The sequence below is a fragment of the Perognathus longimembris genome, chromosome 27, assembly GCF_023159225.1.
Source record: "Perognathus longimembris pacificus isolate PPM17 chromosome 27, ASM2315922v1, whole genome shotgun sequence".
In the NCBI taxonomy this organism is placed as follows: Eukaryota; Metazoa; Chordata; class Mammalia; order Rodentia; family Heteromyidae; genus Perognathus; species Perognathus longimembris.
The window spans coordinates 5,820,512-5,892,600 of record NC_063187.1 but is presented as its reverse complement, the minus strand read 5'-3'; the positions used below and the strand labels follow the sequence as shown (position 1 = coordinate 5,892,600).

The 72,089-nt window shown below is 40.3% G+C and overlaps 3 protein-coding genes and 1 pseudogene across 3 annotated transcripts; all 4 read right to left on the bottom strand.

Annotated features, from left to right (window-relative positions):
- Nucleotides 1-3,638: 3,638 nt before the first annotated feature.
- LOC125342787 (vomeronasal type-2 receptor 116-like) lies at nucleotides 3,639-13,607 on the bottom strand. The gene is made up of 6 exons (XM_048335095.1): nucleotides 13,510-13,607; nucleotides 10,060-10,378; nucleotides 7,771-8,571; nucleotides 6,785-7,003; nucleotides 5,539-5,662; nucleotides 3,639-4,561 (listed from the first exon to the last, which is right to left on the bottom strand). Exons 1-6 carry the CDS (start codon nucleotides 13,605-13,607, stop codon nucleotides 3,639-3,641), a joined length of 2,484 nt encoding a protein of 827 aa, XP_048191052.1.
- A 7,347-nt stretch (nucleotides 13,608-20,954) lies between these two features.
- Nucleotides 20,955-25,723, bottom strand: LOC125342786 (vomeronasal type-2 receptor 116-like). Its single transcript, XM_048335093.1, has 4 exons — nucleotides 25,127-25,723; nucleotides 24,213-24,431; nucleotides 22,971-23,094; nucleotides 20,955-21,856 (listed from the first exon to the last, which is right to left on the bottom strand). Exons 1-4 carry the CDS (start codon nucleotides 25,721-25,723, stop codon nucleotides 20,955-20,957), a joined length of 1,842 nt encoding a protein of 613 aa, XP_048191050.1.
- A 37-nt stretch (nucleotides 25,724-25,760) lies between these two features.
- LOC125342785 (vomeronasal type-2 receptor 116-like) lies at nucleotides 25,761-52,060 on the bottom strand. The gene is made up of 10 exons (XM_048335092.1): nucleotides 51,963-52,060; nucleotides 48,471-48,759; nucleotides 46,536-47,327; nucleotides 45,625-45,843; nucleotides 44,375-44,498; nucleotides 42,221-43,076; nucleotides 36,656-36,703; nucleotides 30,592-30,720; nucleotides 27,064-27,148; nucleotides 25,761-25,796 (listed from the first exon to the last, which is right to left on the bottom strand). Exons 1-10 carry the CDS (start codon nucleotides 52,058-52,060, stop codon nucleotides 25,761-25,763), a joined length of 2,676 nt encoding a protein of 891 aa, XP_048191049.1.
- A 4,084-nt stretch (nucleotides 52,061-56,144) lies between these two features.
- LOC125342722 lies at nucleotides 56,145-57,446 on the bottom strand (annotated as a pseudogene).
- Nucleotides 57,447-72,089: the final 14,643 nt, after the last annotated feature.

Below are 72,089 nucleotides of genomic sequence, written 5' to 3'. Positions count from 1 at the left end.
GGGTTTGAGGCCCACCTGGTCATCTGGTATCTAACAGACACTGAACTCCCTATGGGACAAATATTCTTCTGTATGAAGTAATTTCCCATTGAAGTAACTTGTCAAGAGACTCAGTGACGATTCCTAGATTCAATCCTATAAAGGGTGACTTCAGCATCTATCTTTAAAAACCAGGCAATGCCAGCTGTCCTTAAGATCCTGCCAAGTGGTTCAGAGTCCACTGTAGTCCTTAAAGAATTCTGAGGACACACTTGACTGAGGGGAAAATCACAATGTCAGCCAGGTACCTCTTGACTCATGCCTGAAATCCTAGCTACTCAGGAGGCTGCTATGTGAGGATCATGGTGCGAAGTCATCTGGGGCAGGAAAGTCTATGACATTCTTGTCGCTAAAGAATCACCATAAAACTGGATGTGTTGGTGTGGCTCAAAGTGGTAGAGTGTTTGCCTGATCAAACAAGCTCAGGGAGAGTGCCCAGGGCCTGAGTGCAAGCTTGAGGAACAAGACAAATGAAAACGTTGTGCTCAGTTTGTGGTTGTTGTTACTAAGGGGAATGTCTGCCTTGTTTTAGAATGAGGATCCCATGGAAGCATCACAATTCATGTGCAAAGTTCTCTGCCTTTGCTAAGTAAATGCACTTGGAGATGAACTGGCAACATTCATCCTGTGAGGGGAAGGGTCTACTTGTCCCCCTCTGTGATTTCTAGAGGCTCTCTTGATAATATCATGCTGCTACCTGTCAGGGTACCTGAACACCCTGCTGGGATGGACTTAGCCCAAGAGGAGAGAACTTACCAGTGTTCTGTGTCCTTGTGTGTACACCTAGCCCTTCACAAAGCACTTAGTTCAAAAGACTCTAAGAAGAAAAATAAATTCTAAATGTTTATTAAATAGAAGGAACAAAAATATGTGACAAAATTTCAATATATCCATATTAATTGAAGCAAAATTTTCATAATATAAACAACTATAGGACTGGGAAATGACTGTAGATTTAGTTCAGAAAATCCATATGCAAATCAAACATACGAGTTTAATCTTAGCAATGCTTACTTCTACTTCTATCTCTTTTATTCTTAAAGCCATGCAGACAATTCCTCTCTGGTCTTATGAAGATGATGTAGCACTTGAGGACCAAGATGCAGCCCAGGTGCCCTGCACTGGAGGCCCAGATAGAGAAGACCTCCACAGCCACCATGACCTTGCCCTTGGCACTGTGGTCGACAGGCAGGAAGGTGAGCCACATACTGCAGATCACCAGCATGCTGAAGGTCAGGAACTTGGCTTCATTGAAGGTGTCAGGCAGGTTCCTGGCCAGGAAAGCCACAGTGAAGCTGGCCAGGGCCAGGGAGTCCAGGTATCCCAAGACACAGTAGAAGGCAGTGAGGGAGCTCTTGTTTCACAGGATGGTGGTGTGGCCAAGTTTAAGGTTTGTGTCTGTGTCAATGAAGGAAAGACAGGTTCCCAGCCAGATTACACAGAAAGTCACCTGGATCAGGAGGCAGATGGGAATGATGAAGTTAGGAGATCCTGACACCAGCAGCCACCTCATCCTTCTCTCTGGAGAAGTGACCTTGAAGGCCAGAAGCACAGTTAGAATTTTGGACAAGACATTAGAAACAGCGACATTGAATGCAACTCCAAATGTGGTTGTGCTGGTGGCTTCTGTGTGTTCTTGTTTGTGTTCTTTTGGGTAGATGCCCAAAAGTGGGGCTGCTGGGTCATAGGGGAGCTCTATGTTCAGCCTTCTGAGGAATCTCCATACCGTTTTCCAGAGAGGATGAACCAATTTACATTCCCAACAACAACGTGTTCCCTTTTGGCTACATCACCTCCAGCATCTACTATTGATCATTTTCTTGATAATGGCTGTTTTGACTTTGGTGAGTTGGAATCTCAAAGCTATTTTGATTCGCATACCTTTTGAAGCCAGAGATGTTGAACCTGTCTTCATGTGTCTATGGAACATTCTTCTTCTGAGAAGTCTCTTTTTACGTCTTTAGCCCATTTGTTAATTGATTTTAATTTCTTTGAGAGTTCATTTTGGGAGTTTAATCTTTGAGTATCTTAATATTTCCAATTTAAGACCCTTTTCTGATGTACATCTAGGGAAAAAAAATCCCCTTATTCTATGGCCTTTCCATTTGTCTTGCTAAGTATGTGTGTTACTATGCAGACACTCTTCAGTTGTCTGCATTATCATTGATGCAATATCATTGATCAAGACTACATTGATCAAGACTTTTGTTCTGGATCTTAAGAAATTTTGTCTGGTACCTAGGAGCCCTAGTGTTTCCTCTACACATTTCTGTATTATTTTTGTGCACTTGGCCTCACAATGAAGTTCTTAATTGATTTGGAATGGATTCTAGTACAGGGTGATATATATCAGTTTCTTGCCTGTGAATAGACAATTATACTATTACCGTTTACTGAAGAGGCTATGTTTCTTTTATCCTGTGCTTTGACTGCCTGCTTATTAGTAGGCTATAGGTCTGTGAGTTCATTTTGGTTCTTCTATTCAGCTGTTGCACTGGCCTTCATGCTTATTCTTATGCAGTATACTATTGACTTTGTAACATGACTCTGTAATAGAGAGTGAGTTGGATATTGATATTCCTCTAATACTGTCCTTCCTGCATAGAATTCTTTGGCTCTGAACAGAAGCAAAGACAATAACTACCTGATCATCTCAATCGATGTAGACAATTTATTTGAGTAGATGCAACACTCTATGAAAGAAGCTGTGGAGAAGGTAGAAATCTATGGAACATTCCTCAATAGAATAAAGGTTGTATATGACAAACATACAACCAGCATTATACTTATTGGTGCAAAGTTCAAATCATTTCCTCTAAAGTTCAAATGTTTTTATAGAATATACGACACATTGTTGAAATTCTAAAACCATATGGAAAGAGCAGAGAGGATGAAAGGAAAAGAAAGAAAGAGGGAGGACATGGAAACAAAACATACTGAGTAATATTGCAAAGCTAATGTAAGAATAGAAATATAGAAATACTAAACAAAGTACACCATAACAAGCATATGAAAACATGGAACTTCATTATAAGGAAATATTAAAGAACTGCACTGAGAATTATGCAGCCTTGTGATGTGCAGGCAGGATGGTAATGTACTTTAAAATTTAGGAAAATATCCATATAAATAGGAGAGATCTGGTGATCATGGTTTGTATGCAACCTGGGCAGGAAAGTCCATGAGAATCTTATCTCAGTTTAACCATGGAAGAAACAAATGGAAAGCTGTGGCATGAGTGGTAAAATACCAGCATTGAGCAAAAAAATCTAGGGATAGTAAGAAGGCTTTAAATTCAAGCCCCAAGACTGCCACCAGAAAAGAATTTATAGGCCAATGATTAAAAAAGCAAAAATAGGAAAGCAGATGACATCGAAAATGTACTGGTGGAGATTATGGGCTAAGTGCAGAGCAAACAGAAAGAACCAAATATATAAAGAATAACATTTAAACTTACATGGCTCTGGGTTAAATTTTTTATGGTAACCATAATAGAGAAATGAGGAAGATTCACTCATTCATTGAAGTGATTCCAGCAATCTTAACTAATACCTGATGGAAATAAAGGAATATAGCTAATCAAGCAAGGAAGTTTCATCTTAAGAAGACTTATTTCTCCCAGTATGTGTTTTGTCCCTGAAGCCATGCAGACAATTTCTATCTGGCCTTATCAAGATGATGTAGCACTTGGGGACAAAGATGAAGCCCAGGAGCCCTGCGCTGGAGGCCAAGATGGAGAAGACCTCCACAACCACCATGACCTTGCCCTTGGCACTGTGGTAGACAGGCAGGAAGGTGAGCCACACACTGCAGAACACTAGCATGCTGAAGGTCAGGAACTTGGCTTCATTGAAGGTGTCAGGCAGGTTCCTGGCCAGGAAAGCCACAGTGAAGCTGGCCAGGGCCAGGGAGCCCAGGTATCCCAAGACACAGTAGAAGGCAGTGAGGGAGCCCTTGTTACACAGGATGATTAGTTGGCCATGTTCAGAGTGTGTGTCTGTGTCAATGAAGGGAGGAGAGGTTCCCAGCCAGATTCCACAGAGAGTCACCTGGATCAAGGTGCAGATGGGAATGATGAAGTTAGGAGCCCCTGACACCAGCAGCCACCTCATCCTTCTCCCTGGAGAAGTGACCTTGAAGGCCAGTACCACAGTGACAGTTTTGGCCAAAACAGCAGAAACAGCAACAGTGAATACAACTCCAAATGTGGTTTGCTGTAGAATGCAGGTGACTGTGTTGGGATGGCCAATAAAGAGCAAGGAACAGAGGAAGCAGAAGATGAGGGAGAGGAGCAGGATGTAGCTGAGAGCCTGGTTATTCGCCTTGACAATAGGGGTATTGTTATGTTTCACAAAGACCCCAAGAACAGCTGCTGTGAGTGTTGATAAGCCAAGAGCCATGCAGGCCAAGGCCATCCCCAAGGGCTCCCCATAAGCCAGGAAGCTTGCAGCTCTTAGGAGGCACTGGTTTCTCTGTGTGTTGGCATACTGGTGATCCGGACACTTCACACACTGCTCCATGTCTGGTGAGAAGTAAAATAACCATTAGTGCATTTCCAGTACGTAAAAAGAAATTACGAAATCCCTATATAGAGTTAATTCTTACACATCAGTACTTGCTAGCAAGAATTAAATATTACCAAATATTATCGGACATGTTGAATATTACTTCTGTGTCTTTACCATGTTCTCACAATCCTGCCCACGTTCTCTTTTTTCAGTCTGATTGGAACAATTTTTTTGTAGTGAATATGACAGATGCTATTTCTTCCCATTTTAATATCTTTACAATTGTTCTCAGTGCCTTCTCGTGCTGCCATAATAATCCTGAGCCTGATTTGACAACTGAAATACCTCATTCAAAATCATGGATAGTAAAGCTTGCACTTCCATAGATGTCTCTTTGCAATGTAAATAAAAGTACTGTGACCTTTCCTTAATGTTTTTTATTTGTCTCTCTCATGCCTCTGTAAAGTGGTGGAGAACAGAAAATGAAATCACTGTTTGAAGCTATAAAATCATGCTAGGCCAAACACTTGTTACTCCTTTGGAACCCAAACATACCTCTTCGCACTTGCACTTTTGCAAGTACAGTTCCTTGCACAAGGAAATAGAAGTTGATGTTTTCATTGCATTTTAAAGGTACTTTTGAGAAACACGAAGACCTCGTATTGAACAAGGCTTTGTATTTCATATGACAGCAATTAAACTTACATGAGTGAGAAGTTGAATAGAAATGCATATAAGAATAAACAAATTAAAGGAGAAACAAAAAGAAATGCATACCAAAGAGAAGAAAAATATTAATCCTATTGGTAATTCAGAGCCCATGCTTATCTGTTTTTTTCAAGAAGCTTTATCATCCTTGTTGCAATTAAATTGCTAAGTGAACGACGCATGAAGTTGATTCTGCAATCATAACCCATGACTTTTTCATTGATTGCATATATTGGGGCACTCCAGGAGAGATTATGAATTTCTCCCTCAGCCACGAATGTACCTGTCTCATTGGCAATGTCATCTTCTGAGCAAGGGATGCAGTCAAAGCAACAGGCAGCCTTTCCCTCCTGTAGGGATTTCCTGAATCCAGGACCACAACTATCACTGCAGACAGAGTGAGGAGGCTGAGGGAAATCTGGTAGGAATCAGTAACTGTGCAGACTTTGACCTACATTCCCAGGCATTCATTATTTCAAAGAATTGGATTATTAAGCACAGTATTTTGATGCACATAAATCCAGGCAGTAAATTGAATGCTGTTATAGATTGCTTATCACGTGATCCCAAATGGTTTATGAGCTGTAGCCTTGATCTCTAGTCTGTTGAGCTACAGAGAAGTGTGAAACCTTCACAAGATTAGAGATTAATGGAGAGAAAGTAAATGTTATTGGCCATCACTATGGAGTTTCCTTGAATTGATACTCTCTAATATTCATCTGTGAAATTGTGAAGAGCAAGGAGGAATAATCCTCCTTGAGGCTGTAAAATTATGCTGTAAATAATGCCAAGACTTCCCTTTTTGTAGGGTTATGTGGACCCCATACCCACTATATCTTCTTCTTACCTTTCCAGAGGCCACGATGTGATAATCCTGTCACATAAACTCTTTAAATGATTCTCACACTTTGATGAGAGGAAGCCTAAGTAGTAAGCCCACTAATGAATGAATGAAACACCACAGATGGCAGCAAAATAAAGCCTTCAGCCATACAATTACTGTGGTACTTTGTTAGTGTTAGAAACCTGCTAAGAAATACGCAATTTATATTTTAGGCCAATATTCCAAATGAGCATTAGGGACTATTAATTTCTTTCTTAAACACCTTTGATACATATCCTACAGCTTCAAAACAGGATGTGTGCCCTGTGTTAGGGTTTGAGCTACATCAAAACCCAAGCTTTTAGGTAGTCCCTTGATATAAGATTCTCACCAATTTTCCTGACAGGTCAGGCTTTAAACTGACTTATACCATCTTAGATCTGAGGATGTCAGTCTCCCGAGGACAAAGGATTGCAGGCATGAGCTATCAGCACCCAACTTGCTTTTTTGGTGGTTAAATGAACAAAAGAAGTCTCAACAGGTGTTCTTGATTGAACTGAATTCAAACCATGATGTTCAGATCTCAGCCACATGACTAGGTTGTATTTCAGGACTCAATGCTTGTCATTCAAACAGATGTACATTTTAAGGGTGAATTTGGCTTACTTATATGTCTTTAAAATCATAACAGTTAAACTTAACCCACCTTTGTGGTTCCCATGGCCCAGTCTACCATATCTTCAGAGAAAAACAGTTGATGAGCATATGGAGAAAACTTTCCTACTTTCAATTTAAGTTCAAGACCTTCTGGAAAAGTCCAAATGTTTACAATGTCATACTCTGCCTCCAACTTCCTTTTCTCATCCAAAGTCACTTGATCTCCAGCAGGATTGTGAAATTGGATGTTCTTCAGAAAACCATGAAGCTAAAAGAGATTCACTGTTGTATGTTGAAGTTTATTCCAGAGTTAAGATAAAAAAAACTTGACCTAAGGAAAGCTCCTGATTGCCTTTAACTTCTGATTCAGAATTCAAGAGAAGCCAATTCCATGTAAATAGTCATGAATGAAACAGTTCTCACTTGCTTAGCTACAGTTTGCCACAAGCACTTATTTTATGAATGTCTCTTGTGTGTGCTTGCTTCATTATTAATACCCAAAACAGACTGAAACTGTCACTTAAGAAAATATATTTAATTTCTTTCAGCAGGTCATCCTGTGCTTTTATGTAAGTAATTCATAGGGAGAGGCTGGGAATATAGCTTAGTCCTCAGTACCACATAAATAGAAAGGGCTGAAAGTGGCACTGTGGCTCAAGTGGTAGAGTGCTAGCCCTAAGCAAAAGTAGCTCAGGGACAGTGCCCAGGCCCCTAGTTCAAGCCTCGGGACTAGAAGAATAAAAAGAAATTCATAGGAAAAAGTTGCATTTACAGTTCTCAACATATCAGCTATGACTATGTTGAGGTCACTCGTAAATGAATTTATAAAATAAAAAAATAATTTTGTCCTTGTTAGTGACATGGTTTTCTTGAAGAACATATGAACACATGTCTTGGGTGCCTCATGGACATTTAAACAAGTATAATTTATTTGATTTTGGAAAATACCTGAAATATTTAATTTCATATGGTAAGAAAACCATCTAAGAAGCGACTTTGCTCATGGTATTTGCAACCTGAAACAGAAGGCCTTACCTGTGCAGGGGAAGGCACAGGCTCTTTTCTGTTTCCTATTGTCTGCACTTCTGCTTGATGAAGAAGCATCTCATGGAGAGCCTGGGCCACAGCGTAGACAGCGTTGTATATATTGTAACTGTTTGCAGACATAGTCCTGTCAAAAGTGTGCCCAGGCAACCAATCCAAGGAGGCATCACGAGGACAGTTCTCCCATGTTACACAGTCAGACTCAGAATCTGAGCAATTAAAAGAGAGAAACCACAGCCGAGCAAGGAAAAAGTCTTCTGGGTATGTGGAAGGGTTCATTGCCTTGACAAAATCTGTGAATCCGTAAACCTCTGTGTGATGGTGTGAATAAAGGAGAGGGACATGGAATGATCCTAGCAGGAAATATCTCCTCCTTGTGGTTAAATCCCACTGTGAGTTCATGATAAAAACTTTGCCTTTTATGAAATACTGCTCCACACAGGTCATTAAATGCAGTAGGGATTCATTATCCACATATATGATGAGGACATTTGCAGAAGATTTATTGATCTGGTCATTAACTACCACGAATTTTAATGACATGGCATAGTTTGGGATTGTTAGCTCAAAGGCTATGCAGACTCTCTTCTTGGCCATCTCTTCTTTCAATGCAGGAAGAATCCATAAACCATTCTCATCTTCTAAGGTTAACAGTCCCACCCAATTCCATCTGAAGTGAATCAGTAAGGAGACCATGGCAGTGGCCATCGATGTGTCCTTTGGGGCCATCTGATAGAGAGCAGGGAACCTGTTATGGTCACTCAGGGCTTGATCGAAAGTCCCAAAGGTGAGCTAAGGGGAATGAAAATCGGATGTGCCATGAATGAGAAGATTTCTATCCACCACAGTTTCAATCATGATGTGCAGTATGTAACAAGTTGAAGTAGAAGGAAAGTATGTTTTTTCTTTAATATTTAATAAAAGAATTACTTTTTGTCAGCCTTGGAGTTTCAACTTTGAGCTTGGGTGCTCTCCTTGAGCTCAAAGCGAGCACTCTACTATTTTAGCCTTAGTACTACTTCTTGTATTCTGGTAGTTAATTGGAGAGGAGAGTCTCATGGACTTTCCTGCCTTGGCTGACTTTGAACCATAATCCTCAGATCTCAGTTTCCTGAGTAGTTATGGTGGGAGGCATGAGCAACCAATGCCCGGTAATAGAAAATATTCTTTTTTTTTTTTTTTTTTGCTAGTCCTGGGGCTTCAACTCAGGGCCTGGGCACTGTCCCTGAGCTTCTTTTTGCTCATGGCTAGTGCTCTACCACAGTGCCACTTCTGGCTTTTTCTTTGTATGTGGTGCTGAGGAATCAAACCCAGGGCTTCATGCACACTAGGCACGCACTCTACCACTACGCCTCATTCCCAACCCTATAAAATAATTTTTGATAGTTTACTACATATCAATTTGTTTATACAATGCCTCTTGGCCTTTGTCACTATTTCAGTCAGCTTTTCCCATCTATATCAATCCTACACATTCCCAGTTTCATTTTAACATATGTCAACTGAATATTGTGTTTTATTTTTCCAACCATGCACTCTCTATTTCTTTGCCCCTTCACACATCCCTTTAATATTTATACCCCTCAGACAAAATATGCTTCATTTTCCTTGCATTCATTTTTTATTCTGTTAGATGAAGGAGGATATGACAAGGAATTCCAAGCCCATGTGTACTATATGGATAAAACTTGTGTATTTTGTACTTTATGTTCGTATTTTAGGTTTAACTCTCACATATAAGAGAACATGTGGCACCCTTCTCTTTCTGAGACTGACTTCATTCAACATACCTTGTTGAATAACTGAGTGTGTGTGTGTGTGTGTGTGTGTGTGTGTGTGTGTGTGCTACAGCTGTAATCCCAGCTACTCAGGAGAGTTTTGACATATGAAACTGTAACCCCCCTGTACATCGCTTTGACAATAAATTAATTAAAAATTGATAAGTTTTAAAATTTTAAATAATTAATTAATCTATTCTAACTTTTCCATCATCTTTGTTGAACAATGGGACTACATTTCCCATTATATTGAATTCCTACTTTTTGGTATCACAAATTTTGATAGGTTTGTAAATCCAGTCTGTACACACCATTCAGTTCTAACACTTGTAATGGCACCAAATGAGCTTTTATATATATATATATATATAAAATATATTTATATTTATATATATGTACATATATAATATATTATTATATATAATATATTATATATAATATATTAACATATATATATAGATAGATAGATATAGATATATATGTCTTTTCTTCCCATCCTCACCTGTGGAAACTTGTAGAGGTCCAGTAATGTCCCCATTTGGGCAGATGTTAATCCTGATGGTCCTGTTAGTACTGCTATAGACTTGCTCTCTCTCCTACAAGAGTAGTTTGGACTGTTACAGTTCCCAAAGAGGCTCATGAAAGGATTTTTAAATGATTTCCAAGCTTCAAATTGAACATTATAGATACCAAACCCCAGAGTCACATTATGTAAAAGAGCAGGGTTTTTGTTGATCTCTTCAACAGCAAAAGTCAAGGCCAAAACAAACTGGTAGTTCTGGAAAGTAAACCTGGGAAATGAGCATTGAAATTTAGGAGGACTACATCAGACTTACTACTTTGAACTTATTACTTTGGGCTGAGTGCTTGCTTCATCTCCATTGAGTATGTTAAACCATTACCCCCTATTGTGATGAGGTGAATGTAGTGTCTTATGCTTAGATAAGGACACCAATGAGATCCAGAAAATTACTTCTGCTGAAAGGTATCTCACTTACTCTCCATTATGACATGCACCTCAACAAAAATCTCTTGTCCATTACATATGGAATAGGCTATCACGAGACACCAAATATTCTATTTCCTTTATCTTGTAACTAGCTTCAGCTGTGGGGAAAAATCTTGTGTTTTGAGTGATTCAGTTTACATTATGATGACATCAGGTATATAAAAACTCAAGAGATATGATCTGAGCTGGAGAATCATGCTAGAAATATATTATTTAAATGCTGTTTCCCTGTGGTAGACCCCAAGAAGTAGATACTCCAGATATAGTAATGAATCTATAAATTAAACACTTGTAACATCCAGTTTTTTAAAGTGTTATAAGAATAGAGCCCAAAAATTATTACCTTAAAGGTTCCCATGGAGTAAGAATGAGTTTACATTTTCATTCATTGCCTGTTTCTGTAAAGTTCTGCCATTAGAACTAGAGGCTTGTCATTTTAGTGATGAATCTTCATATATATTAATAGGTACATAACTTACAGGTCTATTAGTCATTCATTTACACCTAAATCTACTTCTGTATAAAACAAACCGGCCATTCTACGTGTCCATGTTCTGGAACACAAAAGCATCTTTTGAAATTCACTGCTTAATTTCCATCGCAGTAAATACAAGAAGATGGAGGTAAGTTTGTTCCAAGTGTACTGCATGAATGTATGTGAATATCACAGTAGTACCTCTTCAAAATATAATTTGTAGTAATTCTAGAATACAATAAAAAATTAAAAGAAGTGTAGTTTCGGTGATGGTACAGAATAATTAAAAATTAGGGATACCCCACGTGATTAAAATTACCTGCTGTAATACCAGCAGATCAACCAGAGACAAAGCCAGCTGGAGCAGAAAAGCAGATTGTCATTGTTATTCCCAGTTAACCAACATAAAGCCAGAAGTGAGGGTGTGTCTCAAGTGATAGAGCACTAGCCTTGGGAGAAAAGGCCACTCAAAAGTGTAAAGCAAGCTCAGCATTAGTGGCTTATACCTGTAATGCTAACAACCTAAGAAAGCTGAAAAGGAACAGAGAAAATTAGAGACAAAGGAGAGAAAAAAAGAATGTGGGATTATGTATGAAAGAGTTATACATAGAGATGGTGACTAAAATCAAAGTACGTGACATGGAACGGAGAGCTACAAAATGAACCAGATAGTTGGCACAAATACCATCTTGTATAATAGTAAAGGAACATTGTTGGAACATCAGTGGATATAGAATTGAGTCAAATATTTAACCTAATAATGTCTAATGGCAGTGGTCTACTGATACAAGAAAGACATCATGAATAAATACTGCTATTGTTCTCAATACCCTGTATGAAAACATACTTCACTCAGACCATACTTCTCTTCATATCTGTAGATAGCTAAGAACATTCACCAGCCAAAACTCTAATACTTAATGTCTCTATATTACTGCATTAACAAAAATACACAACCATATTTTGGGAAAGTAAGAGAAGGAAGATCAGCAAAACAAGGGTAGAGAGTGGGGGAATAAGTCAAATACACTATCGCAGGCACAGGTGATTCATGCCTGTAGTCTTACCTACTCAGGAAACGGAGGTCTGAGGATAAGGTTTTGAACCCATCTAGGACAGGGATGTCTGTGAGACTCTTAATCCCCATTTAACAACTAGAAGATGACAGATAGAGAACTGTGGCTCAAGTGGTAGAGCACTAGCCTTGAGTAAAAAAATGTTCAGGGTCAAGTACGCAGGCCTTGGGGTACCAGGACTAGCAGAAAGGAAAGATAAGCAGAAATACCAATGACCTATAAGATAAAGATAAGATATGTCTTCTATAGCAAGGATGGGAGTAATTGTATCCCAGCTATCTCAGCTCCAAACTGTGGGCAGCTACCTCAGGATGCACTTGTCACACAAGCACTTGAAAAAGAACAAAAATGATGGAGGCAATGATACTTTCTCTTGTGATGGGTATGGAACATGCTGCTAGAATATCTTGAAGTTCCCCTATAGATATTTTTCTTTTCTTTTGTATAGCCATTTCTAACTGAGACCCTCTGCCAAGGTTTTGCATGTGCATGAGTAAAACTGAACTCACTGTGGGCAGATAAAATTCTCTTTTAAGGGATCTTTTATAATGCCTGGTTATGTCTGGATTATGGCACATATATATCTGACATGAAATAATGCCACAGTGCTTAATTTGAAAGTGCTTAATTTGAAAGAGTACTTTTCTACAGTAAAAGAGAGAGTGCACGTGCGTGTGTGTGTGTGTGTGTGTGTGTATGTGTGTGTCCTACCACTTGAAATCAGAGCCCAGATACTATCCTTGAGCTTATTTCCTCAAGGCTATCATCTACCACTTGATCTACAGTTCTCCTCCAATTATGGGTGCTTAATTGGAGATAAAGGCCTCATAGATCTGTAATCTCCGGCTGCCTTCAAATCCCAATCTTCAGAGAACACCCTCCTGAGTAGCTAGGATTACAGTCATGAGCCATCAGCCTTCTTAAAAATAAGAATTTTTATCAATATGCTCTAGATATTAGTGTTAGCAAATAATTCTCAGACTGCTGATTTTTGGGGAAGGATTGTGTCTGAAGGCTTTTAGTACAGAAGACATGCCATTGACTCAGGTTTGGTGTGTGTGTGTGTGTGTGTGTGTGTGTGTGTGTGTGTGTGTGTGTGTGTGTGTTTGTGTGTGTTAACAGCACTTCATCCTCCACAATGAGAACTGGGCTTCAGGAGATACAGCAGTGCTGGAATAAAGAGAAGAGGTTACCTCAAGTTCTTTCCTAGTAGCAGGCAGAAAATTACTCTAGAATAGATGCATAATGAAACAGAGCTGTTTCTGGTGACTAGGGATGGGAGCTCAGGGTAGAGAAGATGGAGAGCATTCGTCTATGCAACCAGAGTTCCCACAGCCGTGGCTCATCCTGAGAAGCAAACACTAACTGCAAATAAAACGCTGAGCTACTTACGGCTTGTTCTCTTCATCCTTGGAAGCATCACCATAACTTCCCTCAGTTCCCAAAGTGTAGAGGGGGAAAAACGCAGCAAGCATCGCATCTCCATCCATGTGTGCTCTCTGCTTCATTGTAGAAAAGCAGCTAGTGCCGGCCAAGGATCTGAGAAGAAGGGGAAACTGGAGTAAAACGAGTATGAAAATCCAAAGGCACATCCCTGAAGCATCTGCCAAGATGAAATTCTCTCTGGAGCTGAGACCCACAGTCTCCGGTATGTATATATATATATATATATATATATATATATATATATATATATATTCATATGTCTTTGAATGGGTGCACATGAGTCTTTTAATTGACACTGAAACCTCTTGCAAATCCCCAGGAAGAATGTGTAAAACTCTTTCCTGGGGCTCTACATCTGTGGCTTTGTATCAAGGAGAAAAACATGTGTTGGACAACATGTTTGCAGATTTTCCTTCTTCATCACAGGTGCTCATTTCCTCCAAGACCCCAAGCTAGGCAGGCCCCAGGGATGAAGTTAACTTTGATGTACTTGGTCCAACATCTGGGTCAAGAAACTATTTACATAAAAGCCAGTTGGGAGGATGCACCTGGAATGCATCAGAGGATGTCATTTCAGATGCAAAGAGATAGGGCCTCAAAAATATCTTTGCCAGTGACACATTACCCAAAGTTATTAGGGTATCATACCCAGGTGGTCAGTTCACACATCCAATTTCCATAAAAGATGCAGAAGATTACTAGTTGATTCAAGTATGTCTCCTTAAGAATTCCGTGTACACAAATGTATAAGTATACTATTGCCTAAGGTAGGAAACCATGCTGGTGGAAACCAGCAACTACATGTCAGTAATCAAAGTGGATATGGAAATTCTGTTGCACATTTATATTCTGAACTTTCCCCTTCAAACAGGCAATTTGCTGTTGATTTTAATGTAAGATATGAAATTATTTCTTTTTTCTTAGTTTTTTTTTTTGCCTTATGGTGTACTCCCTGTTGTCACTGTATCTGATTTTTGTACCTTGGGTATTGTATATATGTTTATCTGAACTAGGGAAGAGAAAAACAAACAAAGTGGTGAGAAAAGGGACAAAGGGCAAACCAATGCCACAGCAATACTCACAACACAATATGTTGGAAATGAACTGCACAACTTTGGGGGTGGGGATTGAGGGAGGAGAGAAAGGGGAGAAACATGAGCAAGAGTAACACTTTTGACTGGAAATATACTCACTGCTTTATGTATGTAACTGTAACCCCTCTGTGCAAAAGAGTAAATATGCTCTTTTGAGTGCCAAACACACACACACACACACACACACACACACACACACACACACACACACATTGAGGATAAAACAATGATAAGATGTAAGAGAAAAGTGATATTGTAAAATTCACATAGGTACATGTTATCTTCATATCCTCCCTCATATCTGCCATGGTAGCCTATGGCCGAGTCATTAAAAACCCTACACTTAAAGAGATGAAATAGCTCAGGCTATCTTTCCTGTCACCATAAATAGATTTGCAAACAGATTTAAAATAAAACAGTCAATATTTGCTCAACTTTCTGTATATATAAATGAAATTGTGATGTATTTGTCTGAGAACATGGATAATAGATGAAATGCTGCTCTATCACAAGCCTTAATAAATATTATAAGCAACGTTATGTCTTCTACTGGTCAAATTATGTTAGACCCAAATTCCCAGTAGACACCTTAATGGACCCTGAGAACAGAGCTACTTCATAGCTGTGACCATACTCTAGCCTTCCTAATGAGATGGCCAATGGTCTATTAAAATGGCATATTTATTACATTTCATAATTTTTGTAACAATTTTTAAATTCTTATGTGTGATTTATATATATACATATATGTATACATTAATATACATATATGTATATAATTTACACACATACTTGTAGTTGGCCTGAGCTCACGATGCAGTGGCCATGCTTCATATCATAAAGCTTTATATACTTCCTTGTGGGACCTACATACAGATTTCCTACATGCATGTATGATGTTACAAGAATCCTATGTAATTGTTCCCTTTCCCTTCATTCTTAGCATTTGTTCTTAGCCTTCTTCATAGACATTTTCTCTGCTGTGAGATTAAATTCAATGTTGAGGAGGAGATGATGGCCAAAAGAGAACAGGGACACATTCATCTCAGCCTGAAGAAGCAGAGTTTTAGGTCCCCTCAAGCTTTCCACATCAAGGACGTCCAGCGCAGTAGTGATAATTGTACAGAGATAGACACCAAAGAAGTGAAGAGCAGAATTAGAGGTGGCAACAGTGGCGGCCTAGAACACAGGCTTTACTTGTACCTTCAGCATGAACTTAAGCATCAGGAATGGGAGCCCACACCCAGCCAGACACAGCTGGACATAGAGAAAATTCATCCCATCACAGAGGGTCTGAAATAGCAAGGGGATGGGTGAGTGCTTCCCCCTCCAAAACCATCTGCCCTTTATCCCAGAGAACTGCATCTGGAGGGCATACCTCCCCCCAACCTAGATGAATGCCATTTTTGAAATGGGCAAGGGTTCTGATTCCCCACTCTACCCCTCTCTGGTGACAAATGGAAGGCCCACGCAGGGAAAGGCAAACCCACTCCTCAGCTGTGAGTCAGGATGAGCTCAGCCATATTGCAACCTGGTTCTTGGATAGATAGCTGTGCTCCTTGGAATTTCAAAACCTAAAACCTCACTGGGAAAAACAAAAAGTTGGAGATGTCATCAAAACTGAGGGTGATTTCAGGATGGTTTAAGAGCAGAATCTCAGCAGCTGGAACCCTCAAATACCTGGGAAGGCTACTGATGCCATGCCACCCACACCCAAGCACTTTGCAGCGATTCAAGGCGGCAGATAACAGCCACCTGTGTTAGCACAGAAAACCTCTCCCCTCCCACTCTTGCCTGTTCCAGGCTTTAAGGAGATATACCAAGATCTGGAAAGAAGAGGAATCTAGGTACAACCACACCCTCATATCAAGAAGGATCCTGATTCTAACTATGCCCCAACCTTTGTCATGTAGGGAGTTCATATCCCAGCTTACCCACACCACAGATGCCTCCTAACTGGGAAATAAGGAACTCAACACCAACTGTCTGGAGCTGTCCAGATCTTGATCCCAAGGAGCACTGATCACTGAAAATGAATCACGGACTTTACATTTAAGAAGTGTAGGTGTCCTTCTCCCCCAGCACTCTCCTGGCCAGCAGGAGAGCCAGGTAAGCACTCCCCGACTGAGGCAAGCCAAGAAAAGGTGAAGAGTCGAAGAACCGCCTGCACCCAGCCCCTCTTCACCGGATGGCAATCAGACAGCCCTGGAGAAAGGTCTCACAATCTCAGTTTATTTGGGAGGAGTCACACTCTTAAAAGGGTCAGAGAGTGGCAGGAAGGGGAGGGGTGTAGCTAGCGGCTATGAGGGGCGGCCTGAGCAGTCTGTGAAGGGTAGAGAGCCAAGGGACCAATCCTAAGAGGCAGCCTACAGGACTGCCTCCGGGTTCACCACCAGGTGCCATCTTGGCTACACGTAGTTCCAAGGCTGGGAGGTGGGGCCAGCTAAAAGCACCTTAACTGGTCGGCAGAACCCAGAAGGCAGGCGGGACTATCTAGGACCACCCCTTCCAGGTTCTGGCATAACAGCCACACAGCCCCAGGGCTGGAAAAACAGGCAGGGCTTGCAGGGCTTGCTAGTCCAGTGGAAGAACTCCGGGGGAGAGGAATTGGCACTTAAGAGGAGGCCCTGTTATTTTTGCCTCACGTCTGTACACCCTGGTAGGCTGCACATTCTGGTAGGGCCATGACCAACTTCATAGGATTCCCAATTGGCTAAAAGCAGCAGAATGCTGCCAGACCACCATTAACTGGACAGCTCTGGCTCATTGCTTAAGAAATAGGGGAAGCCTATTTACCCTAGCAAGGGTCAAGTGTAAACACAGAGGCAAATGTGAACACAAGGCAAATATAAACACAAGGATCTTGGGGGGGGGGGTGTCTCTCCCACAAGGGAGAGAAGGTGAGTGAGCCACCCATTTAGCTCAGTCCAGGGAAAATTGGAGTTCAGTCCTTTTCAGTGCTGACAGGATAACACAGGCAGCGACCCCTTCTCTGGCAGTGAGATAGAAGGAGGTCCAGGCCCTGGCAATTCTGGAGGTCCACAGCAGCCAAGGTGCTAGCAACTTAACACATCATTAGTGGAAGGTTTATCATAAACATTGAAGCAAGGTGCCAAGACCCTTAACACCTATTCCCCCACAATGGGGACTCCTAAGCTCAGCAACAGGGGAAAGGCAAAAAGGAAATAACAGGGAAAACTCCATTCCAGTTCTTTGGCAAAGCTGTAGGTGATACATTGCCACAGAGAACATTGGGCCATAAAAGACATTGAGGTAGAGTCCAAGAAGCAAGCAGGGCTGGGCACTGGAAGGAAGGGAGGCTGGCTGTCTCCGCTGTTGTCCACCACTGATACATGTAGGCATGTTTCCCGTATTTCCAGGGAAGAGCAGGAAGATATCCACCACAGTCTTTTTTTCTCCTAGAGAGTACGAGGAGAAGGCATACCTCAAGAGGGAGTGCTCTTGGGTAATTATTCTGGTAAACAATATTTTAGGTGTCTACCAGGTACCCAAATTGGGCTTGGTTCCCTGATCGGGAAAACACATCCAAAGCCCCTTCCCACACTAATAAGTGGGTCAGGACCTTGCCATGAACCATTAAGGGGGTCCTTCCATCGCACATCCACCTTTAAATAAGGTGTCTGATTTGACCAATGCCTCTGAAAAGCCGTCAGAGAGTGGTCTTTGGAGAAATTTAAAATATTTAATGTAAGTATGGCTGTCCTTAACTGGTCATGGGGGCTGCCTCCCCTTGTGTTTTATTAATTGGTCCCTTAGGGTCTTGTTATGCCTCTCGATTATGGCTTGACCCCTTGGATTGTACGGTATTTCAGTGGTGTGTTTAATATTCCACATTTGAAAATTTTTTTGTAATGGTTTGTTTATGAAGCAAGGCCTTTGTCTGTCTTTACCTGTAGGGGTAGCCCCAGGATGGCAAAACATTGTAGAAAATGGCTTTCGGCATGCCGGGCTCTTTCGCCTAGATGGGCAAGTTTAATGTATGAGGACACTAGGGTTGGTAAAAAATTAATTACATACAAACTGTCAGAAAACAGGTTCATCGGCTGCTGAACATGGGTTAGTGCCAGGACAACTGCGTACAGTTCCTTAAACTGTGCAGACCCTGTAACTGGCTCAAAGTAGTGGGTGCTTTCTTTCCTATGGCAAGGGAGGAGGTGGAATATACCACCCCGCAGACCCCGCTTTTTCTCCATCAGTAAAAACATTTACAGTTTTAATAAGAGGTTTGGTAGAGATAAGTATGAGGGGAGTACACTGTAACCTCAAAAATGAGGTTACCCGTCTTGAAGTGCCATAATGGGCAGTCCAATTTCCCCATGAAACACTCTAAGGCACTAGATACTCCGTTATGGTTTCTTTTAACCCACTCAAAATCTGACAGCGGTAGCGAATAACTAGTACATCAGGATCCCTCCCATAATGTCTCAGGGAAATATCCCTGCCCTTAATTAACAGGTCAGCTAGCTGGTTTAGGCAAGTCATAGCAGAGCATCACAGGCCCAATAGCTATATCCTTATGAACACCTAAGATGATGCTAAGTGAAATGAACTCCATTTTATGGAGACAATTGTTATATCACAGTTGTAACTACTTTCAACGTCCCATGTGTATCTGTAGCTTCTATTATTGATGATGTTCTTGTATCACCTTCCTGTGGTTGTACCTACACTATCTCTGTAATCTTATCTGAGTATATTGGAAACTGTGTATACTGGTATTGGAACTTGGAAATTGAAAGGGAATACCAAAATTGAGAGACACAGGGTAAAAAAAGACAATCAACTACAAAAGCAATACTTGCAAAACTGTTAGGTGTAAGTGAAGTGAACACCTCAAGGGGAAAAGGGTAAGGGGTAAGGGGGAGGGGCGTATGAGGGACAAGGTAACAAACAGTACAAGAAATGTATCCAATGCCGAACGTATGAAACTGTAACCTCTCTATACATCAGTTTGTTAATAAAAATTGGAGAAAAATAAAAGGTTAAAAAAAAGGAATTGTATTGCTTTCATTGCTTTGTTAACTGGAGTTTACTGCAATTGTGATCACTAACAGCAATTCTCCTTCTGTATGTCTGCTTGCTTGCTTGGCTCAACTTGGCAGACCACCTGTGAGTGGTACAGGTGATTTTTGCCTATAAAAACCAAATACAACTGAGACCCAGTGCTGTTTGTCACCATCACAGTGGGGGCAATCACATGCTATACATAGCTAATAAAAGGCTTCTACCATGATTGACAGCGATGATGACCATTGTTGGGGGTTGAGGCCCACCTGGGTATCTGGTATACAACAGACACTAGACTTCTTATGAGCCAATTATTCTTCTATATGAAATAATTTGCCCATTGAAGTAACTTGTCAAGAGGCTGAGCCATGATGCCTAGATTCAATCCTACACTGGCTGACTTCAGCATCTACCTTTAAAAACCAGACAATGCCAGCTGCCCTTAAGATCCTGCCAAATGGTTCAGAGCCTACTCTATTCCTTAAGGAAGTCTGAGGACACGCTTGACAGAGGAGAATTTCAGAATGTCAGATACCACTTGGCTTGTACTGAAACCCTACCTACTGAGGAGGCTGCGATCTGAGGATCGTTGTTTGAAGTCAGCTAGGCAGGAAAGTTGTGACACTCTTGTCTCCAGTGAACCACCATTAAACTAGAAGTGATGCTGTGGCTAAAAGTGATACAATGTTAGCCTAGAGCAAACAAGCTGATGGATAGTGCCCAGGTCCTGAGTGCAAGCCTAAGGACCAAGCCAAATGAAAATATTGTGCTCAGCTAACGGTTATTGTCACTAAGGGGAATGTCTGCCTTATTTTAGAATGAGGAACTTATGGAAGCATCACAATTTATGAGCAATTTCACTGCCTTTTCTAAATAAAGCACTTTGAGATGAAGTGGCATCCTTCTTATTGTGAGGTGAAGGGTCTCCAAGTACCCCTCTGTGAGTCCCTGAGGACTTCTTGATAATATCATGTTGCTACCCATCAGGGTAGAAAACCTACCAGTGTTATGTGTCATTATGTGTACACCTAGCCCTTCAACTAGGACTTAGTTCAAAAGACTCTAAGAAGATGCAATACAGATTACATGCATATTAAATAGAAGGAACAAAAAATATGTCAGAAAAATTGTAATGCATCCATATTAATTACAGGAAAAATTTCAAAATAACAACAGCTATTGGACTGGAAAATGACTATAGGCTTTGTGCAGAAAACCCATATACTAATCAAACATACAAGTTTAATCTTAACAATCCTTATTTCTACTTCAATGTCTTTTCTCCCTGAAGCCATGCAAACAATTCCTCTCTGGCTTTATCAAAATGATGTAGCACTTGGGGATAAAGATGTAGCCCAGGAGCCCTGTGCTGGAGGCCAAGATGGAGAAGACCTCCACAGCCACCATGACCTTGCCCTTGGCACTGTGGTACACAGGCAGGAAGGTGAGCCACACACTGCAGAACACCAGCATGCTGAAGGTCAGGAACTTGGCTTCATTGAAGGTGTCAGGCAGGTTCCTGGCCAGGAAAGCCACAGTGAAGCTGGCCAGAGCAAGGGAGCCCAGGTATCCCAAGACACAGTAGAAGGCAGTGAGGGAGCCCTTGTTACACAGGATGATGAGGTGGCCATGTTCAGAGTGTGTGTCTGTGTCAATGAAGGGAGGAGAGGTACCCAGCCAGATTCCACAGAGAGTCACCTGGATCAGGGTACAGATTGGAATGATGAATTTAGGAGCCCCTGACACCAGCAGCCACCTCATCCTTCTCCCTGGAGAAGTGACATTGAAGGCCAGAATTACAGTGACAGTTTTGGCCAAGACAGCAGAAACAGCGACAGTGAATATAACTCCAAATGTGGTTTGCTGTAGAATGCAGGTGACCGAATTGGGACGGCCAATAAAGAGCAAGGAACAGAGGGAACAGAAGCTGAGGGAAATGAGCAGGATGTAGCTGAGAGCCTGGTTATTCGCTTTGACAATGGGGGTGTTGTGATGTTTCACAAACACCCCAAGAACAACCGCTGTGATTGTCGATAAACCAAGAGCCATGCTGACCAAGGCCATCCCTAAGGGCTCCCCATAAGCCAGGAAGCTTGCAGCTCTTAGGAGGCACTGGTTTCTCTGTGGGTTGGCATACTGGTGATCTGGACACTTCACACACTGTTCCATATCTGGTAAGGAATTCAAGTAACTGTGTGTTTGCATTATTGAAATGTCATCTAGAAATTCCTATATGAAGAGAATTCTGATATATGAATATTTGGGAGCATTAAGTATTACTGATTATTACCAGATGCGTTGAGTATTATTTTTATGTCTTCACCATAGCCTTGTCACATTTTCAAATTTTAGTCTGATTTCAACTGTTTTACCTACATTGACAATAAGATATTATTTCTTGCCATTTCTAATAGCTTATGGATAATTTTCTGCCCCTCTTCATTGTACTCTGATTCTCAGCCTTACGTATGAAACTTAAACACTTTACTCTAAATTGTGGACAGTGGGGCTGGGAATGTGGCCTATTGGTCGAGTGCCTACCATGCATGAAGCCCTGCGTTTGGTTCCTCAGCAACATATATACAGAAAAAGACAAGGGTGGTACTGTGGCTCAAATTGTAGAGGGCTAACCTTGAGAAAAATGAAGCCATGGGCAGTGCAAAGGCCCAAGTCCAAGCCCCAGGATTGGCACAAAAATTGTGGACAGTGAAGCTTGCACATTACTTTATGTCTCTGTACAATTAATATAAGAACACTATGGCCTTCCCTGCAACAGTTACATTTGTCTCTGTTACTCACCTGTAGGACACAGATAATCAAATCCTTCTTTCAAGCTATAAAGATATGCTATGCAAAACACATGTGCCCTCTTCTAATATGCTCAACTCAACCCAGAGCACTTGCTCTGTTCCAAGAATTGGTCCTTGCGCTAGGCCCTAAACTTGTGTGAGATTTGTGTTTCCTTTGCAGTTGGAAGTTGATTTTGAAGAAGATAGAGTCTTTGTTCTTTCAAAGGCTTTGCAGTTAATATGATAGAAGTTAAACATATGTTACTGAAGAGTTGAATAATCATACATACAACAGACTAGAAAAAAATAATCCTCCATGTAATTCAGAGCCCAAGATTTTCTTTTCCTGTAGTATCAACCACTGTCACACTTAAATAACTAAGTGAGGGAAGGAAGAATTTGATTTTTCATGCCTAACACACAACTTTTGAATGGACTTGCATGGATTGTGGATACTTGTACAGTGTATCAGTTTCTCTCTCTGCCGTGAACTTACCTGTCCCATTGGCCACCTGGTTCTCTGAGCAAGGGATACAATCAAAGCAACAGACAGCCTTTCCCTCCTGAGGTGCTTTCCTGAATCCAGGACCACAACTTATACTGCAGACAGAGCGGGGAGGCTGACGACAATCACATGTGTGTGAGTAACTGTTTACACGTGTGGAAAATACTCCAAAAGCCTATTGTTTTAAAATAGTAGAATATTAAGCATATTAATTCTGTACACACCTATTCAGTCAGTGAGTTGGATACTGTGATAGATTGACAATCACATGATTACAAAAGGCTTATGGGCTCTAGACTTGATGTCTAGCCTGTGGAACTATTGAGAAGTGTGGGAACTTTAAAAATAGAGATTCAGGGTGAGAACGTACGTACTAGTGGCCAGCATGTCATTGCATGTTGTCTCCTACTCACCTATGAAATTGTGAACAGCAAGAAGGGAGTATCCTCTTTGAAACTTGAACAGTATGCTGAAAGCTACAGCATACACCTCACATTTATAGTTTATATGATCCCCAAACACATCATATCTTCGGAGTTTTTCACTGACCCTGAATGAGAATCTACTGAGAATCCTTGATTCTCAAGGATACCTCTCACAAAAGATGGCTAGCAGGACAACTAACCCTTGAATGAAACCTCCACAGAAGGAAGCAAAATAAAGCTTGCAACCACATAAAGTGATGTTTTGGGTACTTTGTCACAGTGTTCACAATTTGCTAAGATATATGCAACTTACATTTTATGATAATAATCTGAAATAACATTTAGAGACTGTCAATTTTCTTTTTTTGCTTTTGGTGCTGATCTTGGGGTTTGATTTTAGGGCATGTGAATTGCCTTGGGCACATGTTTTGCTCAAGGTTAATACTGTACCACCTGATCCACAGATCCATCTGAGGTTTGTGTTTGCCAATTGAGCTAGGAGTCCCAAAGACTTATGTGCCAGCGGGAGCTGCAAACTGATCTGTAATCTTAAGTTCGAGGATGTCTTCCTCCTGAGCAGATAGGATTGCAGGAATGAGTCCTACACACTCAGCCCTGATTTTTATGGTGGTTAAATGAAGAGTGTCACAGAATGGAAAGCCTTTAAACCATAATATTTGTATCTCATCCACCAATGTAGCTACTATTTACTGAAGTAGCTTGGTGGCATCCAAACAGATATACATTCTAAGGCTGAATTTTGCTTAGGTTTATATCCTTAGAATGATCGCAATTCAATCCCACCTACCTCTGTAGATGCTATGGTCCATTGTATCATTTCTTCAGATAGAGAGAGTTGATGAGCATATGGAGAAAACGTTCCTACTTTCACCTCGAGATGAAGACCTTGTGGGAAATTCCAAATGTTCACAATGTCATACGCTGCCTCCAATTTCCTTGTCTCATCCCAAATCACCTGATCTCCAGCAGGATTGTGAAATTGGATGTCCTTCAGAAGAGCGTGCAGCTGAAAGAGTCACCAACTTATGGTGAAGTCTATCCCAAGTGAAGGCAGAAAAATTGAAAAAAATTTCCTGATTGCCTTTCATTTTGCATTCAGAATGCAGTAGTAGCAGAGCCACCTAATGTAGTATCCCTAAAGAAAATCTATAGAGGAATAAAAATGTATCCTTCTGAATCCTTGTCATCCACAAAGGAATAATGACTACTCAGGAGAAACCCAGTCCATCTAAATAGTCACTAATGAGATGATTCTCAGTTGCCTAGCTACAGTTTTCCATAATCACTAATTCTATGAATGTTGCCAGTAAGGGGTTGGTAAAATTTAAATACCTAAATTAGTATGAAACTAGATCCCTTATGAAATATATGGAAAATTCTATTTAGTAGGTCATCCTATGCTAGTGCAAACAAAACTTATAGGGAAAATGTGAATTTACAGTTTGTAAATAAGTGCTTTGAATAAGTTGAGGCCTTTTGTAATGTGACATATTTCTAAAACACAGAACTTGACCCTCATTATCTCCTGCTTTTCCTTAAGAGCATGAAAATACATGTCCAGAGTACCTTCCATATATTAACCAGATATTAGTTCTTGGGTTTTGGAAAAATACATATAATACTTAAATTTCATATGGTAAGAAAACTATGTAGGAGGTGACTATGTTCATGGGGTGTGTCATCCAACATAGAAGGCCTTACCTGGGCAAGAGTAGGCACTGTCTCTTTTTTGTTCCCCATGTTTTGTACTTCTGCTTGATGAAGAATAATCTCATGAAGAGCATGGGCCACAGTGTACATAGCCTTGTATATATTGTAACTGTCCACGGACAGAGCCATATCTAAAACGTGCCGAGGCAACCAATCCAAGGAGGCATCATAAGCACAGTTCTTCCACGTTCCACAGTCAGACTCAGAATCAGAACAATTAAAAGAGAGAAACCACACCTCAGCAAGGAAAGTGTCTTCAGGGTATTTGGAAGGGTTCACTGCCTTGACAAAATCTGTGAATCCGGAAACATCTGGGTGATGGTATGAAAACATGAGAGGTACCTGCGATGATCCTAGCAGGAAACAATCCCTACTCATTGTCAAATCCCATTGTGAATTCATGATACAAATTTTGCCTTTTACTGTCACTTGCACAACAAGTAGCAATTCATTATCACCATGTATAATGAAGACATTTGCTGATGATTTGCTAACCTGGTTATTAACTGTCTTGAGTTTTGTTTTATGTAAAAGAATATCATTCGTGAGTACTAGCTCAAAGTCTACACAGACTCTGTTCTTGGCCATCTCTTCTTTCAATTCAGAAAGAATCCACAAGCCATTCTCATCCTCTACGGTTAGCAGTCCCACCCAGTTCCATCTGAAGTGAAGCAGTAAGGAGACCATGGCAGTGGCCATCGAGGTGTCCTTTTGAGCCATCTGATAGACAGCAGGGAACTTGTTATGGTCGCTCAGGGCTTGATCAAAAGGCCCAAAAGAAAGCTAATGCGAATGAAAATTGGATGTTTCAGGAATGAGAAGATTTAAATGCATCATAACCCCAGTCATATAGTATGTAGAGTAACCAGTTGAAGTAGGTGAAATGTAACTTTTCTTTTAGTTTTTTTTTTTTTTAAATGTGCTTTTAATCACTGTTCTGGCTATCATTTTTTTTCTGTAAGGCGTCTTGATCTTAGTCATTATTTCATTCACCTGGTCCTATTGATATTAAGATTGCCCATTCCCTGAATTTCCTAGTAGCATTTTCACATAAGTACATTGAATATTATGGTCTATTTGACCACCTGTCTACTCCCTATTCCTCTGGTGCTTTCCTAATTTCCTTAATACCTATGTCCTGGAGGCAAAATGTGCTTCATTTCTTTTTTGTGTTAATTCTTTATATGGTTAGTTAATTAAAGAAGTTATACCATGGAATTTCTTCCATATATAAAGATATATATATATATATATATATATATACCATACTATGCACATTAATCATATATATATATTATATGGACTTGTGTGTGTTCTCTGTTTCGTATTGAATTATCATAGTTAGATTTACTTTTGATGTATGAGGGAACACATGCCCCTTTTCTCTTTCTGAACTAGAGTTAATTCAACTTAATATCTTGCAGGTGGATATACGTGTGTGTGTGTGTGTGTGTGTGTGTGTGTGTGTGTGTGTGTTGTGTGCTAGAGCAGAGGCATGAACTGGGGGCCTCATGTACTTTATTTGGCTTTTATCATGAAGGCTAAACCTCTACCACTTGATCCACACATTACTACCCAAGGTTACCGATCAAAAATAAGTTTCCTCAGTACCTATGATTATAGATGTGAACCATTAGCACAGCTCACAACGTATCTGTATACTTTAAAGTCACTTTCTATTAGCTAATGTTCTAAAGAAAATTATTAATAAGGTCCAAAACTTTAAATAAGCCTGTGTTCTGCTCCAACTTTTCCATCACCTTTCCTTATAATGAGACTATACATAACCGATTACCTCAAATTCTGAGCTGTTTATATCTCAAAATTTCATAGGATCATCAATCTAGTGTCTTTCTTTCCTCCTCTAACACCTAAAATGTCACCAAATTAGACATTTTTAAATATTTCTCCACTCCTTACACTCTCACCTGTGGAAACCTATAGAGGTTCAGCAATGTCCCAAGCTTGGCAGATGTTATTCCTGATGGTCCTGTAAGTACTGCTGTATACTTGCTGTTTCCCATACATGCGTAATTGAGAGTGTTGTACTTCCCAAAGAAGCAAAGAATGGCACTTTTTAATTCATTCCAAACTTCAAAATCAAAATTACAGAACTCAAACCCCAGCGTCAAGTTATGTAAAAGATGAGGGTTTTCATTGATCTCTTCAATAGCAAAAGTCAAGGCCAAAATAAACTGGTAGTTTTTGAAGATAAGCCTGTGTAACGAGCATAGAAATATAAAAGGAGTATTTCCAAACTTACGACTCTAGTAAATTAAACACTTGCTTTTCTTTCAGAGAGTATGCCACAACATTATGCCACATTGGAGTAGATTGCGAATGTAATGTCTTCTGCTTGTAGATGGGATTAGGAAAGGACATGAAAGGAATTTATCCTGAGTGAGATTCAGAAACTTACTTCAGCTGAGAAAGAACTTGCTTAATCTCCATTATCAAATGCACCACAACAAAAACCTGTTGTCCATGAAACATGAATTAGACTTACAGGAGACATCAAATATTCTATTTTCTTTGTCTTTGAGCAACTAGCTGTAGCTGTATGAAAAATCTTTTGAGTCACCCATTTTAAGATATATGGTTATATGTCAGGCAAGGCTAACAAATACCCAATTTAAGGCAATCTTTCAGAAGGAAGTTCTGATTGAAATTGCTATCTCTGTTCGCAGACCCAACATATTGAACAGCTCTTCCTGAGATATCAACCAAAAGAAGAGCTCAAATATCAGGCGATGGAATTCTATTATGATCTATGTAACAACATAAAGAGGATGCAGCCGACACTAAGAAACACATTATGGACAGAGGAACGTTCAACACAGGAGATGACAAATGAATTATGAACATGTTTTACATGGAAATCTCCAGTACGCCATGATAAATACCATGGTATGCAATGGTAAAATACCAAGGTAAGATGAAGTGGCCCCTACCATGTTCCCAATATTTTTAGACTGAGATACTGCACAAGAACACAAAAGAGAAAGGAGACTGAAAGTATTTTCCTTTCTCTCTGTTGTGTCTGAATGTGCAGTGGTGTGTGTGTGTGTGTGTGTGTGTGTGTGTGTGTGTGTGTACATTCGAAAGAAATTAATCTGAAATCATCACACATTCTTTGAAAAAGGAAACAATGGAGGCAAGATGGAAATACAAATAAGACGATGAGTTTGTTCAACATGTACTACATGCATATCTAAAACTCTACAGTGGAAGCCTACAATGTTGTAAATAACTTCTAATCAGAAGAAAATAATGATATTGAAGAAAATCTAATTGAACATATAAATACAGAGGAATAACCTGAAAGCAAGACTGAACACATGTGGAAAAGGTTGACAACAGTATATAATAAAGCAAATATTGATGGGTGAAGGCTTTTTTAATGGTGGAGAATGCCTGAAAACAATTGTGCTTGTCCTAAGAAACGCAGGAAGTTCTACCAGTATGTGCTAGAGTTGCTGAATGAATACAATCTCAAGGTGACAGGATAGGTTGATGCCAAGAAACTCACTTTACTAGCAGTAGCCCTCAGTGAATATAAGCATGGGCAGTCCATGCAAATGAAGCCTAAAGGAAACCAAAAGTATCTATGTATAACACATCACATCCAATAAACTTTCATCAAAGGAACAAAAAGTGACATGTCTGTAATATCATGATGAGGGAACAAATATACAAGATGAAATAGAAATTTGAAATATGTACTAACATAGTATCCAACAACGGAACAATAGTAAGCAGACTTTACTGTAGTCCTTAATACAATAATAGCTGAAGATTTAATGGAGTGGTGATGGAGAGAAAATCAACAGTGAGGCACCAAAATTTAATTTCACACTAGTTTAGGAAAGCCTGACACCCACCAATAGAAGATTTCATCCAACTTCTGAATAAAACTACTCTCATCAACATACTAATCTTTTCCAGGAGAAATCCTGCAATGGGACATAAAGCAACCAGATTTTTCAAACGTTGAATGTGTATTGAGCATTTGCAGACACACACTCTGGTAAAGCTAGAAATTAACAAGGAAAATATGCACATAACATGAAATTCAAATGAATTATTCATCAACCATAATTAAATAGTTAAATACTAACAAAAAAGTTTGCAGTTTAATGAAATGATTAACACATGGAAAAGTGAATTATTTTTTCTAGACAACGTCCAAGAAATAAACAGACCCCTGGTACAAATAAACTGAAAACCAGATGTATATTGAAAAATGAGGAATAAAAGAAACTAACCTTTCTTTAAATCATGAGCACAGATATTGAACTAAAGAATTTCACTGCTTCTCAGGGAATGAGAATTGAGGTTATTTTGTTTCTGTAGTGTTTGTTGTTCTCCCTTTCCTCTCTTTTACCTGTTGTTCTTTTTTCTTTCTTTTATTTCTTTCATTTTTCCTAGATATATTCACTCTTCTCACTGTTTCTGAGTTCTCTATGCTTTCTCTAGTGTAAGCTTATCTGATTGAGAAATGGGAATGGAAAGCACAGAAAGGAAGAGACGATGGTGAATCAATTTAGCAGTGGTAACTATTAGACAGTATTGTGGAAATAAACTGCATAGCTTTCCGGAGAGAGAAGTCAGGATGGGAAAAACTGAGAGAATGAGGAAGGGAGTGACATTGTTCAAGAGTGTACCCATTACCTGAGATATGTAACTGTAAACCCTCTGAAAGATCACCTTTACACTAAATTTTTAAAATGGAAAAAAATAATAAACAAATAAATGAAAAAAAAGATCTGTAGGGACAGAAAATGTAACAAGCTTTGCTTAAGTTAAGGGGGTAGATATTGGACGATAGAACCAGCATTGCCCCTCAAGGAACTAGAAATAACAAACCTCAGGCTAGTAAAAGGAATGAAAGAATCAAGGAGAATAATGAGACAAAGCGTGAACCAATTCAGTCGTGATCCTCACTTGACACTGTAGTGGAAGTGAACTTCACAACAGGGAGGGAAGGCTGTTGGGAGGTTACGAAGCAGGAAAATATAAAAGAGGGGGTAACATTGTTCAAAGAGAAATGGACACATTGCCTGACTTAGGTAAGTGTCACCACTCTAGAAATGATCTTTATAATAAGATTTAGATGAAGAAAAGAAAAATCGAACAAGAAAACAGTAGCAATGATCAATAAAGCAAAGGGTAGGATCCATAAAAACAAAAGGGGGCTAAGACTGAAGTAAAATCATGAAGATCTTACCATCAGGGAAAGAAAGAGCTACATGAAAAGAAACCAGAGTCCTCTCCTACTAGCAAGCAGAAAATCACTCAAAAGAAGATGCAAAATGAAATAATGAACCCACGGTGTTTGTCTTTTATGGGTATGAGAGATCAGGGTAGAGCATTCATTTGAGCAACTAGACTTTCCTCAGACATAGTCCATATTGAAAAGAGTTCAGTAAATGGAAATAAGATGAGGAGATACTTACCGCCTTTCATTTTCATGCTCAGGAGCATTGTTGTCATGGCTAGGAACAGTCAAGATGTAGAGAGGGAAATACGTAGCAATCATCACATCACCATCCATGTGCACACCCTGCTTCATGGTAGAAAAGGAGCTAGTGGCAGCCAATGACACAACATCAAGGAGAAGGTGGAGAAGAAGGAGTGCAAAAACCAAAAGGCACATCCCTAAAGTATATGCCAACATGAAACTGTGGCTGGAAATGAGGCCCACCGTGTCAGATATGTATATGCATGTATATTTATATATATTTATAGTTGTGTGTGTGCCTTTTTATTCACAGAGAAGTACACTTGTAGCCCACCATTCATGGAAGCCTCTTGTGAATCCTCAGGAAGAATGTGTAAAACCCTTTCCTCGGGCTCTGCAGCTGCGGCCTTGCATGCAGGAGAAAAACATGAGTTGGACAACATGTTTGCAGATACCCCTTCTTCATCCCAAGTGCCATGATTTCCTCTAAGATGACAGATAGTGAGGCCCCAGGGATGGAGTTATCCTTAACTTTGATCCAACATCTCTGTCATGAAAACTATGTGCATGAAAGCTATTTGGGATAATGCAAGTGGATTGCACCATAAGATACTATGTCAGATGTACAGTGAACCGGTCAGACAAAAAACCTTTGCACACATACATCAAATAACCAAAGTTATTAATGCATCATACTCAGATGGTCACTTCACCCACACCATTTCTGTAACAACTACCTCACATTGGTCATTGTAATACCCAGATTTTGGGGTCCCCAAAGGCCACCAAGGAGCTGAAAGCTGATGTAATCACATGAGAGTATTTATTGCAATGTCCAGCCTGGACTCACAATCGTCACCAATTCAGTGGTTCTTAATCGAGAGCCCTGACCCTCCATTCAGCAGGGTTTTTATAAGGTTTGGGGGAACATTCCATCAGTCACATCATCACACAGTAAATCATGTCAAACCATGGGAAAGTTACAAAATAATTCTTAAGAATGATTGGCCTCATCAATGGTGGGGACAGGCCTGATGAAGGTGATTGGCTAGCATATGGGGTTCGAAATAGTTGGTTTAGACAAATGATTTGGGTTGGGTCACAAGGGTGCTGCCTGCCCAAGTCATCCTTAGCTAGAGGGGGCATGTGGAACTTCCTGTAGTTTATGTTATCTGTTGATCTGGATTGGGTCATAAGTGTGTCACCCCAGTCATCCTTAGCTTGAGGGGACACATTAACCATGTTTCAGGAACAAACACAAAACACACTGGCCACACCTCAATACATTACCTATGTGCCACAATGGCCAAAGAAATCTAACCTTAACTGATCTCTGGTCAAATGAAGTCTCTCTGGCTACCTTCATTATTTCATACCGCATTTTGTTCAGGCTCTTCACATTGACATGTTCTGCAGTTATTCCAGAAAGCCTCAGGGCCTAGTCAGGCCCAAGCTACAATATAGAGGTTTACCGGCTGCTCAGGTTACTCATTCCCCCCTTCTACTTCTGACTAAGGGTTCCGGTCATGGTCCCCTTCTGCCCATTTCAATAGATTGCTGAGATAAGGCATGGGCCAATAGCTAGGGCCAAAATAGTAGAACCAAAGAACCTATCAACACAGCTATCAGGAGAGTTGCCCAAGGTGACCTGGGGAACAGTGGCTGATACCAGTTCTCTTCTTTTTGCTCTCTGTTATATTTCTACCAAATGGCAAGCATTCCCTATTGATTCCTGATTGATTGGCATGAAAACAGCACCCTTTTCCTAAGGCTACACATGAGGAGCAAATCCAGGCTTCACCTACTTTGCAAGCCCATCTCAGTGGGGGATGTTTACATGAGATCTTTTTGGTTTACATTCACATGACATAACACAAGTTGCTTAGCCCTGCAGATGCAGGTGCAGGTAAGCATAGTTTCACACTGGAGCCCCAATTCTGTCCCAATTTATATTATAGCCAATATGACTACATACCAACTTTCCTCATAAGCTCTAATTTTAAGACATACTGATCCCATTTGCTATGTCCTTAAACTGTCTAGGGATTGTCTTCCTTCTTCTAATCTGAAGGGAATCACTTGTTTTCCCCAATTCTCTTTCTAAAGTTTTTCCTTATCTCCACTCATGCCCACTTCTACTCACACCATCAGTCTCTCACTTGAACATTCTGTGACAATTGACAATCCTTACTTTTCAAATTTCATTCTTATCCAGAGAAAACCATTTTTTCTCTCTTTTTTAGCAGCAGGCCATCAGTTCCATGGAATTGTCTACTTGAAAATCTCTTACAATATCCAATTTTCTTAATACAGCTTGTTAACTCCAGTCAAGTCAAGAATGTTCCCCCCAAATCATAGTTTCAGCAGATCCAAAGCACTTTCCAGCAGTAATCAGCTGCATGTGATAGAGTCCCATCTGCTTTTACCATGGTAGGGGTGCTCAGGGTGAAGATGGAGATTTTTCCAGATGACTGTCAGACTGTCCTTCATCCTTGCTGTAATGGAATGAGCAGGGGCCATGGTGATGTCAGGCAGCATTGACTCCCTGTGGCTCTAGAAGAATGTCACACCTTCTGCTGGGTTGCCTGCAACTTTCTGCATAGTCTAGGTAGAGAAACCTAACCTAAGTTAACTTAAATCCTGACTTTAGTGAAATCTCCTAATATTTTCCTGGTGGTTTTTTAAGCACACTAGCTTTTGTAGGCTGGTACATCACTGGACAGCTTTAAAGACAGGCTTAGGCAATGGCCCTTGGCCATAATTTCCTCTGCAATGTCTTTCAGTAATCAGATATTTCCAATAAGGCTAGTTTTTTTTTTTAATGACTCTGGTTCCTTGGTTTTGAAGGGAGAGCTGATTGGCAGAGATCATCCAACTTCTGTAACTTCTTCAGGATAATTCCGGGGCATCGTCCTTACTTAGCCAGGAACCTATAGAACCTTAGTCTACTTTACCAAGAGGTTGTCAGGACTAGTTACTAGGAACTTTCCTCCAAACTGGAGTCAATAGCTAACCTGTTAACAACTTCACAGACCTCTCCTTGGGATATAACATGGTAGTCTTTTAGCACTCTGGTTTGTAAAAGCATTTTCCTCTCAGGCTGGGGAAACTCATGACATCACAATGCCTAAACTATCTTTGCAGGCCTTAGATCTCAATAAGGACAAGATCTCAGACCCAGAAACTTTCTCTCATGAACAGATATATCAGCTTAAAATTTACACTGCCAGTCAGCATTTTGAGTAGATGCAGGGGGTTGGGATTTTAAACTATCCCCCATTTAACAAACTTTGCTTGACTACCCAGTACCACAGGTGACTGGCAAGTTCTTGTCCAGTTACAAAATAGATAGAAATGGGCAATAAAAGGCATGCCTACTAACTATTGTTCTAGGCAATGCCAGCTCCGATTAAGTTTTGAAAGGCCAAACATGAGTGACTCCAGAATCTGACAAAATCTCTGTCATCAAATCATTGGCTTACTGGGGCTGGATGCTCCATCACTTTTGTCCCAGGAGCGAATTTTCCATGCTGGTACAAATGTACCTTTGGCAGTATTCTTGGTCCATCCCTGGATTTGGACTCAGGGCCTGAGTGCTGTCCCTCAGCTCTCCAGCTCCAGGCTAGCAATCTCACACTTTGAGCTCCAAACAACCCCGTTCCCAGCACTCTGCTGGCTGATTAGCGCCAAGACTCTCACAGGGACCTTTCTCTGACCAGGCTGGCTTCAAACCGCAGATTTCAGACCAATGACTCTTCCAAAGGACACTTTACTCCATTTAAAGCAACAAGGTGGTCCACACAGAAGTAGTTTTTAAGCATGATCATACCTGGAACTTGTTCAGGGCCAACATTACATCTGACAAACTTGTTGGAATCATCTGTCCTTTGCTGTGGGCCTGTAGAAAACTGTTACAAAAACCCTACAAATTGGAATAGCAATTCAACAATCATTTTGGCAGCCTTAATTGTTTCTTTTGTTCAATTTAATACAAACATTTAGGGCAACTTCATTTTCAAATCCCATATCTAAAAAGCCGTTTTTGATATCTAGGTCTTTTACCAATCTCAACTCTCACACGTATTCTTTAGCTTTCTCATTGGCATTTACAGATCTTTGAAGCCTAAGTGTAGTCCATTGCTCCAGGCTGCTGTTTCCACTTTCACATTTTTTCATCTAGAAATGCATTCTTGATATCTGAAGCCTTTTGCCAACCTCTGCTTTAACACCATCACCTCAACCTTTAAATGCCTACAGAAAAACTCTGAAGCCCAGGGGCACATTGCCTCTTAGCTGCAGTTTTAAAAGGTTATTTTTTTCTTCAGTTCCAGTCACTGCATGAAGACCCAAAACTCAAATGACAATTTTTTCATAATGCAAGAATTAAAATTACAAAATTAGAAATACTTATCCATTCAGCTTTCCATTAAATTAGTGAGAAACGTTAGCCCATTTCACCATTTCTTTCTACATACAAAAAGTTAATGAGTTTACTTCTATCTCCATTAGTTTTATATATATATATATATATAAATTCTTGCCTTATTATATGTAACTAAAGATAGGTACGAGGCTTATTATTACATCACAGTATACACATAAAATTCAGTACCTGAATCATTAAACTGATACCCAAAACAATTGTGACAAAAGTACCTTCAACAGGGTACACCAGAATTACCAACACATGAATCCAGACTTAGCATCTTTGTTTTTTTAATACATCTAAGTTGCAAAATGCAGATAAACCTTTTAATCCTCCTTTAAGGTTTTCCAAAATTAATAATCCATTCTAAGGGGCAGTTTTAGAAATTGCAGTCAAATCATTCATTTTTACCACCAGGTTTCCAATGTTCACCTGAAAACAAAAGAGACAAAAGAAAGGCCTCCATTGGCCTGTCCCGCAGAATGGCCTATCTCCATCCGACTCCTCAGAGCGTGATGAACTGTCTTGGTGCCAGCTTGCCCTCTTCCACCATGAATGGAAGCCCCTTATGGCTGTCCCACCACGTGGACTCCCTCAGGGGTTGTGCCACCACGAGGACTGGCTAAGCTGCTCCTTTGCCAGATCACGCCTCAATCCTGGGGATAGTCATACAGGACCATTCTAAGATTTTCCTGTCTTTTCCTATTGGACTCTGACTGAGAAACCCAAGCAGTTTTTTTTAACAGTGATAAACTTTTGCATCCAAATTTCTGACACTTTGTCCCGATGTTTTAAACAATGGGAAGCAAATTTCAAGATCCCAATGGCTTATTTTTAATCTAAACCAAATGACTTGATTAAGGTGCAAACAGCCTATTCATTAGGATAAATTAAGGAATCCTTAGAAATCTTTTTGTTCCTCTTTAAAACTATGTAATAATCCTTTAAAACACTTGGTAACACCCAAACTTGATGACCATTTGAATTTACACTTAATCTCACTCAAGTTTACATCATCCTAACATTCTTCAACATGTTCACACTTCCATATGCACAAACACACATACATATTCAAAAGGTCTTAAAGCATGCAAAATAAACATTGTCCGTCCATTTTACAGTGGCAAGAGGTATTTTGCCCATCTTACTCCTGCAACACCCAAATTTTAAGACAAAAAATTCACCAATGATTTTAGCATTCTCCAGCCTCATTTTCCAGGGCTGGATAGTTTTAGCAAAACATTTTAGCACACCAAATACTTTTCTGCTGAAGAAGGTTGAGTGGAGTTAAACACAACCCACCCAGTACTTGACTCTAGTCTCAAGTCTGATTTAAGCTAGGAGCATTTTACAATTTTCTAAGATTAGCCAGCTGTTTGAACCAGGTCTGCTCAAGTTTGGTGCACTTGTGCCAGGATGTCAGCACAGTCATCCAAGTCATTTTTCCCTGCTTTAGTTCCATTTCGTTCTGCCCTGGCTGGACAGTCTCAGAAGATCAGGATCATATGTGGCGCCTGTTCCTGATTTTGAGGAGGCAAGAAGGGGATGTCTCAACTCAATCTTCCCTAAAAAGAAGGTATGAGAGTTGGTCTAGGTGGCCATTTCTTCCTGGAGAGTAAGCTATATTCTTTACTGCATGGATAGTGACGAGATCAAAGGTTCCCTCGGCCGGCCACCCGACCTCAAAGGCAGACCATTCTGTACTACAGAATTTGATTAGTTTATGCTCCTTAATTTCTTTTACACTTAAATGCCATCCTCTTTCACGTCTTTAAAGTTGTCAGTGAAAAGAGAGAGATAGTCTGAGTCTCTCCCATTTCTTGATAAAACAGTCCACCAACAAAGCTAGTTACACAGAGAAACACACAGATATAAAAGACAGAATGAGATAAATGGCGTCGTTATGAGTTGTAAATGCAGCTGCAGAAAAAAACACCTGTAATCACTCTCAAGAGGGGAAACAGAAACTACTGGCCCATCTGTAATTAAGATGGGATTCATACAAAGGTAGATGTAATTTCTCTGAAGTCAAGGTTGTGGGATCTCTCTCTTTCGACTTCCCATCGCTTGGGGGGGAAGGGGCTTTTCTGCCCCTTCCTGGGTGGCCCTTTATCGCTCTCACGTGGGAGCGATGGCCACAGATAGCCTCGTCTCTCTCTCGAATTCCCCTCGCTTGGGGGGAAGGGGCTTTTTCCACCCCTTCCTGGGTGGTCCCTTATCGCTCACGAGGGAGCGATGGCCACGGGTAGCCTCGGTGGCGTGTGGTCGCAGGGTGCCCCAAAGCCGCCAAGAAGGACACGGACACGTGGGCACCTGGAGAAAAGCCTCTAGGGCTTCTGTCTATTCAAATGAGGAACCTCCCAGATATACCCTAAAGGCAGGCACAAGAGAGGGGCCCCTGATTGGTCCCAAAGAGCCATTCCTTAAGTGATGTCAGACTTCCTTCTCTTCTGGTTAAAGACAAGAAGGGGAGGGACAGGCTGAGGTCAGCTGTGGCCCCTTAAAGGTGCAGCTGACCCCAAAAAAGGTAAACTTAAAAAAAGGCAATGCTGGTTTCTCACACCGGATGTGCAGGAGCAACCTGCTGCATTCCAATTACAAACAGGGGGGACTTTAACCACAAGATGAATACAGGGGGAACTTTAACCCCAAGAAAAATACAGGGTGGGAAGTGGAATGTAGTCTTCCAGGACCCCAGTTGACAGCCCACCTGCATGGTTGCTTAGGCCAATGCCAACATTACAGATACACTGGGGACTTTAACCCTCTCCCCAAAATACAGGTCAAGACAGACTCATGAACACACATAAACGGGAATAAATGATCGGTGTTGGACACTCTTGTTTGGGGTCCTGAGGTCTGGGGGACATCGTGGACGATGCGGATCTTACCCGTCATTGACTACTACTCTAAATCTTCAGGCAATCCTACCTGCAGGGCCTGCCAGCCCAGTCGGAGGGAAAGATTGACACTGAAGAGGAAGCCCTGTTTCTTCACCTCATGCCTGTACATCCTGGTAGGGGTCATGGCCAACCTCATAGGGCTCCCAATCAGCCTCTTCTTGTTTTCGACTACCATTAACTGAACAGCAGTGGTTTGTTCCTTAAGAAATTGAAGAAGCCTATCAACCACACAAGGGCCAAATGTAAATACAAGAATTAACCAAGGAGCCCACAGGGGGGAGAAGGTCAGGGAGCCACAGGGGGGAGAAGGTCAGGGAGCCACCCATTTAGCCCAGTCCAGAGCGCAACTTCGTTTTGGTGCTGCTCAAGATCCTCTTGTAGCCTCTTTACTTTATCATGGACAATTCCAGAGTGGTTAGCATAAAAGCAGCATTCATCTTGTAAAACCAGGCAGAGTCCCCCTTCTCTGGCGGTAAGCAGGTCCAGGCCCCAGTGATTCTCAAGGACCATGGTAGCCAAGGAATCAAGTTGAGATTGCAGACCTAGGATAGTGCTAGCAACTTGATGCATATCATTAATCATTTGTTCAGACAGTTTATCATAAACATGAAGTGAGGTATCAGGACCCCCAATGCCTATTCCCACCCCAGCGACAACCCCTACTGTCCCCAGCTGTTCCCTCTGGGGGGCGGCATGGGGAGAAACAGGCCTTGAGGGGGAATAGAGTTGGGTAAGCCCCAAGAGGGGGATCTTCTCCCAAGTTAATTTCCCTCTTCCTCACCACTTGTTCTATGCTGTCCCAAGTAGCCCATTTGAAAAGATTGGTGGCCACCAGCCAGGGCGCAGCTGGGACAGGGGTGCTTGGCACAGAATCTAGGAGCTTAGGTCAAGGCTCAAAAGGGTCTATGGGTCCATAAGGTTTCCCAGACCCTTTTGGCTTGGGGATCCGAGATCTCTAAACCTCGGCTTTTAAGCATGAATCTCAGCATGTTAAGAGCCAGGTCATCATGCTTAGTGTGAGATTGCCCCACCTTTTTGGGGATACCCTTTCCTCGGAACTCCCTTGGCTTGGCCCTCCTATAGTTTCACTTTGGTGAACGTCTTCCACATTGCCCAACATTGGGCGTCAGGTGTTTGGGTATTTAGCGCCCCCCCCCCCCCCGCCGCCCATGCTCCCCTGACCGGTTGGAGAGATGAGGAAGGCACGCCCCAACTGGACAAGCCAAGAAAGAAAGCGTGGACAGACCGCCCACACCCAGCCCTCCATCACCGGAGGACATCAGATGCGTCTGGGAGACAAGTCATCCCAAAATCTACTTTATTGAGGGCAGCACACGTCACTAATAAGCTACAAGAGTCAATCAGACTGGCAGGAAGGGGAGGGGTGTACATGAAGCTATCTAGGAACTGTAAGGGAGGCATGAGCTGTCCGTAAGGGGGGAAGTGCCAGGGACCAATCCTAGAGTTGGCCAGATTTTTTGTCACTGCTCACAGAACCGCCTCTGGGTTCAGCATCAGGCGCCATCTTAGCCACACATGGCCCCAGGACTGAGAAACAGGCCAGGCCAGCTAATTGACTTCCTCTTTCTGATCCAGGTGTGTCCCACAGTTAATGTGTCCCTTCAAGCTAAGGTTGATTTGGGGGTCACCCTTGTGACCCAACCCAGATCATTTGTCTAAACAAATCATTTTGAACCCCATAAGCTAGACAACCACCTTCACCAGGCCCCTTCCCGCCATTGATTACACCAATCATTCTTAGGAATTATTTTGTAAGTTTCCCGTGATACGAAATGATTTGCTGCGAGTTGCTATACTGTTTTGTGATTTTCCCGTGGTGTGACCTGATGTGCTGTGTGATGATGTGATAGATGAAATGTTCCCCAAAAGCCTATAAAAACCCTGGTGAGTGGAAGGTCGGTGCTCGCCATTCAGATGTGCTGTGTTGGTGACTATCTCAAGCCCAGGCTCGAGCTTGTAATAAAGATTCTCATGTAATTACGGTGGTTTTCAGCTCCTTGGTGGTCTTTGGCAACCCCCAAATCTAGGCATAATATTGGAAATGAGGAAAGCAAGCAAAAGGTGTAAAGGAAGCCCCTTTTGAAGCTCTAGCAAGGGCATGGGTAGGCTAGGAAGATGGCCTGGGGAAGGGCAATCCTAGGCCTAATAACAGGACCCCAAAGTAGCTTGACCTATGGCTGATTGACCTTTGCAAAAAAAAGGTAATGAGGAAGACCACTCAGTTGCATGTTTTATTTTGGGGGCAAGTTCCAGAAAGAGAAAGATGTAAAGTTAATTGAGTTGAATAGGTAGACACAAGTCACACCCAGAACCAAGAATTGCATTGCTTTCATTGCTTTGTTTACTGGAATTTACTGCAATTGTGATCACTAACAGCAATTCTCCTTCTGTATGTCTGCTTGCTTGCTTGCTTGGCCCAAGTTGCCAGACTGCCTGTGAGTGGTACAGGTGATTTTTGCCTCTAGAAACCCAGTGGTACGGGTGATTTTTGCCTCTAGAAACCCAGTCCTACTGACAACCAGTGCTGTTTGTCACCATTACAGTGGGGGCAATCACATACTATGCATAGCTAACAAAAGACTTCTAAACGACTGACAGTGCTGATAACTATTGTGGTGGATTTGAGGCCCACCTGGGTATCTGGTATACAACAGACACTAGACTTTCTATGGGTCAAATATTCTTCTGTATGAAATATTTTGCCCATTGAATTAAATTGTGAAGAGGCTGAACCATGATGCCTAGATTCAATCCCACACAGGCCGACTTGAGCATTTACCTTTAAAAACCAGACAATGCCAGCTGCACTTAAGATTCTGCCAAGTGGTTCAGAGTCTACATTTTTCCTTAAGGAAGTCTGAGGACATGCTTGATTGAGGGGAAAATCACAATGTCAGATACCATTGGCTCGTGCCTGAAATCCTAGCTACTCAGGAGGCTGCTATCTGAGGATCATGGTTCGAAGTCAGCTAGGCAGGAAAGTCGGGACACTTTTGTCTCAAATGAACCACCAGAAATGTGGAAGTGGTGCTGTGGCTCAAAGTGATGGAGCATTAGCTTGGAGCTAAGAAGCTCAGGGAGACTGCCCAGGCCCTGAGTGCAAGCCTGAGGACCAAGCCAAATGAAAATGTTGTGCTCAGGTAATAGTTGTTGTTACTAAGTGTCGGGCTCGGTCGCCTCTCCCGGCGTGGGGAAGAAGGCTCAGCTAGGTGTCTCACCACCCCCTTTTCTCGTCCTCTCTCCTGGACACCCGGCCAGCAGATAGCCAGGATGGGATGGAAGGGTCAGGGCCGACCTCACGCATGCATGGCCTAACGAGAAAGCGTGCCCACCTCCTTACCGGTAAGTAAAGTCAGGCGTACACAAGTCTCAAAGAAAGCTTCCAGAGCCAACTGATTTATTAAGGCGGGTGTAAGGGGAATTCATAGCGAGAGAAGGTGATCGGCTATGACGCCGATAGGATGAAAGCTGTCACATGATCCCCTTGAGCTAACTTCAGTCGAAAGCGCCAAGCCAGGGCGAGACTGGTAGGTGCCTGAACGGGCAAGACTGGGAGGCGCCTTGGCTGGCTAGAGAGTTGGGGGCTGGGTGCAAAGCCAGTTCTTCTGGTTCTGGACCCAGAGAACCATAGCCTGCTTCCGCATTCCCCAGGGCTGGGCGAAGGGCATCAAGCCCCCCCGCCAAGACTAAAGGCTGGATCCCAACAACTAAGGTGAATTTCTACTTTGTTTTACAATGAAGAACTGATGGAAGCATCACAATTCATGTGCAAAGTTCAGTGCATTTCCTAACTAAAGGCACTTGGAGATGAATTGGCAACCTTCTTCCTGTGAGTTGAAGGGTCTCTTAGTCCCCCACTGTCAATCCATGAGGAACACTTGATAATATCATGCTGCTACCCATCAGGGTACCTGAATACCTCTCTGGGATGGAATTAGCCCAACAGGAGAGAACCTACCATTGTTACGTGTCATTATGTGTACACTTAGGGCTTCACTTGGACTTAGCCCGAAATGCACTAAGAAGAAGGGATAAAGATTAAGTACATATTAAATAGAAGTAATGGAAAACCCACAAGAAAAATTGTAAGCAATAGCCCCTATTTATTGGAGTAAAATTTGCAAAACATATACAAATATAGGACTGGAAAATTACTGTAGATTTAGTTCATAAATTGTATATAGTAATCAAATATATGAGTTTAGTCTTAACAATGCTTATTTCTACTTCCATGTCTTTTATCCCCAAAGCCATGCAGACAATTCCTATCTGGCCTTATCAAGATGATGTAGCACTTGGGGACAAAGATGCAGCCCAGAAGCCCTGCACTGGAAGCCAATATGGAGAAGACCTCCACAGCCACCATGACCTTGCCCTTGGCACTGTGGTAGACAGGCAGGAAGGTGAGCCATACACTGCAGAACACCAGCATGCTGAAGGTCAGGAACTTGGCTTCATTGAAGGTGTCAGGCAGGTTCCTGGCCAGGAAAGCCACAGTGAAGCTGGCCAGGGCCAGGGAGCCCAGGTATCCCAAGACACAGTAGAAGGCAGTGAGGGAGGCCTTGTTACACAGGAGGATGACGTGGCCATGTTCAGAGTATGTGTCTGTATCAATGAAGGGAGGAGAGGTACCCAGCCAGATTCCACAGAGAATCACCTGGATCAGGATACAGATGGGAATGATGAAGTTAGGAGCCCTTGACACCAGCAGCCACCTCATCCTTCTTCCTGGAGAAGTGACCTTAAAGGCCAGAACTACAGTGACAGTTTTGGCCAAGATAGCAGAAACAGCTGCAGTGAAAGCAACTCCAAATGTGGTTTGCTGTAGAATGCAGGTGACTGAATTGGGACGGCCAATAAAGAGCAAGGAACAGAGGAAACAGAAGATGAGGGAGATGAGCAGGATGTAGCTGAGAGCCTGGTTATTCGCCTTGACAATGGGGGTGTTGTGATGTTTCACAAAGACCCCAAGAATAGCTGCTGCGAGTGTTGATAAACCAAGAGCCATGCAGGCCAAGGCCATCCCTAAGGGCTCCCCATAAGCCAGGAAGCTTGCAGCTCTTAGGAGGCACTGGTTTCTCTGTGTGTTGGCATACTGGTGATCTGGACACTTCACACACTTCTCCATGTCTGGTGAGAAGTAAAATAACAATTAGTGCCTTTCCAGTATGTAAAACGAAATTAGGAATTTGCTATATAGAGTTAATTCTGCCATATCAATACTTGCTGGAATGAAGTAAATATTACCAAGTATTACCAGAAAGGTTGAGGGTTATTTTTTATGTCTTTATCATGTTCCCACCTTTTTTCTGGACACTTCACACACTGCTCCATATCTGGTAAGGAATTCAAGTAACTGTGCGATTGCAGTACTGAAAAAACTAGAAATTCCTATATTAAGAGAATTCTGACATGTGAATATTTAGTAGCATTAAGTAAGTATTACTGATTATTACCAGATATGTTTAGTATTATTTTTATGTCTTCATCATGGCCTGCTCACATTTTGATATTTTAGTCTGATTTCACCTGTTTTACTTGCAATGACAATAAGATATTATTTATTGCCATTTCTAATAGCCTACGAATAGTATTCTGCACCTCTTCATTGTACCCTAATTCTCAGACGTGTGTGAAACTTAAACACTTCACTCAAAATTGTGGACACTCGGGCTGGGAATGCGGCCTAGTTGTTGAGTGCCTAGATTGCATGAAGCTCTGAGTGTGTTCCCTCAGCAACATATTTACAGAAAAAGCCAGGGGAGGTACTGTGGCTCAAGTGGTAGATGGCTAGCCTTGAGCAAAATTAAGATATGGACAGTGCTAAGGCCCTAAGTTCAAGCACCAGAATTGGAAAAAAAATTGTGGACAGTGAAGCTTGCACATTACTTTATGTCTCTCTACAATAAATATAAGAACACTATGGCCTTCCCTTCATCAGTTACAGTTGTCTGTCATAAACACCTGTAGGAAACAGATAATCAAAACTTTCTTTCAAGATATAAAGATATGTGATGCAAAACACTCTCTTCTAATATGCTCAACCCAACCCAGAGCACTTGACCTGGTCTTTGCCCTAGGCACTAAACACCTGCCAAATCTGTGTTTCCTTTGCAGTTGGAAGTTGATTTTGAAGAAGATAGAGTCTTTGTACTTTCAAAGGCTTTGCACTAATATGATAGAAGTTAAACATATATGACTAAATAGTTGAGTAATCATCCATACAACAGGCTAGAAAAAAATCCTACATGTAAATCGGAGCCCAAGATTTTCTTTTCCAGTAGTATCAACCACTATTACAATTAAATAATTAAGTGAGGGAAGGAAGAATTTGATTTTTCATGCCTAACACACAGCTTTGGCATGGACTTGCATGGATTGTGGATACTTGTACAGTGTATGAGTTTCTCTCTCTGCTGTGAACTTACCTGTTCCATTAGCCATCTCATTCTCTGAGCAAGCGGTGCAATCAAAGCAACAGGCAGCCTTTCCCTCCTGAGGGGCTTTCCTGAATCCAGGACCACAACCTATACTGCAGACAGAGTGGGGTGGCTGAAGAAAATCAGATGTGTGTGAGTAACTGTTTACACTTGTGGAAAATATGCCAAAAAACCTATTGTTTTTAAAATAGTTGAATATTAAGCATATTCCTTCTGTACGCAGACATTCAGCCTGTGAGTTGGATGCTGAGATAGATTGACAAACACATGATTACAAAAGGCTTATTGGCTTTAGACTAGATGTCTAGCCTGTTGAACTATTGAGAAGTGTGGGAGCTTTAAAAATAGAGATTCACGGTGAGAATGTACATTCAAGTGGCCAGCATGTCATTGCATGTTGTCTCCTCCTCACCTATGAAATTGTGAACATCAAGAAGGCAGTATCTATTTTGAAACATGAACAGTATGTAGAAAGGTAGAGGATACACCTCGCATTTATAGTTTATATGATCCCCATACGCATCCTATCTTCTGAGTTTTTTTAGTGGCCATAAGTGAGAATCTACTGACAGATTCTCAAGGATTGTTCTCACCAAAAATGACTAGACTAGCAGGACAACTAACCCTTGAATGAAACCTCCACAGAAGGAAGCAAAATAAAGCTTGCAACCATATAAAGTGATTCCGTGGGTATTTTGTCACAGTGTTCACCATTTGTTAAGAAATATTCAAATTATATTTTATGAAATAATCTAAAATAACTTTTAGAGACAGTCAATTTCCTTTTTTTCTTTTGGTACTGATCTTGAGGATTGATTTTAGGGAATTTGAATTGCCCTGGGCTCTTGTTTTGCTCATGGTTAATACTCTACCATTTGATCCACAGTTCCACCTGATGTTTTTGTTTGCCAATTGAGTAGAGGGCCCACAGACTTATCTGCCAGTGGGAGCTATAAACTGATCTGTAATCTTAGGTTTGAGGATGTCTTTCTCCTGAGGAGATAGGATTGCAGGAATGAGTCCTTAATACTCAGCCCTGATTTTATGGTGGTTAAATGAGGAGTGTCACAGAAGTTTTTGCATGGAATGCCTTCAAACCATAGTATTTGTATCTCAGCCACCAATGTAGCTAGTATTTATTGGAATAGGTTGCTCATGTCCAAACAGATATACATTCTCAGGGTGAATTTTGCTTAGTTTTTATGTCCTTAGAATGATCACAATTCAATCCCACCCACCTCTGTAGATGCTATGGTCCACTGTATCATTTCTTCAGATAGAGAGAGTTGATGAGCATATGGAGAAAACGTTCCTACTTTCACCTCGAGATGAAGGCCATGTGGGAAATTCCAAATATTCACAATGTCATACTCTGCCTCCAATTTCTTTTTCTCATCCCAAGTCACCTGATCTCCAGCAGGATTTTGAAATTGGATATTCTTCAGAAGAGCGTGCAGCTGAAAGAGATCCACCATCTTATGGTGAAGTATATCCGAAGTGAAGACATGAAACTTGAAGAAAAATATTTCCTGATTCCCTTAAACTGTGATTCAAAAATGCAGACCCACCTAATGATATATCCCAGAGGAAAAATCTATGGAGGAATAAAATGTACCCTTCTGAATCCTGCTCACTCAACTGAGGTATGATGACTTTTCATGAGAAACCTAGTCCATCTAAATAGTCACGAAAGAGATGATTCTCAGTTTCCCAGATACAGCTTGCCATAACACTAAGGCTATGAAAATTGCCAGACAGGGGTTGGTAAAATTTAAATACCTAAAGTAGAAAAAACTAGATTCCTTATGAAATATATGGACAATTCTCTTTAGTAGGTCATCCTCTGCTAGTACAAACAAAATTATAGGGAAAAATGTGAATTTACCGTTTTCTAAATAAGTGCTTTGGATATGTTGAAGCCATTTGTAATTATACGAAATTCAAAAACAGAGAACTTGACCCTCATTGTCTCCTGCTTTTCCTTAAGAGCATGGAAATACGTGTCCAGAAGACTTCCCATACCTTGAACCAGATATTATTTTTTGGGTTTTGGAAAATGACATACAATACTTAAATGTAATATGGTAAGAAAACTATGCAGGAAGGGTCTTTGTTCATGGGGTGTGCCATTCAACACAGAAGGCCTTACCTGTGCAGGAGAAGGCACTGTCTTTTTTCCCTTTCCCATGGTTTGTACTTCTGCTTGATGAAGAAGCATCTCATGGAGAGCATGGGCCACAGTGTACACAGCGTTGTATATATTGTAACTGTCTACAGACAAATTTGTGTCTAAAACGTGCCGAGGCAATAAATCCAAGGAGGCATTGTGAGCACAGTTCTCCCATGTTACACAGTCAGACTGAGAATCAGAGCATTTAAAAGAGGCAAGCCACACCTTAGCAAGGAAAGTGTCTTCAGGGTATTTGGAAGGGTTCACTGCCTTGACAAAATCTGCAAATCCAGAAACATCTGGGTGGTGGCGTGAAAATATGAGAGGTACCTGCGGTGATCCTAGCACGAAATAAAACCTACTCATTGACAAATCCCACTGTGAATTCAGGATACAAATTTTGCCTTGTATTACCAATTGCACAACAAGTAGCAATTCATTATCACCATATATAATGAAGACATTTGCTGATGATTTTTTAAGATGGTTATCAACTACCTTGAGTTTTGTTTTATGGAAAAGAATATTGTTCGGGACTGCTAGCTCAAATTCTACACAGACTCTGTTCTTGGCCATCTCTTCTTTCAGTTCAAGAAGAATCCACAAGCCATTCTCATCTTCTAAGGTTAGCAGTCCCACCCAGTTCCATCTGAAGTGAAGCAGTAAGGAGACCATGGCAGTTGCTATCGATGTGTCCTTTTGAGCCATCTGATAGAGTGCAGGAAACTTGTTATGGTTGCTCAGGGCTTGATCAAAAGGCCCAAAGGAAAACTAAAGGCATTGAAAATTGGATATTCCAGGATTTAGAAGATTTAAATGCACCATAAACTGAGTCATATAGTGTGTTGAGTAACAAGTTGAAGTAGGTGGAATGTAAGTTTTCCTTTAGTTTTTGAAAAAATGTGCTTTTAATCACTGTACCAGCTACCAATTTTTTTGTAAAATGCCTCTTGATCTTAGTCATTATTTCCATCACCTCCTCCCATTGATATCAACACTGCCCATTCCCTGACTTTCCTAGTAGCATATTCACATATGTATATTGAATAATATGGTCTATTTCCTCACCTATCCACTCCGAATTCCTCTGGTGCTTTCCTAATTTCTTAATACCTATGTCCTGCACACAAAATGTGCTTCATTTCTTTCTGGTGTTAATTCTTTAAACCGTTAGTTAATTAAGGAAGTTATACCATGTAGGTATGTCCACATATAAAATTATACATACATACATACATACATACATATATATATACCATACTATGCACATTAATCATATATATATGGACATGTGTGTGTTCTTTTTCATAATGCATTATATTTAGTTTTTGCCTTTCACATATGAGGGGACACATGCGCATTTTATCTTTCAGAACTAGACTTAATTCAACATAATATCTAGCACATGGGTATAAGTGTGTGTGTGTGTGTGTGTGTGTGTGTGTGTGTGTGTGTGTGAGTTTTGAGGTAGAACAGAGGCTTGAACTCGGGGCCTCGTGTACTGTTTTTGGCTTTTTTCATGAAGGCTAACCCTTTACCACATGATCCACACATTACTTCCCAGTGGTTGCTGGTTAGAAATATGATTCCTCAGTATCTAGGATTATAGATGTGAACCACCAGCACAGAGCTCAACATATCTTTATACTGTAAACTGACTTTCCTTTAACTGATTTTTAAAAGAAAGTTATTAATAAGCAGCAAAACTTTAAATAAGTCTTTGTTCTGCTCTAACTTTTCCATCCCCTTTCTAAATAATGGGACTATACATAACCAATGATCTCAAATTCTTAGATTTTTATATCTCAAAATATGAGAGGATCATCATTCTAGTCTCTTCTTCCTCTTCCTCTAACACCTAAAGTGTCAACAAATTAGACATTTTAAATATTACTCCACTCCGTCCACCCTCACCTGTGGAAACATATAGAGGTTCAGCAATGTCCCAAGCTGGGCAGATATTATTCCTGATGGTCCTGTAAGTACTGCTGTATATTTGCTGTGTCCCATACATGTGTAATTGAGAGTGTTGTACTTCCCAAAGAGGCAAAGAATGGCACTTTTTAATTCATTCCAAATAGCAAATTCAAAATTACAGAACTCAAATCCCAGCGTCAAGTTATGTAAAAGATGAGGATTTTTGTTGATCTCTTCAACAGCAAAAGTCAAGGCCAAAATAAACTGGTAGTTCTTGAAGATAACCCTGTGTAACAACCATAGAAATATAAAAGGAGTATTTCCAAACTTATGACTTCAGTGAATTGAATTCTTGCTTTTCTGCCAATGACTGTGCCAAAACATTATGCCAAATTGGAGTAGAATGTGAATGGAAAGTCTTCTGCTTTTAGATGGGATTAAGAAAGAATTATAAAATGAATTTGTACTGAGTGAGATTCAGGAACTTACTTCAGCTGAGAAAGAAATTGCTTAGTGTCCATTATCAAATGCACCACAACAATAACCTGTTGTCCGTGAAACCTGGGATAGACTTACATGAGACACCAAATATTCTATTGTCTTTATCTTTGAGGAACTCTCTCTAGCTATGTGAAAAATCTTTTTAGTAATTTACTTTAAGATACATGTATATATGGCAGGCAAGGCTAACAAATACCCAATTTAAGGCAATCTTTCAGAAGCAAGGTCTCATTGAAAGAAGGTTCTGTTTTTATCTCTGTTCACAGACCCAACATATTGAATAGCTTTTCTGGGGATATAACCAAAACAAGAGCTCAAATATCAAGCGAGGTAATTGTATTGTTATTTATGTAGCAAACTAAAAAGGATGCAGCCATCTCTAAGTAACTCATTATGGACAGAGGAACCTTCAACACAGGGGATGATGAGTGGATCATGAACAAGCTTTACATGGAAATCTCTACTATGCCATGATAAATAACATGGTATACAATGGTAAAATACCAAGGTAAAATGCAGTGACCACTACCATGTTCCCAATATTTTTAGACTGAGTTCCTCGAAAGACAAGAACACAAAGGAGTAAGGAGACTGAAAGTACCTTTCTTTCTCTCTGTTATGTCTGTATGTGCAATGGTGTGTGTGTGTGTGTGTGTGTGTGTGTGTGTGTACAATCTAAAAAAATTAATCTGAAATCATCACACATTCTTTGAAAAAGGAAACAATGGAGGCAAGATGGAAATACAAATAAGATGATGAGTTTATTTAATATATACTGCATGCATATCTAAAACCTTACAGTGGAAGCCTATCATGTTGTTAATAACTTCTAAACAGAAGAAAACAGTGATATTGAAGAAAATCTAGTTGAACATACACATACGGAGGTGTTACCTGAAAGCAAGACTGAACCCATGTGGAAAAGGTTGACAACACTATTTAATAAAGCAAATATTGATGGGTGGGGCCTTTTATAATGGTTGAAAATTCCTAAAAGTAATAATGCTTGTCCTAAGAAGTGCAGGAAGTTTTACCAGTAAGTGCTAGAGTAGCTGAATGAATAAAATCTCAATGCCACAGGACAGGTTGATGCCAAGAAACTCACTTTACTATCAGTGGCCCTCAGTGAGTATAAGCAAAGGCAGTCCATGCAAATGAAGCATAAAGGGAACCAAAAGAATCTATATAATGCATCACATGAAATAGACTTTCATCAAAGGAACAGAAACTGACATGTCTTTAATATCATGATGAAGGGACAAATATACAAGATGAAATAGCAATTTGAAATATGTATTTAAACATTATCCAACCATGGAACAATGGTAAGCAGACTTTTAAGGTAGCCCTTAATACAATAATAGCTGAAGATTTAACAGAGTGATGATGGAGACAAAATCAACAGTGAGGCACCAGAATTTAAATTCACACTAGTTTAGGAAAGCCTGACAGCCACCAACAGAAGATTTCATCCAACTTCTTAATTAAACTTCTCTCATCAACATACTAATGTTCTCCCGGAGAAAACCTGGGACGGGACACAAAGCAACCAGATTTTTCAATAGTCGAAAGTGTGTTGAGCCCTTGCAGACACACATTGTGGTAAAGCTAGAAATTAACAAGGAAAATATGCACATAAGATGAAATTCAAAGGAATTATTCATCAGTCATAATTATATAGTATAACACTAACTAAAAAGTTTTCAGTTTAATTACATGATTAACTCATAGTAAAGTGAATTGTTTTTCCTAGACAAATTTAAAGAAATAAACGGACCCCTGGAACAAATAAAACTGAAAAACAGATGGGTATTGAAAAAGGAGGAAGGAAAGGAAACTAACCTTTCTGTAAATCAAGAGGACAGATACTGAACTAAAGAATGGCACTGTTTCTCTAGGAATGAGAAATAAGGTTATATTTTTTGTACTTTTTGGTGTTCTCTGTTTCTCTTCTTTTATCTTTCTTTTATTCCCTTTATTTTTCCTTGATTTATTCACTTCTCACTGTTTTTGATTTCTCTATGCTTTCTCTAGTGTAAGCTTATCTGATTTGGGGATGAGAATGGAAAGCACAGAAAGGAAGAGACAATGGTGAGTCAATTTAGTGGTGGTATCTATTAGACACTATTGTGGAAATAAACTGTATAGCTTCTGGAGAGAGAAGTCAGGATCGGAAAACTGAGAGCATGTGGAAGGGAGTGACAATGTTCATGTGTGTACCCATTACCTGAGATGTGTAACTGTAAACCCTCTGAAACATCATCTTTACACTGAAATTTTAAAAATGGAAAAAGAAATAATAAAGAAATAAATGAAAAAATGATCCATAAGGACAGAAAATGTAACAATCTTTGCTTAATTTAAGGGGTAGATATTGGATCATAGAACCTGCATTGCCTCTCAAGGAACTAGAAATGACAACCCTCAGGTTAGTAAAAGAAATGAAAGAATCACGGAGAAGTAATGCAACAAAGGGTGAATCAATTCAATTGTGATCCTCACTTGACACTGTATTGGAAGTGAACTTCACAACATGGAGGGAGGGCTGTTTGGAGGTTATGAAGCAGGAGAATATGAAGGAGGGGGTAACATTGTTCAAAGAGAAATGGACTCATTGCCTGACTTAGGTCAGTGAAACCTCTCTAGAGATCACCTTTATATTATAAGATTTAGATGAATAAAATGAAAAAGAAATCAAATAAGAAAACACCATAGCAATGATCACTAAAGCAAAGGGTAGGTTCCACAAAAACAAAAGCCTTCAGTGAAAGGAAGAGCTACATGGAAGTAAACCAGAGTCCTCTCCTACTAGCAAGCAGAATATCCCTCAAAGAAAGATGCAAAATAAAATAATGAACCTGCGGTGTTTGTCTTGAATGGGGATGGGAGATCAGGTTAGAGCATTCCTATGAGCAACTAGACTTCCCTCAGACATAGCCCATCTTGAGAACAGGTCAGTAAATGGAAACAAAATGATGAGGTACTTACAGCCTTTCCTCTTTATGCTTAGGAGTATCTTTGTTACGGCTACGTACTCTCAAGATGTAGAGAGGGAAATAAGAAGCAATCATCACATCACCATCCATGTGCACACCCTGCTTCATGGTAGAAAAGCAGCTAGTGGCAGCCAATGACACATCAGGGAGAAGAAGGTGGAGAAGTAGGAGTGAAAAATCCAAAAGGCACATCCCTGAAGCATATGCCAACATGAATTGTGGGTGGACGGGAAGTCAACTGTGTCAGATATGTATATTCATATATATTTTTATAGGTGTGTGTGTGTCTTTTTATTGACAGAGAAGTACACTTGTAGCCCACTTTTCCTTGAACCCTCTTGTGAATCCCCAGGAAGAATGTGTAAATCCCTTTCCTGGGGCTCTGCAGCTGTGGCCTTGCATGCAGGAGAAAAACATGAGTTGGAAAACTTGTTTGCAGATTTCCCTTCTTCATCCCAAGTGCCATGAATTCATCCAAGATGACAGATAGTGAGGCCCCAGGGATGGAGTTATTCTTAACTTTGATCCAACATTTGTGTCACGAGAACTATGTGTATGAAAGCCATTTGGGATGATGCAAGTGGATTGCAACAGAGGATACCGTGAACTGGTCAGACAAAGAAATCCTTTGCATGATATATCAAATAATCAAAGTTCTTAGGGCATCATACCCAGATGGTCACTTCACCCACCCCATTTCCATAACATCTACTGCACATTGCTTATTCTGTTATACCCAGATTTTGGGATCCCCAAAGACTACCAAGTAGCCAAAAGCCGCTGTAATAACACGAGAGTCTTTATTGTAATGTCCTGCCTGGGCTCACAATTGTCATCAATGCATTGGGTCTTAATTGAGAGACCCGTCCCTCCATTCAGCAGGGTTTTCATAGGGTTTCGAGGAACATTCCATGAGTCACATCATCACATAGAAAATCATGTCACTCTGTGGGGAAGTTATAAAATAATTCTTAAGAATGATTGGCCCAATCATTGGCAGGGATGAACCTAGTGAAGGTGATTGGCTAGCTTATGGGGTTTGAAATGGTTGGTTTAGCAAATTATCTAGGTTGGGTCGCATGCGTGTTGCCTGCCTGAGTAATCCTTATCTAGAGTGGGCATGTGGAACTTCCTGCATTTTCTCTTATCTCTTGTTCTGGATTGGGTCATTAGGGTGTCGCCTTAGTCATCCTTAGCTTGAGGGGACACATTAACATGTTTCAGAAACGCAAAACTCACTGGCCACACCTCAGTACTTTACCTTTGTGCCACAATGGCTAAAGCATTCTAACTTTAACTGAGCTCTGGTCAAATGAAGTCTCTCTGGCTATGTTCTTATTTTAGACTGCATTTTCTTCAGGCTCTTCACATTGACATGTTCTGCACTTATTCCAGGAAGCCTCAGGGCCTGGGCAGGCCCGAGCTACACTATAGAGTTATCCCAGCTGCTCAGGTTCTTCATTCTGCCCTTTAACTTGTGACTAAGGGGAACCATCATGGTCCCCTTCTGTCCATTTTAATGACTTGTTTGTCTAAGGGCTGGTATTGAGTTATGGCATGGCCCAATAGCTAGGGCCAAAATATTACAACCAAAGAACCTATCAACACAGCTATCAGGAGAGTTGCCCACTGTGACCAGTGGAACAGTGGCTGACACTAGTTCTCTCCATTTTGCTCTCTGTTATATTTCTACCAAATGCCAAGCTTTCCCTAATAATTCCTGATTGATTGGCATAAAACAGCAACCTTTTCCTAAGTCTACACATGAGGAGCAAGTCCAGGCTTTACCTACTTTGTAAGACCATCCCAGTGGAGGATATTTACATGAGATCTTTCTGGTTTACATTTAGATGACATCCCAGAAGTCCCTTAGGCCTGCAGATGCAGGTACAGGTAAACATAGTTTCACACCTAAGCCCCAATTCTGTCCCAATTTATATTATAGCCAATATGACTACATACCATCTTTCTTCATAAGCTCTAATTTTAAGACATACTGATCCCATTTGCTATGTCCTCAAACTATCCAGGGATTGTCTTCCTTTTTCGAATCTGAAGGGAGTCACTTGTTTTCCCTAATTCTCTTTCTAAGGTCTTTGCTTATCCCCACTCATGCCCTCTTCTACAAAGACCATCTGCCACTTACTTCAACATTCTGTGACAATTGACGATTGTTACTTTTCAAATCCCTTTCTTATCCAGAAGAAACCATTTTTTCCCTCTATTTTTACAGCAGGCCATCAGTTCCCTGAAATTGTCTACTTGAAAATCTCTTACAATATCCAATTTTCTTAATAGAGCTAGTTAACTCCAGTCATCTCATAAAGATCCCCCCCCCCCAAGTCCAGTTTCAGCAGATCCAAAGCACTTTCCAGCAGGACTCAGCTGCATGTGATAGAGTCCCATCTGCTTTTACCATGGTAGGGGTGCTCAGGGTGAAGATGGAGATTCTTCCAGATGACTTGATCCATGCTCAAATGGAATGGGCTGGGGCCATAGTGATGTCAGTAGGCAGAGTATCCCAGTGGCTCCAGTAGAATGTCACAACTTCTTCTGGGTTGCCTGCAACTTTCTGTGTAGACTTGGTAGAGAAACCTAACCTAAGTTAACTTGAATCCTTACTTGAGTGAAATCATCTAATTTTTTCCTGGTTGCTTTAAAAAAAAACAACAAATTTCCACATCCTGTAAGGTGTCTTATTAAACACTTCACCACTCTAATCAAGAAAGTACAGTAATATGGAATTAACCTCATCTAAAGATGTAATAACCAGTTACTGCAACTGTTGCTCACTGTAAGGAAGCTCTATGAAATAGAGCTATACAGAAACAATTCCCTGCCAGGGATCAAACAGATTGAATAGGGTGTAAATATGTGTGAAGACATAACAATGAAGTTTTCCCCTCTAAGTTATATTAGCCAATAGAAAAGAAAGAGCTTGGCAGACAGGAACATTTTAACATGTTTATATAAAGCAAAATGCTGAAGATTCTTTTCAGTAGTCTCTAACTAGGTAAATGTTAAAGATGTACAGTTTTTAGAAATACTGAAGAGAAAATTGTATCTTTGTCCAGATGGCTGTCAGGCTTATTAAAGGTGAGAGCTGGGTACCAATGATTCATGCTTGTAATTCTAGCTACTTGACTGAGATCTGAGGATCACGGTTCAAAGCAAGCCAGGAAGGGCAGGCTGTGAACTCTTATTTCTAATTAAGCACCAAAAAACCCAGACATGGAACCACAGCTCAAGTGGTAGAGTGCTAGCCTTGAGCAAAAAAGCTCAAGGGACTGTACCAAGCCGAGATTTCAAGGCCCCAGTCCCAGCTCACAGAAAGATAAGATGATGAGAGCCACCAGTTGTAACATCAAACTCTGGTCACTTTCAAGATCTGGAAGATTCAGAGATGTAAGAACATTCTAGAATCAGGTTCAGACACTAACATTGGTATTTTTAAAAATGTCATCCCATCTAACCATTGGAGGAGGTAGTAACATTAAGTTGGAATTTTAAACAGAAGGTCAGTTACCAGAGCTATAAACAATTATAAATCATTGTAGTGAAAAATGTAGCAGAAAAGGATTAGAATTCATATAAAAAAATCAGAACTGAAAAAGCAAGAAAAAAAGAGAAATATTTAGTAAATTTACTCAAATAAAAGCAGTTTAAAGAATACATAAATGAAAAATAGTAGAAATCTATGTACAAAACAAGCAAATATAACTTAGTCAGCTCCAGACATTTCCAGTTAAAACATTCATAAATATACATATTTACCTTTTTCTTTATATAGAGATACATACATGAAGGGAAAATTCTGGAAAAAAATCAGAAATACTAAAATACACACTCAGTTTAAAAATGGTTTGGAATATGTTTATGGAATATGTTACACAGACAACACTCTACATAAATGTGAACCCGTGATTTAATTCCATGATTTTTATCATGCCAGAAGCATGATTGGTTTTAATTTTTTAAAAAAGGATATAGTGCTATCATATCACATTGGCTTAATAATAATTAAGGCATTTTATATACACAGTGTCAGTGTGGACAAATTTTTTTATATTGATTACTTACTATGATGTTTCAAACTTTTAGTCTTTTCAGCATAAGAAAACAACTGCATCCATTATTTTCTTATAAAAGACAAAAATTAATGATTGGTCTTTGTAGTTCTAGTAATAAGTCCTGTCTTGTTTTTTCATATGGTATCAATGATCTTCCTTCGCAGTATTGCAGTAAGACCAGTAGTTCTTAAACAACATTACCAAAAAAACGAAGCATCCCAAAGCAGCAAGTGAACATCTTCACAGTGCATTTTCCCCTCACTGAAGTTGGAGCTGCTCCTTTTGGATATTTTTCCACTTCAATGTGAAGTAGATTGCTAAGAGTTTCATTAGTGGTTTCATTGTGTGCCTTTTGAAAAAAAACTGGTTTTAATTTTTTTCCCCACGGTTCACAGTTCTTAGAAGAGACTAGTTTGGGGAAATCATATAATCCAATGATGGTCAGAATAGCCTGATGCGCCTTAGTAGATGAGATCAATCTCTCAATGTAGCTGTAACAAATAAGCATCTACATCCTTAGTTATATTACCAGTATATCCTGGAACCAAAGTGAGATGGTTTTCCTGTTCCCACAAGCCAGTTAATTGTTGTTTTAAAATCTTAATATTTCCATCATTTATAATTTCCGTTTGGGATGATAGTTGACCACCATCGTTTTATTACTGCTTGAAGCCAGTTTAGACCAACTATTACATACTCTTCAAATTTGCTCTTAAGTAATGACTTAACCAGAGGCAACAAGTCTACAAAGCAGCCAAGTGAGACATACTGCTTTTCTTCCTGCAAACTATTGGTGAGCACAGGAAGGCAGTCTACCACAACTCCAAGATCTTCTACCCTCACCAAATAAGCTACAAGTTCACTTATACTTCTCTTTCTCCAGAATGTTAAAGCTACATTCAACCTCAAAGTCCTGCTGAATAACACTTGAGCCATTGTTTAATGATCCTGAGAAACCTCAGGAAAAAAAAAACCCCACTAAATTTTGATGATGATAATGGGCTTTCTGTTTGTGAAGAAACAGCTTCACTGGAGTTCACCAAATATGTTCGATTATCATGGTGTAACTTTTCAGGCAGGTGGCCTGCAGAAGCCAGTTCATTTTCTTTATTTGCCATGTCACAGCCCCCACTTCTAGGGGACTGTCTTTTTCTTTAACAGGGATTTGGGAAGGGATGATAAGCTTTCTTTCTGTGATAGATCACTTTGTGTAGTTTATCTGTGCTTTTCACAGCTTGTTCCACTGTTCTATTTATGTAAGCAGCTAACTGTTTTGGAGATTTCTTAACTTCCTTCATGTTCTTACTAGTGAAACTGGAGTTCCTTTTTCTAGGACGATCAATGAAATGATCCTTGATAGTATTATAAAAATTTTGTTTCTTAACATTGCGGATTTCAGATGCCATAATCTCTTAAATACCGCGCCTCATGGTGCCATGACGTCCAAGCCCAGCCTCGTGACGAGGAACCCCCTAGGCAGTGCAGAGCAGCCCTCAGCTCCTGTCCGGGCCTGACTCATGGCCATTCAAATGCTTCCTGGTTGCTTTTTAAGCACACTAGCTTTTGTAGGCTGGCACATCACTGGACAGCTTTGAAGACATGTTTAGACAATGGCCCTTGGCCATAGTTTCCATGGCAATAACTTTCAGTAATCAGATATTTCCAATAAGGCTAGGAATTTTTTAAAAAAATGACTCTGGTTCTTTGATCTTGAAGGGGGAGCTGATGAGCAAAGATCATCCATCTTCTTTAACTTTTTCAGGCTGACTCAGGGGCATCGACCTGACCTAGCCAGGAATCTATAGAACCTTTGTCTACATTACCAAGGGGTTGTCAGGACTAGTTACTAGGAACTTTATTCCAAACTGGACTAAATATGTAACTTTTTAACAACTGCACAGACCTCTTCTTGGGATATAACAGGGTAGTCTTTTAACACTCTGGTTTGTAAAAGCATTTTCCACTCTGGCGGGGAAAACTGAAGACATAACAATGCCTAAACAAACTTTGCAGGCCTTAGATCTCAATAAGGACAAGATCTCAGATCCATGAACATACTTTCCTAAACAGATTTTTCAGCTTAAAATTCTCACTGCCAGTCAGGGATTTGAGTAGATTCAGGGGGTTGTGATTTTAAACTATACCCCATTTAACAAATTTAGCTTGACTACCCACTACCACAGATGACTGACAAGTTTATGTTCAGTTACAAAGTAGATAGATATGGGAAATAAAAGGCATGCCTACTAAATATTGTTCTAGGCAATGCTGACTCTGATTAACTTTTGAAAGGCCATACACAAGTGACTTTAGGATCTGACAACATCTCTGCCATCAAAGCATTAGCTTACTGCCTCTGGATGCTCCATCATTTTGTCCCAGGAGTGACTTTTCCATGCTGGTCTAAATGCACCTTTGGCAGTTTTCTTGGTCCATCACTGGACTTGGGCTCAGGGCCTGAGTGCTCTCCAGGTCCAGGGAAGCAATCTCACACTTTGAGCTCCACACAACTCCATTCCCAGCACTCTGCTGGCTGATTAGAGACAAGACTCTCACAGGGACCTTTCTCTGCCCGGCCTGGCTTCAAAGCGCAGATTTCAGATCAATGAGTCTTCTAAAAGGCAACTTTACTCCATTTAAAGCAACAAGGTGGTCCACACAGTAGTAGTTTTTAAGCATGATCTTATCTGGAATTTATTGAGGGCCAACATTACATCTGACAAACTTGTTGGAATTGTCTGTCCTTTTCCATGTGCCTGTAGAAAACTGTTACAAAAACCCTACAAACTGGAATAGCAATTAAACAATCATTTTGGCAGCCTTAATTGTTCCTTTGGTCCAGTTTAGAACAAATATTTAGGGAAATGCCATATCTAAAAATCCACATTCGATCTGTAAAGTCTTTTACCAATCTCAACTTTCACATGTACGCTTTAGCTTTCTCATTGCAATTTACAGTTTTTGGAAGCCTAAGTGTTGTCCATTGCTCCAGACTGATGTTTCCACTTTCAAATTTTTTAATCTAGAAATATATTCTTGATTTCTGAAGCCTTTTACTAACCTCTGCTTTAACACCTTCACCTCAGCCATTATTTGCATCCAGGAAAACTCTGGAGATGAGGTGCACATTGCCTTTTGGCTGCCGATTTTAAAAGAGCCAGTTTTTTTCTTCAGTCCCAGTCACTGCATGAAGACCATTAAACTAAATGACAATTTTTTTCTTAATGTAAGAATTACAATTACAAAATTAGAAATACTCATCCATTCAGCTTTCCAATAAATTAGTGACAATCATTAGCCTATTTTGCCATTTCTTCCTACATACAGAAAGTTCATGAGAATTTACTTCTAGCCCCATTAGTTTAATATATATACTTTAAAATTCTTGCCTGATTATACGTAACTTAAGATAGTTAAGAGTCCTACTATTACGTCACAGTATATACATAAAATTCTGTACCTGAATCATTAAATTGATACCCAAAACAATTGTAGCAAAAGTACATTCAACAGGGTACACCAGAAATACAAACACAATAATTCAGACTTAGCATCTTTATTTTTTCAATACATCTAAATTGCAAAATACAGATAAAACTTTTAATCCTCCTTTAAGGTTTTCCAATATTAATTATCCATCCTAAGGGGCACTTTTAGAAATTGCAGTCAAATCATTCATTTTTACCACCAGGTTTCCAATGTTCACCTGAAAACAAAAGAGACAAAAGAAAGGCCTCCATTGGCCTGTCCCAGAGAACAGCCTATCTCCATCCGACTCCTCGGAGCTTGATTAACTGTCTTGGTGCCAGCTTGCCCTCTTCCATCATGAATGGAAGCCCCTTATGGCTGTCCCACCATATGGACTCCCTCCAGGGCCTGTACCACCATGTGGACTGGCTAAGCTGCACCTTTGCCAGATCACCCTTCAATCTCGAGGATAGGCACATAGGCCCATCCTAGGTTTTTCCTCTCCTTTCCTATTGGATTCTGACTGAGAAACCCAAGCAGTTTTTTTTTTTTAACAGTGATAAACCTTTACATCCAAATTTCTGGCACTTTGTCCCAATTTTTTAAACAAAAATAAACATATTTCAAGATCCCAATGCCTTTTTTTTTTTTTTTTGCTAAACCTTATAACTTGTTTACAGTGAAAACAGTCTTATGCATTAAAATACTCTGTTTTTCAACTGGAAATTAAGGAATCCTTAGAAATCTTTTAGTTCCTCTTTAAAACAATGTAGTAATCCTTCAAAACACTTGGTAACACCCAAACTTGATGACCATTTGAATTTAACCTTAAACTCACTCAATTTTACAGCATACTAACATTCATGAATATGTTTACAATCTCACATGCACACACACTCACATACATATTCAAAAGATCTTAAAGCATGCAAAATAAACATCGGCCATCCATTTTCCAGTGGCAAGAGGTATTTTATGCAAATTTTCTCCTGCAACACCCAAATTGTAAGACAAAACATTTCACCAATTATTTTAGCATTCTCCAGCCTCATTTTCCAGGGCTGGATAGTTTTAGCCCAACATTTTAGCACGCCAAATACTTTTCTCCTAAAGAAGGCTGAGTGGAGTTAAACGCAACCCACCCAGTACTTGACTCTAGTCTTAAGTCTGATTTTAGCTAGGAGCATTTTACAATTTTCTAAGATTAGCCAGCTGTTTGAACCAGGTCTGCTCAAGTTCTCATGGAGAGCATGGGCCACAGCGTACACAGCATTATATACATTGTAACTGTTTACAGACATAGTCATTTCAATAATGTGCCCAGGCAACCAATCCAAGGAGGCATCACGAGGACAGTTTTCCCATGTTACACAGTCAGACTCAGAATCTGAGCAATTAAAAGAGACAAACCACAGCCGAGCAAGAAAATAGTCTTCTGTGTACGTGGACGGGTTTACTGCCTTGACAAAATCTGTGAATCTGGTAACACTTGGGTGATGATGTGAAAAGATGAGAGCTACGTGCAATGACCCTATCATGAAATATTTCCTCTTTGTGGTTGAATCCCACTGTGAATTCATGATACAAACTTTTCCTTTTATGAAATATTCCTCAACAGACATCATTACATAGAGTAGGGATTCATAATCACCATAGATAATGAGGACATTTGCTGAAGATTTATTTATCTGGTCATAAAATGTCATGAAGTTTAATGGCATGACATGGTTTTGGATTTCTAGCTCAAAGGCTACACAAACTATTCTTATCCATCTCTTCTTTCAATTCAGGAAGAATCCACAAGCCATTCACATCTTGAAAGGTTAACAGTCCCACCCAGTTCCTTCTGAAGTAAAGCAGCAAGGAGACTATGGCAGTGGCTATCGACGTGTCCTTTGAGGCCATCTGATAGAGACCAGGGAACTTCTTGTGGTCATTCAAGGCCTGATCAAAGTCCCAATGGTGAGCTAAAAGGAATGAATATTGGATGCTCCATGAATGAGAAGATTTCTATCCACCACAGTGTCAATCATGATATATTTTATGTAACCAGTTGATGTAGGTGGAAGGCAGGTTTTTCTTTTAGCATTAAAACAGTTTTTAATGGTTTACTTCATATCAGTTTGTTCATACCATGCCTTTTGATCTTTGTTACTATTTCCATCAGATCTTCCCATCTAATCAGTCCTACCCATACTTTGACTCTCCTAGTTCTATTTTCACATGTGTACATTGAATATCATGTTGTATTATCCCAACCATGTACTCCCTATTTCTCTGCCTCTTTGCACATTCCCTTAATACATATATCCCCCAGACAAGATATGCTCCATTTTTCTTGTGTTCATGTTTTTGCTGTTTGTTAGTAGATGAGGGTGGTCATACCATGGAATTCCATCCTTTTGTGTGCTACCCTTGGCAGCTTAATCTTGAATATATGCATATGGATATGTGTGGTACATATTTATTTCATTTGTGTTCACATTGTAAGTGTAACTTTCACTTATGAGAGAACACATGACCCCTTTCTCTTTCTGAGGTTGACTTACTTCATTCAACATATCTTGCGCAGGCACCTGAATGTGTGTGTGTGTGTGTGTGTGTGTGTGTGTGTGTGTGTGTGTGTGTGTGCGTGCAGGGGCATGAAGTCAGGACCTCATGTACCTTCCCGACTTTTTTTCTCCATAATAGCACTGTACAGAGACTTCCAGGAAGACGGCGGGGGAGCAGCAGATCCCTAGCTGAGCTCTCTTCAACACTGCAGTTTTCCTACCCCATAGAAATTTTTACTCCTAGAAAGACAGCTAAAGGAAGTTATAACAGTACAGGGATTCTGGCCTGGTAGGAAAAATCGACTTTGCTGGTCTGAAAACACAGATTTGAGCTTCAGACAGCATCCTGCCACCACGCCAGTGTTGTCGCCAGCACAGCACCCAGCACAGCGACCCCCCACTCCATGGGGCTAAAGCACAGAGCATAGACTAAGGAGAAATCCTCCAGATGGTAGCAGACACATGCAGATCACAGGCTGAGCATGGATGGGCTGAAATCACAGAGAAAGCGTGAGTACCCCACGAAAGACCTTCTCACAGAGCAGCTTCTGAGAGGTAGCCCTTCCCTCACTGCCAGAACAAACCGCCATCTTTGACACTGGCATAGGGTCAGACCAGACTGGAACTAAAGCGGGCCTGGGGAAAGCGAGGACAAAGGAGCCATCTTTGAAAAGGGCAAGAGGGACCAATCAGTGAGAGCCAGCTCCGCCCAGGAGAATGCCTCCTGCCCAAGTGGGAAGCTCGTTCTGGGCCAGGGCTTAGCCAGAGGTGTCCCGCCCTGCCCGCCGGAATTTCTAAATTTAAAGCAAAAGCAGCGAGTAGCTACTGGCAGTACGGAACCACCAGATGGGGGAACAAACAGTTCCTGAGTCTGATAAATGGTCCCGTCACAGAGGAAGCCCAATTCCCAGCCCAAAAGAGAGCTGAATTCCATAGCTACCTCTGCCCAAGAGGCCACCCTGCCCAGGAGAGAGGAACCTCCCCCAGGCAAGCAACTGTCAGCCAGGTAAACCAGGCCGGAGGCGCCCCACCCTGCTGAATCCACAGCCTATTCAAAGCCAGGCATTAAAGGCAGCGGCCCCACTGCAGACAGAGGAGCCACGGTTCCTGAGACTGTTCATGTCCCCATCTACAGTGGATGCCCAAAGCCTACCTGCAAGCTGTGCGAATCACAGAGACTCAAGATTTCACCAACAGGGGAGGAGGGTCAGAACAGATCCACCCCCTGCATACTGAAAGCAAGTCAAACCAGCAAAGCAGCAAAATAGACTGCAAACCATTGCAAGGAAGCCAGAGACTGTAGAAAGCCCAAACAAACAAGGAAGACTCCATTTTTTTTCTCCTCAAATATTTTTTAAGCTTTTTTAAAAATTAATTTTTATTTTTATTTATTTATTTTCACTTCTGAAACGTTGTTGGTTTTTTTGGTTTCCATTATTACCTGTTTGTTTTATCAAGTTTTTTTTTTTTTTTTGGTTGTTCGTTTTCTGGATTTTTCCCTCTTTATTATTATTATCATTATTGGCCAGTCCTGGGCCTTGGACTCAGGGCCTGAGCACTGTACCTGGCCTCTTCTTGCTCAAGGCTAGCACTCTGCCACTTGAGCCACAGCGCCCCCTCTGGCCGTTTTCCATATATGTGGTTCTGGGGAATCGAACTGAGAGCTTCATGTGTAGAAGGCGAGCACTCTTGCCACTAGGCCATACTCCCAGCCCCCTTTTTATTATTTTTTAAAATAATTTTTCTCTATTTTGTGCATCTGTCTTCAAGTATTTTTTCTTTATTTCTCTCTTTGCATTCTCTTTTTTAAAAATTACTTTCCAATGAATAACACCTCCACTCTTTTCTGCTAATTCTCCATTGTCTATCATTTTAACCTTGTTCTTTCTACTGATTCTACTCTTCTCCACATTTCCATATCACTGAAACTAAACCAAAACCATCCCTCCCTCCCATACATTTTACTCTATTCTCTTTACTAACTCTAACTTACCTTCCTGACTTACTTCCAGGACCTCCAGATTCCATTGACTCCTGGTTATTGGATAGAGGGTATCCCTGCTTAAACCGAGTGAATCAAAGGGGTTCATAGAGAAAGCCAGTGCTAAAAGAACTTAATATAAGAACGAGAATTGCTCATAGGGTTGTAACAGTAAATAAGTAACTACTGAACACAGGGCTCAGGATCGGTTGTTATACTGAAATAGTATTCTTTAGAAACACCAAGTCTAATTTTATATACAATTATAAAAGGAATCTGTATATAATTGTGAACTTCTAAGATTTACATAACAGTGCTTGGTAAGGTCTGCTTTGGGTCTTAAATGGTGTTCACAGGTGCTTGTAGATTGGCATTTCCAACCCAAATGGGCAGAAAAAACACAAGAAAGATGGCAAACAATGGAGTCTTATCTCCCACTCAAAACAACCAGGAAGCAGAACAGTCAATCAAAAACATAGAAAAGAACCCTCAAAATGCTCTACAAAGTCTACTGATGAACAGGATAAATGAAAAGCTTGACTCAATACAGCAATCCTTCCATAAAGTAATACATGACTTCATGGCCTCGACAAATAGAAAGAAATGAAATTCAAGAGTCAAACAAAAAAATAGCTACCCAGCTAAAAGATTTGAGAGACAGCATTCAAAACCAAATTAATGAAATTAAAGAAGTAAAGAAGTAGAAACAGGACCTAAGAGATGACATGGAAATTATCTGGAAAGACCAGTCAGAAGGAAAAGAGATTCGAAATCAAGTAGCTAGCCTAGAGTCCTGACTAACTGAAGCAGAGGATCGAATCTCAGGGGCTGAAGATTCCCTAGAATCTATGGAGAAAGATAAAAAATCAATACAAAACCAATCCAAGCGACAAAACAGATAGCTCCAGGAGCTTCAAGACACAATCAGGAAGCCCAATTTAACGATAATAGGTATTGAAGAAAACCTCTAGAAAGAAGTTAATGCAATAGGCAACACATTCTTCTCCACAGCACATGGAAAATTCTCCAAAATAGATCACATCTTAGGGTGCAAATAAAATCTGTACAAATTCAGAAGTATCAAAACCATTCCCTGCATTCTCTCAGACCACAATGGAATAAAATTAGAACTCAATTCAAACAGCAACAGCAGAAAATTCTACAATTCATCGAGACTAAACAAGACAATCCTAAACCATCAGTGGGTCATAGAAGAAATTAAAACAGAAATTCAAATGTTTATGGAATTCAACCAAGATGAGGACACAAAGTACCAGCTCCTTTGGGACACTGCAAAGGCAATACTCAGAAGAAAATTTATATCTCTACTGCATACACCAACAACCTGGAGAAACAGCAACTCAATAATGTAAGGAAGCACCTTAATTTCCTTGAAAGAGAAGAACAAGCCACACCCCAAGCCAAACCCCTCAAGTCAGTAGACAGAAGCAAATAATTAAAATAAAATCAGAATTAAATCAATTAGAGACCAAAAAAAAAAAAAGGTCGATAGAATCAACAAAACAAATAGTTGGTTCTTTGAAAAAATCAACAAGATAGACAGACCCCTAGCAAACCTGACCAAAGAACGAAGGCAGCACACTCAAATAAACAAGATCAGAGATGCAAAAGGTAACATCACCACAGAAACAACCAAAATTCAAAACACAATAAGGGACTATTTTGCAAACGTTTATGCCAACAAATTTGAGAACTTGGAAGAAATGGATGATTTCCTAGAAAAAACTGATATCCCCAAACTCAACAATGAAGATTTAAACCTTCTGAACAGACCCATATCCAGTATTGAAATAGAAACAACAATAAGTGATCTTCCATCCAAGAAAAGCCCAGGTCCAGACGAATTCACAGCAGAATTCTACAGGCCTTCAAAACAGAACTCACACCAATATTTCTCAAAATCTTTAATGAAATTGAAAGAGAACGTTCACTACCAGACTCATTCTATTAAGCCAGTATAACCCTCATCCCAAAACCAGCCAGGGACTCATCACGGAAAGAGAACTATAGAACGATTTTCCTGATGAACATAGACTCAAAAATTCTCAACAATATTCTGGCCAATCTACTTCAACAGGTCATCAAAAAAATCATACACCATGATCAAACTGAATACATCCCAGGGATGCAAAGTTGTTTCAATATATGCAAGTCAATTATTGTAATCCACCACATCAACTGCTAAAAACCCTGGAAAAACTGGTATTTCAGGGAACATTCCTGAATATAATGAAGGCACTTTATGACAAACCAACAGAAAGCATAACTCTAAATGGTGAAAAACTAAAGCCATTCCCTCTAAAATCAGGAGCAAGACAGGGATGTCCAATCTCTCCCCTTCTCTTTCACATTGTACTAGAAGACCTAGCTAGAGTAATTACACAGGAAGAAAATATAAAGGGGATCCAAATAGGAAGAGATGAAGTTAAACTTTATCTCTTCCCAGATGACATGATCCTATATCTAAAGAACCCCATAGACTCTACCCCCAAAATATTAGAGCTGATCCAAAACTTTGGCAAAGTTGCAGGATATAAAATAAAGCCTCAAAAATCAATAGTATTTCTATATGCTAATGACGCAAACACCAAGGCTGAAATCAGGAAAGCAACTCCATTTGCAATAGCCTCAAGAAACATAAAATACCTAGGAATAACTTTAACCAAAGAAGTGAAACCTCTATGATGAGAACTTTAAAAGCATGAAAAAATCAAATTAAGGCAGAACTAAGGAAATGGAAGAATTTCCCATGCTCCTGGATTGGGAGGATTAATATAATCAAAATGGCAATATTGCCAAAGGCTATCTACAAATTCAATGCAATACCCATTAATATCCCAACACCATTTTAAAATGAAATAGAGGAAGCAATCCAGAAATCCATATGTAACAATAAAAGACCCAGAATAGCAAAAACAATCCTAAGCAGAAAGAACAGTGTTGGAGGAATTACAATACCCAACTTCAAGCTGTATTATAAAGCTATAGTAATAAAAAGAGCTTGATATTGGCACCGGAACTGGGCTGAAGACCAATGGAACAGAATTGAAGACCCAGAAATGAAACCACATAACTATGCCTACTTCATCTTTGATAAAAGAGCTAAAAAAGTAGGATGGAAGAAAGATATCCTCTTTAACAAATGGTGCTGGCAAAACTGGTTTAACACCTGCAACAAACTAAAACTAGATCCTTATATATGACCCTGCAACAAAATCAATTCCAAATGGATCAAAGACCTCGAAATCAAAACAGATACCCTGAAAATTCTAAAGGAAAGAGTAGGAGAAACACTTGGGCTCCTTGGCATAGGGTGGAACTTCCTTAACAAAGACCCAGAAAGGCTACAAATCAAAGAAATGTTGGACAAGTGGGATTGCCTCAAACTGCACAGCTTCTGCAGTGCAAAGGACATAGCTCACAAGACAAATAGAAAGCCCACCAATTAGGAAAAGATCTTTACCGGCCGTACAATGGACAAAGGCCTCATATCTAAAGTATATGCAGAGCTAAAAAAAATTAAATTCCTCCAAAACAAATCCTCAAAGAACCAATAGCCCCCACATCAAGTGAGCTAAAGACTTAAAAAGAGACTTCTCTGATGAGGAAATTAGAATGGCCAAGAGACATATGAAAAAGTGCTCTACATCACTGGCCATAAAAGAAATGCAAATCAAAACAACATTGAGATTCCATCTCACCCCAGTAAGAATGTCCTATATCAAGAAAACCAACAATAACCATTGTTGGAGGAGATGTGGCCAAAACGGAACCCTACTTCATTGTTGGTGGGAATGTAAACTGGTTCAACCACTCTGGAAAGTGGTATGAAGACTCCTCAGAAGGCTAAACATAGAGCTCCCCTATGACCCAGCAGCCCCACTTTTTGAATCTTTCCAAAAGACCATAAACAAAATCACACTAAAGCCACCAGCACAACAATGTTCATCGCAGCACAATTTGTCATAGCGAGAATCTGGAACCAACCCAGATGCCCCTCAGTAGACGAATGGATCAGGAAAATGTGGTACATATACACAATGGAATTTTATGCCTCTATTAGAAAGAATGACATTGCCCCATTTGTAAGGAAATGGAAAGACTTGGAAAAAATTATACTAAGTGAAGTGAGCCAGACCCAAAGAAACATGGACTCCATGGTCTCCCTTATAGGGAATAATTAGCACTGGTTTAGGCTAGTCACAGCAGAGGATCACAAGAGCCCAATAGCTATACCATTATGAACACATAAGATGATGCAGAGGGAAATGAACTCCATGTTATGGAAACGATTTTTATATCACTGTTGTAACTACTGTCAATGTGGTATGTGTAACTATAGCTTCTATTATTGATAATCTTCTTGTATCTCCTTCCTGTGGTTGTACCTACACTATCTGTATCTTATCTGAGTATATTGGAAACCATGTATACTGGTAAACAGTGGAATATACGGTAATAAATGACAAACAACTACAAAAGCAATACTTGTAAAATTGTTTGGTGTAAATGAACTGAACAACTCATGGGGGAAAAGAGAAAGTGGGAGGTGGTTGGGGGCAGGAAGAATGACGTATGAGGTAACAACCAGTACCAGAAATGTATCCAATGCATAATGTACGAAACTGTAACCTCTCTGTACATCAGTTTGATAATAAAAATTAAAAAAAAGAAAAGAACACCGCTGTACAACTTGAACTACACATTACTGTGCTTTTTGCTTGTTAATTAGATAAGTCTCAGAGTAGCTAGCATTACAGTTGTGAGCCATCATCACCCAGTTCCACATACATTTACACTTTACAGTCATCGTTCAGTTCCTCATTTTTTAAACAAAAAGAATTGTTAAGGCTTAAAACTTCAAATACTTCATCTGTTCTAATGTTTCCATCATCCTTGCTAAACAATGGAATTATATTTCCAATTACCTTGGATTTCTACTCTCTGATATCTAAAAGTTTGATAGGTTCATAAATTCAGTCTCTCCATAGCATTCTGTTATAACAACTGAAATGGCACCAAATGAGATATGACTTTAAATGTTGCTAAACTCCTTGCTCTTACCTGTGGAAACCTGTAAAGGTCCAGAAATTTCCCAATTTGGGCAGATATTACTCCTGATGGTCCTGTTAGTAATGCTATACACTCGTTTTCTCTTGTACAGGAGTAGTTTGGAATGTTGTAGTTCCCAAAGAGGCTAACAAAGGGATTTTCAAGTGTTTTCCGAGCATCGAGCTGAACATTATGTATATAAAACCCCAGAGACACATTACATAAAAGAGCAGGTTTTTCGTTGATCTCTTCAACAGCGAAAGTGAAGGCCAAAACAAACTGGTAGTTCTTGAAGTTAAGCCTGGGAAATGAGCATCAAAATTTTGGAATATTTTAAACCTTATGACTATGATGGATTGAATGCTACATCTTTTCCAAGAAATATGTTAAACAATTACCCACTATTTGGATGGAATGTGGATGTATTCTTATGCTTAAATATAGGATTAGAGGAAATGAATGACTCCTCTTCTTTTTTTTTTGCCAGTCCTGAGGCTTGAACTCAGGGCCCCAGCACTGTCCCTGGATTCTTTTTGTTCAAAGCTAGCTCTACCACTTGAGCCACAGCACCACTTCTGGCTTTTTTCTATATATGTGGTGCTGAGGAATCAAACCCAGGGCTTCATATATGCAAAACAAGCACTCTACCACTAGACCATATCCCCGCCCCTACATGGGGACATGAATGAGAGTCAGAAACTTACTTAAGTTCAGAGAGAGCTTGCTTATTCTCCAGTACCACATGCAACACAGCACAAACAACTTGTCCATTCAATATGGAATAGACTTTCATGACATGAAATATTCTATTGCCTTTATCTTATAGTAACTGGCTCCATGTGAGTAAAAACTCTTGCTTTGAGTCCCTCGGTTTATGTTATGATTACATCAATCATATGTAGATTCAAGAGAAATGGTCTGAGGGGAGATGCATGCTAGGACATGGTATTTCAATCTTGTTCCTCTGTGGTGGATGTTAAGAGGTAGATACTCCAGGTGTATGAATTACTTTGTTCACTAAAAAAAGGTGCAACATTCAGTTTTTTGGAAAAAATATTGTAAGAAATGGGCCTACAGAGGATTACCTTAAAGGGTCCCATGGAGATAGAATGAGTACATTCATTGCCTGTTTCTCTCTTGGTAAAGTTCTTCATAAATGCCTAGAGAACTAGAGGCTTCTCATTTCGGTGGTGACTTTTAATATTTATCCATAGGTGGGCCACTTACTCTCCTATTAGTCATTCATGCACATTTGTACTTGCATCTACCTAGTATAAAACCAATCAACCAGTGGTCATATGAACGTTCTGGATCACAGAGCTACCTTCTGAAAATTTTTGATTAATTTCATTAGCAGTAAATGCAAGAAGACAGAAGTAATTTGTTCCAAGAGTACTGTGTGCATGTATGTAAATCTCATAATGGAACCCCTTCAAAATATAATTTGTCCTAACTCAAAACAATAAAAATTTCAAAAATCCAAAAGGATTACCTATTTTGGTGATGGTATATAAAAATTAAAAACTGGAGGCACCTCCAGTAATTAATAGTACCTTTGCCTGTAATCCTAGCTGATGTTCCTGAGTTAAGCCAGCTGTGGTGGATAGGACCATTAATACCTTCTAATCCCCAGTTAACCTACAGGAAGCCAGAAGTGGAGGTGTGGCTCAAGTGGTAGAGCAACAGCCGTGAGAGAAATGGCCATTCAAGAGTGCAAAGCAAGCTAAGCATTAGTGGCTCATCCCTGTAATGCCAGTGTGTGTGTGTGTGTGTGTGTGTGTGTGTGTGTGTGCGCGCGCACGCGCATGCTAGTGCCCAGATACCGTCCTTGAGCTTATTTCCTCAAGGCTCTCACTCTTCCACATGACCTACAGTTCTCCTTCCTGCGCTTGGTAGTTCCTTGGAGATAAAGGGCTTACAGAATGTTATGCCTCACACCTCCATCCTCAGAGAGCAGCCTCCTGAGTAGTTAGGATTACAGTCATGAGCCACCAGCCTGCAATCAGTATTTTTTAAAAATAAATACCCTCACCATATAAGTGTTAGGCATGAAATTTCACATGACTGGTGTGTGGGGAAGGAAAGTTTTTTGAGACATTTTGGTACAAACGTGTACCACTGACTTTGCTTAATTGTACACACACAACTTCACCCTCTTCAATGACTGCTAGGATGGGGGAGACACATGGATGCTGGAATAGAATGAAATGTCACAGCCCCTGGAAAGCAAGGAAACCCCAAGCAGAAAATGACTCCACAGTAGATACAATATCAAATAATGAGAGAAAGCTGTTTCTGGTGTCTAGGGATGAGAGGGAGGTCAGGGTAGAGAAGACAGGGCACATTCATGTGAGCACCTAGAGTTTCCGCAGCCATGGCCCATCCTGAGGGGGAGAGACAGTAAAGGAAAACAGTGTGAGAATTTACTTACAACTTGTTGTGTTCATTGCAGAGAGCTTCGTCATCACTGCCATCTGTCCCAAAGTGTAGAGGGGTAAAACCCAGCCATCATCGCATCTCCATCCATGTGTGCTTGGTGCTTCATGGTAGAAATGCAGCTAGTGCCGGCCAACGGGAGGGAAAACTGGAGGAAAATGAGTATGAAAATCAAAGTATGAAGCACCTGCCAAGGTGAAATTCTCTGGAAATGAGGCCCATAGTGTGTATTGTCATACATCTTTGCATAGGTGCACATGATTCTTTTTATTGACATAGTTGTGCACTGTAGCTCCCTCTCTTGGAAGCCTCTGTGAATCCCCAGGAAGAATGTGTAAAACCCTTTCCTGGAGCTCTGCAGCTGTGGCCTTGCATTCAGGAGAAAAACACGAGTTGGACAACATATTTGTAGATTCTCCCTCTTCATCACAGGTGCCATGATTTCCTCCAAGACCACATGTAGTGAGACCCCCAGGATGCAGTTATCTGTGATGTACTTAGACAAACATCTCTGTCAAGAATCCATTTGCATGAAAGTG

What these genes read in the sequence shown, in the direction of transcription:
- LOC125342786 (XM_048335093.1), bottom strand. Translation starts at nt 25,723, where the DNA reads ATGGCCAAGAACAGAGTCTGTGTAGACTTTGAGCTAGTACTCACGAAT. An exon ending in CAGTGCCTACTCTTGCCCAG is followed by an intron (nt 24,432 to 25,126) that starts GTAAGGCCTTCT and finishes TGACTCTTTCAG; the next exon opens with CTGCACGCTCTTCTGAAGGA. An exon ending in CCAGGTGGCCAATGGGACAG is followed by an intron (nt 21,857 to 22,970) that starts GTAAGTTCACGG and finishes ATTCCTTACCAG; the next exon opens with ATATGGAACAGTGTGTGAAG.
- LOC125342785 (XM_048335092.1), bottom strand. Translation starts at nt 52,060, where the DNA reads ATGGATGGTGATGTGATGATTGCTTCTTATTTCCCTCTCTACATCTTG. An exon ending in ACCTCTATATGTTTCCACAG is followed by an intron (nt 47,328 to 48,470) that starts GTGAGGGTGGAC and finishes CAATGCCTTTAG; the next exon opens with TTTTCCTTTGGGCCTTTTGA. An exon ending in TGAGATGGCTAATGGAACAG is followed by an intron (nt 43,077 to 44,374) that starts GTAAGTTCACAG and finishes ACTTCTCACCAG; the next exon opens with ACATGGAGAAGTGTGTGAAG.
- LOC125342787 (XM_048335095.1), bottom strand. Translation starts at nt 13,607, where the DNA reads ATGGATGGAGATGCGATGCTTGCTGCGTTTTTCCCCCTCTACACTTTG. An exon ending in AAGGATGAAGAGAACAAGCC is followed by an intron (nt 10,379 to 13,509) that starts GTAAGTAGCTCA and finishes AGTCTGATGTAG; the next exon opens with TCCTCCTAAATTTCAATGCT. An exon ending in GGGCCATGGGAACCACAAAG is followed by an intron (nt 5,663 to 6,784) that starts GTGGGTTAAGTT and finishes GATTTCCCTCAG; the next exon opens with CCTCCTCACTCTGTCTGCAG.